The sequence below is a fragment of the Bombyx mori genome, chromosome 24 (genome assembly GCF_030269925.1).
Source record: "Bombyx mori chromosome 24, ASM3026992v2".
In the NCBI taxonomy this organism is placed as follows: Eukaryota; Metazoa; Arthropoda; class Insecta; order Lepidoptera; family Bombycidae; genus Bombyx; species Bombyx mori.
In genome coordinates this window covers 15669653-15736846 of record NC_085130.1, presented here as the reverse complement: position 1 = coordinate 15736846, position 67194 = coordinate 15669653, and the positions used below count along the sequence as shown (strand labels likewise).

At 41.0% G+C, this 67194-nt stretch overlaps 4 protein-coding genes across 5 annotated transcripts; 2 read left to right on the top strand and 2 right to left on the bottom strand.

Moving 5' to 3' along the window:
• The first annotated feature begins 18132 nt into the window (after window positions 1–18132).
• On the top strand, window positions 18133–25717 carry LOC101743933 (ubiquitin-associated domain-containing protein 1). The gene is made up of 4 exons (XM_004926441.5): window positions 18133–19420; window positions 21539–21666; window positions 23913–24019; window positions 25533–25717. The coding sequence occupies exons 1-4, from the start codon at window positions 18300–18302 to the stop codon at window positions 25677–25679; spliced, it is 1503 nt and encodes a 500-aa protein (XP_004926498.3). The 5' UTR covers window positions 18133–18299; the 3' UTR covers window positions 25680–25717.
• Window positions 25718–28294: 2577 nt separating this feature from the next.
• Window positions 28295–48394, bottom strand: LOC101743782 (uncharacterized). 2 transcript variants are annotated; one of them, XM_012690634.4, is made up of 7 exons: window positions 48121–48394; window positions 37414–37551; window positions 32185–37011; window positions 31166–31341; window positions 29980–30197; window positions 29270–29466; window positions 28295–28436 (listed from the first exon to the last, which is right to left on the bottom strand). In XM_012690634.4, exons 1-7 carry the CDS (start codon window positions 48231–48233, stop codon window positions 28379–28381), a joined length of 5727 nt encoding a protein of 1908 aa, XP_012546088.3. In that variant the 5' UTR covers window positions 48234–48394; the 3' UTR covers window positions 28295–28378. The 2 variants fall into 2 exon arrangements, with proteins under 2 accessions (XP_012546088.3, XP_037875752.2); XM_038019824.2 differs by lacking the exon at window positions 48121–48394 and adding an exon at window positions 39143–39387.
• A 2011-nt stretch (window positions 48395–50405) lies between these two features.
• On the bottom strand, window positions 50406–55679 carry LOC101743640 (uncharacterized). Its single transcript, XM_038019827.2, has 3 exons — window positions 55506–55679; window positions 53233–53459; window positions 50406–50501 (listed from the first exon to the last, which is right to left on the bottom strand). Exons 1-3 carry the CDS (start codon window positions 55620–55622, stop codon window positions 50420–50422), a joined length of 426 nt encoding a protein of 141 aa, XP_037875755.2. The 5' UTR covers window positions 55623–55679; the 3' UTR covers window positions 50406–50419.
• Window positions 55680–55772: 93 nt separating this feature from the next.
• Window positions 55773–62248, top strand: LOC101746782 (V-type proton ATPase subunit e 2). Its single transcript, XM_038019830.2, has 4 exons — window positions 55773–56195; window positions 56279–56326; window positions 57906–57993; window positions 61729–62248. The coding sequence occupies exons 1-4, from the start codon at window positions 56098–56100 to the stop codon at window positions 61756–61758; spliced, it is 264 nt and encodes an 87-aa protein (XP_037875758.1). The 5' UTR covers window positions 55773–56097; the 3' UTR covers window positions 61759–62248.
• The last annotated feature ends 4946 nt before the right edge of the window (window positions 62249–67194 follow it).

Genomic DNA, 67194 nt, shown 5'->3' with positions numbered 1-67194 from the left:
TCGGAAACGCGACCCACTGAGAAGATCCGGCGAGAAACTCAGTGGGCTGTGTCTGAGGGTTAATTTACTCGTCGAGCCCTTCGTCGCAAGCGACGGGTTCAACGAGAACGATGACCGGTGCTTGAGATACCTAAAGGCACCGTTAGTGGATCGGGAGGATCCGAAATTACATGTTTGGGGCGACGTCGACTGCTTTCCATTCTTTCCGCAGGATCGGGAATGTAGGTAGTTACCGGCGGCCACGATGAGAGGGTTCTCGTGTCGTGCCGCTTTATCGAAGTGGCATTTGAAGAGAATTGATCTATATGTATAAGTCGTCGCGGCCGAAAACATAAGACAGCCGGTGAATTCATATCGATCGAGCAATCTAGAGTGCGCTGGTGTTCGAATCCCGCAGTCGGACACCAATGGACCATTGATTAAGTAGTTGTTATTTAAATATATAATTTGCAAAAATATAGCCCTATTTAAAGAACTGGTTTTTTATTTCACTATAGTCCTTTTAAGATGACAACATCATTATTACAGTAAATAATACGAAGCCATTGCCTGAACATGTGACTTATTATTCCCTTCAACCTGCTGTCAATGTCACCCCTACAGTAGTAGTTCTATTTTTCCAAATGGAAAGGCAAAGGTATCATACCATACACCTTGATTTAAAAAAAATGAAAAATCATAATATGAAGTGAATTTAAAGTTTTGTCTGTCTGTCTGTTTATCTCTTTGTCTGTCAGTTTGTCTGTCTGTTTGTTCAGGCTAATCTCTAGAACGGCTGGACCAATTTTGGTAGGTAGGTTTGCTAGGTAGCTGACGATATAAGGAATAACTTCGCTACTTTTTTTTAGACTAGCTTCGACCCGCGGTGTCACCCACACTACGATATAGCCGCGGGTAACATCGCGGGACTCAGCTATTTCAATAATAAAATTTAATGTTTCTGAAGCGAAGCCAAGGAGGGTCGCTAGTTTAATATAAAATACATTTATTCGCTTATAGGAATAAATCCCAAATCCATATGAATCAGTTTCTGAATCGCTAGAACAATAATTATATTAGAAACTTTTGTTTGCAAGTACCTATTATCAAATCGGACGTCTCGCTCTCAATCTTCTTCCATTAGTTTCTCCATGCTGTGACAGGTTGCAATACATTTAAGCCAAAAAAAGGTTGAAGCTAAACTCATGTAAAACTGTAAGTAGCGTGATAAGAGGACATACTGCGTACAAGAAAGTTTTCACAAGTAAAATATTTATTTGTCAGTAAAATATTTGAATAAAATAATTCGAACACATAATTGAAGACGTGTTTAGCTTGCGCACTAGTTTTTCTTATGGTTTGATTACTGTTTCCGTAATTCAAATGTCAAATGTGTCAAATGGCCAAAACTTTGGGAAACTCTTTTGGCCATGGGTAACCCCAAACACTTGGTCCATCTGCTGAGGCTCCTCCTCTATCTCTCCTTCCTCTATGAGGAAGGAACAGCTTCAATTAGAATAGATGACATTCTATCGCGTCACTTCCACCCTAGCGCAGGAGTTCGCCAAGGGTGTATTATATCACCGCTCCTGTTCAATATATATACGGAGCTTATAATGAGAATCGCCCTCGAAAACTGGTCGGATGGAATGACTATCGGAGGTCGGAAGATTTCAAATCTTCGTTATGCAGACGACATCACTTTAGTCGCGTCAGGTGTTAGCCAGATGGAAGAGCTACTCGGTAGAGTGGAACGCGTCAGTCTTGATTTCGGACTTAAAATTAACCGCAACAAAACAAGTGTCATGATTGTCGACCGTGCTAATAATAACTCGCCAGAGGTCACAAAAATTGCGAACTGCGATGTCGTACAGTCATACATTTACTTAGGTGTACTGATATCGAACACTGGCGGGTGCGTTGATGAAATCAAGCGGCGTATGGCTGTTTCGAGGTCAGCCATGGACAGGCTGAAGAAAATATGGGGGAATCGAAATATCACTAAAGCCACTAAAATCAGACTTGTAAGAGCGCTGGTCTTCCCCATTTTTCTTTATGCTGCTGAGACCTGGACATTGAGAGAAAGTGAGAAAAAGAGGATAGATGCTCTCGAAATGTGGTGCTGGAGAAGAATGTTGCAAATATCGTGGACAGAGTTCAGAACGAATCAATCAATTCTACAGGAACTCGGCATCAAGCAGCGACTATCCTCCATCGTTCAGGGTCGCATTCTCACTTTCTTCGGGCATGTGTCGCGGCGAGGTGACGACTCAGTTGAGCGCCTTGTGGTGCAGGGCATGATAGAGGGTACAAGACCGCGCGGCAGATCACCGTTACGATGGACCGACCAAATAAAGGCAGCTCTAAACGGTCCCGTTAACGAGTGTACAAGAAGGGCCGCGGTACGCGAGGAATGGCGACGTCTGGTGAAGCGCACCACCAACCAAAAGTGATGACCACGACCACTCTGCCAAGAGTGCATACGACTGAGAAGAAGAATTTGAAAAAATGTTTGAACTTTTACAAATTCTACCAACGTTTAAAAGTTGAAGGCTGTATCTATTTTCCCCCAAGAGATGGCGCTTCTGCTAAGTTTTCTCAATCAAACTAAACTACCCTACGCTAGATGTCACTGACTGACCAAATCTGTTTTACAGTAGAACAAAAAATATTTAAAATTTATTTGATTTTATGGTTGTTCGTATGTAAATAATCATTCAAATTATAAATTTATACTATTTATATTTAGAATACGAGGTACTAATAATTCTTAAATATAATTTAAACCGTGTATACTGTATCTTGTAACGAATGGCATTCCCACATAGATTCGAGTTCTAGAAAGTTTGACAAGTAGTTTTTTTTAGTAAAAAATTTAAAGTGCAATAATTTAAACAAATAATATACAATATGACTTTATTAAATGCAATATTGAAAAAAGTGAGTTCAAGTGAGTCCTTGAACAGAAAGTATCCATCACCGCCGCCTGAAATTGAAATCATTAAAACCATAAAACAGAGGAAACGGAAACATACACATAAAGTGAGACAATGTTATAAATTAATCAAGCAAACGAATCCAGAATATTAATATCTGCTCATTATTTGAAATAAGCGTGACTGATATCAGGTTATTTGATTTAAGCAACATTTCGCTTAATAAGCGACATTTATCTTTGTAAATAAAGGTCCATTTTATTTGGCTGCTAGCTGACCCGGCAGACTTCGTAGTGCCTCAATCGATAAACAAAAGACCTAAACTTTTGTATAAAATAAACTTAAAACAAAAAAAAAAGGAAAAACAAAATTGTTATTTTTATTTAATTTCGAGCAATTTCATATTTATCTAACCTTTTAAACCTTCTGTGGACTTCCACAAATAATTCAAGACCAAAATTAGCCAAATCGGTCCAGCCGTTCTCGAGTTTTAGCGAGACTAACGAACAGCAATTCATTTTTATATAATATATAGATTAGTATCAACAATTCGATATTTTTAATTGAACTTCAAAAGTTTACCCCATTCATATAGTTGAAGAAGTTTGTTATGATATTTTTTTCCAATTTTTAAACTTTAAATGGCTCTCCTGTAAAGTTTCAAAAATGTCGCTTAAACCAAAAAGTCTTTTGCCCCTCAATATTGTTATCTTGTTACACTCTGCAATTTTATTGTGTTACTATTTTCATTCAAGTCGATCCAGCCGTTTAGTTGTAGTATAGATAAATAACCTAGATACCGACTGCAGCGCCATCTGCCGGGCTGGTTTGTGAATCTAAGTCATCCAGGGTGCCACCCAAATGCTATGCCAAATCCCTAACAACTGCTCAATTCATATCATACTCTGTACTTATGCTTTTTTTTTTTGGTCAAGAAGAAATCGCCGGACTTCCGCCCTCCCTGGGGATGGAGGGCGGGGCATGTCGGAGTCGAACTGACTAAAACCTCCTGTCACTCAACAACCCACGTCCGAACCTCGCATGAGACAGAACTCGTGAAAAGGCAAAGGGGGGAAAGTGAAGGTGAGCGCCACGACCACCAGCCCTCTTGGTCGGCCGGCTATCCGGAGCCCGCCTAAATGGCGCCAGTTAGAATGGGTTATACTTTTTTTTTTTTTTTTTATTTTATGATTGAAGGATTACTGGTGGCCCGGAGGCCTTTCCAGCTTCACCAGGACAGGTGGGCGAGCAAATGCTCAGCCAGGAGGGGTGGGATTTGCTAACAACTGCCCGAGCGCCTCCGAAGGAGACCTAACAACTCAAGAGCAGTTGCTTCGCGAATGAATCTACTACCGGATCGGAATCGCGACCCACTGAGAAGATCCGGCGAGATACTCAGCGGGCTGATGCATGGGTTAGGCTGCACGTCGACCTCTTTGTCGAGTTCGACGCGTACGGTTACCGGGGTTCCTCAGCCTGCTCCTAGTGTTAGAGCTGAAGGTATCTAATGCAAGAGTTATTGGATCTGATGGATCCGTAAGGACGTGTCTAGGGCGACGACGGTGACTTGCTCCTGCGTGATCAGGATTCGGGGAGTAGTCAGCGGCAGCAACGATAAGGCGATTATCATGACGCATAGCCTTATCGAAGTAACGTTCCGACACTGACTTCATGTGTTTGCGGATCGATTCGAGGCCCAGGTCGTCGTGTAGGTCGACGTTCCTCACGAACCACGGAGCCCCGACGGCTAACCTGCAAAAGCGGGATTGTAGGGATTGGAGGGTGTCTATGTGTGTGCGGGCCGCGTGAGCGAACACCACACTCGCGTAAGTCATGACGGGCCTTATGCAAGTTTTGTAAAGTGTCACCTTGTTCCGAAGGGACATTTTACTCCACTTACAGATCATGGGATAGAGTCTGCCGAGAATAAATGCGGCACGATCGCGGACTGTTTTTATATGCGGGCGGAATGTCATGGATGCATCCAGGGTGACTCCCAGGTACTTGACCTTCCTAGCCCAGGGTATAGGTTGGCCGAAGAGGGTGATCGGGGGTGTGATATTTCTCCTCCTAATGCGGGAGGAAATAAGCGGTGAGTTTCCCCTTTGAAATAACACTGCTGTGCTTTTCGCTGGGTTGATGTCTATGCGCCATTTTCGGAACCACTGTCCGAGGGTTAACGCTGCACTCTGGAGCTTACTCGCGATTAGGGACTTGTTTCTACTTGAGTAGTAAACGGTTGTGTCGTCAGCGAATAAGGCTAGCTGAGTCGGCGGCGACCGAGGAATATCGTTAATAAATAAACTAAATAGGAGCGGAGAGAGAACGGAGCCTTGCGGGACTCCAGCCGTGAGTGGTCGCGGGGAGGAGCGGGTTCCCTCTACTCGATATCGAAAAGAGCGGTTAGACAAGAAGTCTCGTATGATGAGCACGAGACTATCCGGTACGCCCATGTTGAAAAGTTTGAAAATCAAACCGTTGTGCCAGACTTTGTCGAACGCTTTTGCGACGTCGAAGAAGAGGGCTCCCGTATAGATCGGTTTTGGTCGGTTAAGTCCTACAAGAATGTGCTCCGTGAGGCGGTGCACCTGTTGTACGCATGAGTGATTTGCACGGAATCCGAATTGTTCATCGATGAGAATGCCCTTTGATGAGACGAAGTCTCTGAGGCGTTTGTAGAGCAAACGCTCATACAGTTTGCCCAGAGACATGAGGAGGCTAATCGGGCGGTAACTCGTCGGATGATTTTTTGGTTTACCGGGTTTATGTATGCCGATAACGTCTGCTTCTTTCCACACCGCGGGAAAGATACAGTTCGCCATAGCGGCATTGAAAATAGATGCCAACATCACGATGAGTTGGATGGGTAGAAGTTTAATAACGCGGTTAGATATACCGTCGGAACCGGGAGCCTTGCGAGGACGTAGGTCTTTGATCAGGTCTTTAACTTCCATTGGGGTGACGGGTGGTAACGCATCCGAGGGTGGCAAGGAGGCTCTGCGTTCTACCTCACTGTCTACTAATTCTACATGAACAGGGTCCGCGGATTGAATGCTGGGCGTGCACTGGGTTTGCAATGTATCGGCCAGCAGCTCTGCTTTTTCGTCATCATCAAACGCCGCGAGTCGACCTGAGGGGCCTACGAGGGGGGGCATAGTTACAACCGTATCCGATTTGAGAGTACGAGCTAAACGGTAGTAAGACCTTTGAGAGGGCGCGAGTCCTTCTAAGAAATCAGACCACCTAGCATCTCGGATTTCGGCGATGCGAGACTTTACGTCGCGTTGTAGGGCACGCATTCGAATACGATTTTCCATGGTAGGATACCTATCGTAGGCGCGGATCGAAGCGTTCTTAGCTCTAAGGAGTTCCCTAATATCGTCGGGCAATTCGAAGCGGTGAAGGAAGTCCTCCGCTACAACTTGCTTCGATGACCTATCTAATGTCGAGGTAATGTGTGACGTTAGGATGTCTATGGCTTCAGCGGTATCCTGAAGAGACGGGGTAGAGTCCGGGCTAAACGGGAGCGATGGTGGATCAGATTCAGCCAGGCTGATGCCCAGCGTGTGCCAATCCACCACAGTCCTCGTGACGGGAACGGAATCGGGAGCGCGACCGAGTTTCATAACGACGGGACGGTGGTCTGAATCTAACTCTGAAACTACTTCGATCGAGTGTAAGCGCAGAGCTACGTTTTTTAATAACGCTATGTCGAGTATATCCGGGCGATGCGCGATATTTAGCGGGTAGTGAGTCGGGGTTAGCGGAGCGATGATATCGAAGGCGAGATCATCAACTAGCGCGTCGAGCCGCCTGCCATTAGGGGTTGTGGTGTGAGAATTCCACCTGATGTGTTTACAATTTAGGTCGCCCGCCAGAATGACAGAGCTTCCCATGCTGAGCAGCGCCTCGATATCACTGCTTAGAACAATCTTATCCGCTGGAAGATAAACGGACGCGATAACGATCGGCGCGTGTCCCGTCAGTGAGATTCGGCATACTGATGCTTCGATGTTAACGAGCGCGGGGGGATCGAGCGGGATGCAGTGCAAGGCTCTTCTGTAGTAGATGACGGTACCACCACCACGAGCAGTGAGCCTGTCGTTCCTAACCATGTTATAGTTCGCGATTTTAGGGTCGCGGCGCGCGGGCTTAAGTAGAGTCTCCTGTACTAAAAATATGTCAATTTGATGGTCACGCAAAAAAACACAAACCTGATCACGTTGATTTGCGAGACCGTATGCGTTAAAAAATCCTATTGTTACGGATAGGGGTTTCAGCCTACTTTTGTACGCCATTGATTACCGGCGGAGTGAGGGGAGGACGTACGTATTTAACGACGCGTATACGTCGGCGTATTCTTGCACAACGGCGATGAAGTGCTGTGCAGTGGAGGCGGCGCGGATGGCGTCACCTAAAGCGTTAACGCGCTCAAAGTTAATCGATTGAAAGAAGTCGATCGCTAGAGCAAGATTGTCGGACGCTGTCGGAGGGCAATTCGCGGGGGAGGGGCGTATCGCGGGGGCGGGACGAATCGCGGAGGAGGGAGTTGTAGCCGTGTTCGTGTACGGCAGCGGTTTCGCCCAGGCCGAGCCACTGGGCACCGGCGCCGGAACGAATGCTGGCTTAGCCTGCGACACAGAGGGTGCCGAGGCTTTGATGTCTGGGTGGGAAGCTCGGAGGCGGTTTTGGCGGGCGACGCGGCGATTTATTTTCGGGGCTCGGGGGCATCCGCGGTAATTTGCGGGGTGACCCTGTGTTCGACACAGGACGCAGCTAGGCGGTTCCGTCGCGGTTTTTTGATCGCGAGTGCAAAAGGCCGTAGCGTGATCGCCTAGACACTTGACGCATCGGGGGCGCGCGTGACAGTTACGGGAAGAATGCCCGTACAGTTGACAGTTATGGCACTGGCTAGGAGTGCCTTTTTTATGGGGGGCTTCGACGGCGATACCGGAGAGCCTACAGATGGTACGTATGTTAAAAATTTGCTTACCCTCGGGGGTAGGCTGGAGGGCGACTAGAACCATATTATATGGCTCCCTACCGCGGCCGGTGTGCATGCGGTGCACTGAATTTACTGGTAGGCCTTGTTCCAGAAGGTCGGCCTTGACGAGTTCGGCATCCAACTCTTTAGGGATGCCACGTATGACGGCACGAAGTTCGCGCTCCTCCTGGAGCGTATACGTATGGAAACTTATACGCTCCTTACGGAGGTAAGAAGAGAGGGCCCTATGGTCGTCGGGTGTTTGAACCTTAATTTGAATGCCGTTCGCGAGGTTACGGGCATTCGTGAAATTAATATTTTTGGCCTTAAGGGCCAGGGAAACTCGTTCCCAGGCTGCCTTCTCTTGAAGGATTACCGGGGGAGGGGCTTGGATTTTCTTTTGTACTACCGGGCGCGGCGACGGTGTAGCACGGGCAGGGGGAGCAACGGGGGTCGGTGGACGGAGGCGCGACGCGTTCGCGGCTCTGCTTACTTTGGCGGCCGCGGGAGCTCGGGCTTCCGCAGCGCGCCTCTTACCTTTTTGGACTACTGTGAATCCATCAGTCGAGGGGGCGGGGGAAAGATCGACCTCCATGTCCGACTCCGAGTCGGATGAAGAGGAGGGCGCGGGCGACCCGCAGGCGGGCGTTTTAGAGGGCGCGGGATTGACGGTCGCGACGGAGGCCACGGACAATCGCTCGGGGGCAGAGGACGGCGCGGGCGCGATGGAGGCCGCGGATGAACGCGTGGACGCGACGTGTGCTGCGGATGAGCGCAGGGCTGGAACCGAGACCGCAGCGATCGACGCGGGAGCTTTGCTCGCGAGTATTGGGGACACAGGAGCGGCGGGCGCGACGGAGACCGCTTCTGAGTTCGCGGCGTGATTGGCCTTAAATTCTAAAAATTCGGCCGATAATGTCGGGTACCTCAGACGGAGGAATTCCGCGAACAGATCGATCGTGGACTCCATTGTAACTGTCACGTGCCCAGGGGGGGCTACCCCGGGACTTTAAACACACTCGCCTTACGGCGAGGCCCCAAAACTATAATAATCACGATTAATTACGGCACACAACCGTCCGTTCACAAACGGGCCACTAAGTTGCCGAACGAATTCCAGGAATTTAGGGGTCCGCCCGTTCACAAACGGCGGTGCGACGCAATTAGCACAGGTAGTCACTTCCGAGAAAACACTTGGACGCCAGATGTGCCACGAACCGAGGTCGGGCGATCGAACGAACAATGAGCACGTCAGCACGCGGCGAGTGCTTGGATCGGAATGACGGGTTATACTACGGAATACTCCGCTGGGTCAGAACCAGCGTGGGTCGAGGATAGCAGCTTGCACGTCGTCTTCTTAGGCCCCCTTCGCCAGTCCCCAGACCGACATATGAGGGGGACCCGAAACATTTAGAGGGCCAGGGCTTGGGCGAGGTCCGCCTCCCTGGCCCCCGCTCAACAGCGGCGGGCCTGTGCGTCTCTCACGCGCCCCGCCGCCTCCTTCTGCGAGATGGTGCACTCGCAGAAGTCGAGCATCGCCTTCCACGACTCGTCGTCGCCGAGCATCGATGCCACAACACTCGGCAATCCTGTACTAATGCTAGCGCCATTCTGGAGTATTATTGAACTGTTATTTAGTACTGAAAGTGGGACACTCTTCCAAGTTTCTCCCAAATTTGAGCTAACTTTTACGCGATCGAAAACGTTAAATAACTCGCACTAGGCACACAGTGGCTTAGAAACGGAAGCGTCCAAATAATTTAATTTGCTAAACATTTCCAGTACTCCAGCATCACGGCTGTAGTGGACACGTCGCCTCCTAGATTCAGTTCGGCGCCTATGTATCGTAACTTCGAACAGTGGACGCAACAAAATCGGCAAATTTACGCGACTAACATCAACCTGTTGTTCAATATAAAGAGACAACATTTTTTACGTGTAAGTGTTTTAATGATATGATCGGAATTTTAAAGGCTGCTCTCAAAATGCTAAGGTCGGTGACGTAGTCCAGTTAGGGCTCCCCCAAGGGGGACAGCCGACTTTTGGAAAATCGCGAAGACCCACTGATTGCAAGCACCGTGGGATCGGTCTTGGGGAAGACCTACGCCCAGCAGTGGACTTCAGCCAAAACTTTTCATAAGGCACATATTGGCAGGCCTCCTGAGCCCTGTGAGTTCGCCTAACACGTCCGGTGAAGCGAACCTAACTTCTCAAGTTTCATAAGCCCACTGGGTTTTTCGCCGGATCTTCTCAGTGGGTCGCGTTTCCGATCCGGTGGTAGATTCTGCGAAGCACGGCTCTTGCTAGGGTTCGTGTTAGCAACGTCGTCAGGTTCGAGCCCCGTGAGCTCACCTACCAGCCCGGCGACGCTGATATCGTCTTTCTAGACCATCAGCTGAGGTAACTTCTCTGATAGTATTAAACATCTTGTAACATATTGTAGGTATAATTAATAAACTTTCAAATAATTATAGTAGATAACAAACTCTAAAACTAACACTGATTTCGTTATCATTTCCAGGGTAAAGTTGATTGCAACTGGTTGAAGTTACCGGTCAGACCTAAAAGACACGACGCCCGGTCACATTACTTTAAGGAAATACGTAAAGATAATTTGCAGCTTTACAAACGTATCGTCAAAGCGGTAAAATATAATTCATTCTTGAAACGGGGTACCGGTTGTCCCCCTCAAGGGGGATCGACGATTTGTTGGGGATCCGTTGAGTAGAGGTAGCGTGGAACCGGTTGTTACGGGCCTTGGGGGGCAAGGCCAGTGGACCGTCACTGGTTCGATTATGAACCGAAATTTAATTATGTTTGCATTTTTTTCTCTGAAGTGGTTACTGGAGCCTATATATACCCACCTTGAGATCTGAGTTTATTTATTTATTTATTATTACATATATGGATGGATGGACGAGCTCACCTGGTGTTAAGTGGTTACTGGAGCTCATAGACATCTACAACGTAAATGCGCCACCTACTTTGAGATATAAGTTCTAAGGTCTCAAGTATAGTTACAACGGCTGCTCTACCCTTCAAACAGAAACGCATTACTGCTTCATGCAGAAATAGGCAGGGTGGTCGTACCTACCCGTGCGGACTCACAAGACGTCCTACCACCAGTAATTACGCAAATAATAATTTTGCGGGTTTGATTTTTATTACACGATGTTATTCCTTCACCGTGGAAGTCAATCGTGAACTTTTTCTGAGTACGTATTTCATTAGAAAAATTGGTACCCGCCTGCGGGATTCGAACATCGGTGCATCGCTCAACACGAATGCAGCGGACGTCTTATCCCTTAGGCCACGACGACTTCAAATTGTTTTCTTAGTTTGTCGCTGGGCTTCCTCAGTTTGTCTGGATCCCGCTTGTAGAATCAGCAAAGCACTCCTCTTGCGTTTCTCTGTTAGCAAAGTCACTCAGGCTGAGCCCCGTGAGCTCCAGTAAAGATGAAGCCAGAATATCCCCCTCAAGGCCACTGGCAGATAGATAGAAAATAAGTTAACAGATTAAATAATAAAAATTTTGCTTAGCGACTTCAAAAAAGGAGGAGGTTCTCAACAGTATGTTTTTTTAAGTTTGTTACCTCATAACTTTTGACTGGGTGAATCGATTTTGATGATTCTTTTTTTATTAGAAAGCTGACGCTTCCCGTGTGGGAAATTTAGTCTAGTTCTGATAATGGTATCCACGAGAAAGTACGTGCGCGGCAAATAAGTAGATGAATAACTCAATATCACGCCAACCGATTTCGATGATAATTGTTTTTAGTGTATATTAATTTGTTTTGGAATATCTTTTTTTTACTGTTTGAAGTCGGTTTTTGTTAAAGCATGTCTATTCACAATTATTATTTTCTCTATAGAAAGCTCGGGTACAGACCACGGCTGAACTTATTGAGGACTGGAAGACTAAGCATCGTGAAATTGAAAAGGATACGACAATGCTGTATCCTTATGGGCCCCTTGCGGAGGACCACGCTTACATTTCTACACAGCGAACTGAAGCTACCAAGTAAAGAAGTTATTGTTATTAACGCGACTTGCTTTGTAGTAATCGTCACGTAACGAAAAAGCGTTATAATTAATTATACCCTTTTATTCTCGCTCTCTTTCTCTCTCGCACACGAGTTGAACGAAGTCGGTTGTATTAATGATAAAACAGGAAAGCCGGTGTGTTTGTACACTGAAGAAAATTACCATAAAAAAGAGAAGGGGTAACTAACTGAGCTTAATAGATTTTAAACCGGCGATTTTTTTATTATTTTCTATGCGTCTTAGAGTCAGTGAGAATGACGTTCAAAGATTTCATTACGCACAAACAAACACACAGTTAGCGCGCTATATATCGACGCTTGAAAGGCAAACATGACTAAGCGACAATAACTGCTTTGTACATAAATGATAGGCAATAACCATATTCGATGCGCAAAACAAATGTATTTCTAGGTCTATTAAAATCATTTCAATCCTACAGCTACTAGCTAGATTCTACTACAGCTAGACTCGTTAAAATTTTTTTTTTTTTTCAGTTATTTCATCTTTAAATTAGTCTACTGTAAAGTTCACGCATTGTCGCTTAGTCACGTTTGCCTTTCAAGCGTCGATATATTTCCTAACATTAATCTTGTTTAACTGACAACGGTGCTTAGCAAACTTAACTACAAGACTTGCTTAATTGTACTAGAGGTCCCGCAGTAGTCGAAATTCGACTATAATTAATTGGAATCGTAAGTTTGTACACTATTATGATTGTATTTTCAACGCCAAGACTATACTATAGAAAAATATTAATAAAGACAAACATTTTTAATCTATTCTCAATTTGACAACAGACGTCAAGAACAAAAGTTTGACAATAAATAAATAGTATGCATGCGTGTGTGTGTGTGTCAAATACATGGTAGTGTGTGTAATGTGTGCTTTAATGATTTAATGTATCTTTTATGCATTATTTAAAAAAAAATTTAGCATTGTGCACTTCTTCTCTATATTCTCTATAAGTGTGGAAAATTTCATACTCCTCCGTCCGCGCAATTTTCGTAAAAAGGGATACAAAGTTTTTGCTTCACGTATTAATATATACCTAGATTTGATGTTGTGCGATGTGTCTTCTTCTGTTTTTTAACCTTTAAGACAAAGTTAGGCAATCCAGGCGCCTTAGTAATTTTATTTATTATTTAGTTTTTTTTATTATTATTATTAATAATTTTCTTTATTACTTATTTAGTAATTAAGCTCTAGTGGCCCATGGACATCAGAAACTGAACACCGCGACTCGTATTGAGACAAAATATCGAAGTCTCGAGGCGGTACCCCTACGAGCTTATGAGATACATCATGGATACGTCCTAATATCACTTTTTTTGGTAATAGGTAGACGAGGTTTCGGTATATTGGGTGGGTAAGCTCTAGCTCTTTGTTAATAGGTGATTACAGTAATAAGTTCCTATCGACTTTGACAAATCTATATCTCTATATATAAAAATGAATTGCTGTTCATTAATCTCGCTAAAACTCGAGAACGGCTGGACCGATTTGGCTAATTTTGGTCTTGAATTATTTGTGGAAGTCCAGAGAAGGTTTGAAAGGTAGATAAATATGAAAATGCTCGGAATTAAATAAAAATAACAATTTGGTTTTGCCTTTGATGTGTCCCCCTTCGGGCAGATTCCTTTTGTTTGTTTTAAGTTTATTTTATACAAAAGTTTAGGTATTTTATTTAACGATTGAGGCATTACGAAGTCTGCCGTATCAGCTAGTCTATTATAATTATTATTATAGTTATGAAATATATTTTAAAGAACGATTATGGCAGCTTCGTTGAGACATCAGATCGAAATTTCAACCGTATTGACCGATAATTCTTCCGGAAAATAGGATTTTTTTGCTTCAGACACACGCTGTGGGATTCCAACAACCAATTCGAATACAAAATCGATTTAATACAACATGGACATCTCTTTTCGTCTTTAGCTCTAATGTAAACGAGCGAGAGCGCGGGAAAATAGGTCAATCTACCTCATGTCGTCCCTTACTGAATCACATAAAACAGTGTACGCGCGAAAAGGACGCCAAATAGTTCGATATGATTGATGCCAATACCGTCGTCTCTCTCTAGGGTGTACATAACGCTGCGGGTGCGAGAGGGAGCGGTGCTGGGAGTGCTCCCGGTGGTTTTGTTCGCGGAGTGCTGTCCTCAAACTTGCAAACTGTTTATTGATTTACTCCAAGGAGATGGGTTAGGTCATGGATACGTTGGGACGAAATTTTTCACGTGAGAATTTTAATACAAAAATATATATATATACTAGTCCTCCCTCGGTGGTCGAAATTCGACTATAATTAATTTAAATTATATGTTTGTACACTATTATGATTCTATTGTCAAAGATTATTATACTTCTATAATCAAAGACTTCGCTAAGACCACACTTTAGACAAATATTAATTAGACAAACAATTTGACCACAGAAAGCAATAAGAAAAGTTTGACAATAAACAAATACCTAGTATGCATGCGTGTGTGTGTCTAATACATGGTAGTGTATGTAATGTTTTCGTTATTGATTTAATGTATCTTTTATGCATCATCTTAAATAAATATTAGCATTGTGCACTTCTTCTCTATATTCTCTATAAGTGTGGAAAACTTCATACTCCTCCGTCCGCACAATTTTCGTAAAAAGGGATACAAAGTTTTTGCTTCACGTATTACTAAATAGGTAGTTAACGAAAAGTGAAAGGCTATTTCGTTTTACGCGACATTTTTGCAGGAGACTCATTTTTAGTTTAATATTTGGAAAAAATATTTTGACAAAAAAAACTTCTTCAGTTTGAATGAAGTAAACCGAATTGAAAGTTCAATTAAAAACGTCGAACTGTCAATGCTAATGCGAAATAAAACGCACCTTTAATTACAAAGATAAATGTCGCGCGAAATATCGCTTAGCCCTTCACCCCGCCATTTGGAATATCGTAATGTCGTCAAACGTTCGCACACATATTGACGGTACATAGTTTTTAGCAAACTGTTAAGTATATGAGTCGACTATTATCAAAGCCGGCAATGTGACTTTTGGACAATGATTGGTAAATCAGAAAAACGAATTATTGACTTTGTATTTCATCGGCAGTCACAAAACTCTTCGGAACGACATCTTAGATAAATAACAGGTTAACTATATTAATATTAACTATATTATATTAACTATATTATTATTTATTTAATGCAGGTTTTGAACCGTATTTTTTGAAGGTGACGATTATATTCAAATCAATCTGTATTGACATATCAATAATTTTTTTTGTCCAAATGCACAGATTGCCACCTTTGATAATAGACGACTCATGTGTAAATGTTTTCAAGGTTCAAGGTTAATAAATAAATTATAAATTATAATAGTTAATATGCTTTTTATGAGAATTAAAACGACTTCTAGGGCTTAATGTCGCATATTTTATTAGCGTTACAAATTATTTCAGATATTTCGATTATAGTAAGTATAGTAAGGTAATAGTTTCCCGCACGCCGACGACTGAGGTATTAATTAGTTCGTCGATATTTGATTATTGCACTAACAAGCTTTTATTTATTTATCTATGGAGTTTCTTTTGTAAAATTTACGTTTCGTTTAGGTACTAGCTCAACAATCTAATAAAATATTCACTCGCCTGTAATATAAATAAGAAAGCAACATTTAAAGCTCTTAATCTATATTTAAATTAATATTTTAGACAGTCTTCTTAAACGATGCAAAGCTGAACTAATCTCCACTTAATGGACTCAAAAACTACTAAAACTTATTTTTATAACTGGAAAGGCAAGGGCGTTGCATCACACAGCTTAATCTTTTATACCTAGTCAGGTCATAAATTCTGTCACATGTTTAATGTAAAATAATTGAAACAAGTTTATTCATTATGTAACCATTCATATACCAAAATGAACTTAACAAAACATAGATTCTTATGATACTAAAGTTTATTCAAAATTACCTCGGTGATTTTGAATACAGGCCTTCAATCTGCGCGGCCAGTCGTCTATCGCAGCACGAACGAGGTCCATGTCAATATTGGCGGCTGCCTTAATCAAGGATGTCTTGAGTAACTCCAAATTGGGTTGAGGCTTTGAGCACGCCTTTTCCTCCAAGTGTTGCCATATCTTGTAATCTAACGGATTCAAATCTGGACTGGAGGAGGGCTAGTCTTCGTGCCGGATGAAGTCGATTTCACGCGCCGCCAGCCAGTCTTGTGTGCTCTTCGCTTTATGAGCTGGCGCCGAATCTTGTTGGAATACCCAGTGCCTGTTATTGAACATGGTATGAGAAACAGGTTCCACAAGGTTCGTCAGGACTGTATTTTGATACACAACTGCATTCGTTTTTACACCTTTCTTACAAAAATGTACCTCTGTTAAGCCCCAATAAGAAACTCCCAACCATACCATGAGCGAGGATGGAAAATGACCTCGTTGGACAGGCGGAATACGGTTGCTCGCTTCTTCACTACTGTGTGCGTACACCTTATCATTTTGTTTGTTGTAGCTCTCTTCTACGGTAAAAATTTTTTCATCCGAAAAAAGAATTTCCCAATTTTTTTTTCCCGCGTACCGCTTCAACAAAGCGCGGCATCTCTTCAGTCTCAGGTCCATTAGACGAGCATTCAAACGATGTCCTGTTTTTCTTCGATATGCCCGAAGCCCTAAGTCTTCATTTAACACCCTTTTCACCGTGGTTCTGCTTAACCCCATCTGAAGGGCCAACAGTTTCTGCTTACGTTTGGGATTTCTTTGAATTCGCGCCTTCACAGTTTTTATCACTGCTGGAGTCCTAACAGACCGAGGGCGACCACTTCTCGACCTGTCATCTATACTAGAGTCTTCATTGTATCGTTTGATGGTACGATAAACGAATCTTTTGGTTATATTCAAATTTTTCAGTATGTTTAAAATTTGAATTGGCACGTAACCGCAACGATGCAACGCAATAACTGCAACACGGTCTTCTTTAAGCGTCCACTCCATATTTAAAAATGAGTAAAATTCTAAAAGTATACATTTTTATTTTCATGAACAATTCGAAATTCGAATTCAATAAACTTTTTTGTGACCATCATTCTAAAAGAAAAGTTTTTACTGTGTCACAATACTTATGACCTGACTAGGTATATATGAAAAATGATAATATGAAATGAAATAAAATGAAGTTGATTAATATGAAACATGGCATGAAATGAAATATAATCTCAGTAAAATGGTGGTCATTTACTGAGACTTTTTCAGTGGACTTTTTGGAGGATCCCGAGAAGTTACGTCCAGCGGCTATGTTTTATTTTCCCACTTTTGTGCACTTTCACGGACACCAAACAGTAAATAAACCACTATTATTACGCATTTAAACCTGAAGAAACACTAAATAAAACAAATCGCACAAATTCACTCCTCGCGTTCCCGTCAAAAAGTCCTTTCTTCGCTAAATGACAGACAGGTGAGTGAGTGATTCCGTCTAAGAAAAAACTTTTTAAAAACTAAAAAGTTTTAAAGGTTTTAAATAACCACTACAAGTTTTTCTTTATTTTGGTATATTATATTTTGTATGTCAGAATAAGTTTAGATATAGATAAGTTAAGATATATGTACGCTATATAGATTAATGATTAGATACTTTTGCTGAGCATTGGTAAAGGAGGTTATAATATTTAATTTTAATGCGATTATATTTCTTGATGGATTGTGTGCAACTATATTACTTGACGAGTTATATTCGACTGAATTCGTAAACGCTTATTACATTGTAATACTACATGCATGATCAGGGTGCTTAGTGCGAGCCTTTTAACTATCTCGATAGAGTAATAGTTAACTCAAATTTGTATGAAGTAGGAACGTTTGCCGCTAGGGGCGCTGTTTCAACTCCATACAAATTTGAGTAACTTTTACGCTATCGAGAACGTTAAAAAACTCGCATTAAGCACACAGATGACTTTAGCGGGCGCACTAATTACAAACAGGCGTAGCAAAATTTGGTGTTTCGTATTTTTCAAAATGACAAATTGTCCCATAATTTCCCCCTTAATTGTGTAGTGATGAGGTTTCCAAAAAATCTTCTTTACCGAAAGCGTTCGAGGCATCACTATCAATTATTACACATCGTTCAATGTTCTCATCGTATTTTTTGACACACAAATAGGTTACTGGGAGGCGCAATACGCAAACTCTTTTGGCATTTTGCGAATCTTTATTATCAAACGTCAAACAGGACTTCAAAATCAAAATGCTGCTATACTAATACTCATATTGTGTTCAAAATATATTCTTTTCGAGCTTGTGGGTGTTCCTAAGGTTATCCACACGGTAATAGCTGATCAAGAGGTCTGAGACTGATCCTCGCGCGATGCTGGTACCCGATACCGGTCTGAGCAACGAGATCCTAGTCAAGGTCATCAGTCCCGAAGGGCAGACGTACGTGGCGAACTTCCAAGAGAACACCCTTATAGAAGAGGTGAAATTGAAAGCCATCGGTCATTTCTATCCCGATGGAGAAACCAGTTTGGGCCGATACAAAATAATTCGCGTACTCGACGCGAAGACCCTACATGAGTTCCTGACGCTTTTCCAAGAAGAAATCACTACACAGGAGGAACTAATGCTTGTTGAGAGGCGGATACCGGACGCGGGAGCGCTGTGGGATCTTGGGGCGGTCAGGGCGCCGCAACAGAGCACTATAGCGGCAGTCACGGCCTCATTACCGACCCCACAGAGCACGGTGAGGCAACCTAACCTACAATCATTGTTATCGACAAACGAACTATCCTTCGAGCTACGAAAGATCCTGATATCCCTCATCGAAGCCGGCGCAAGACTGGCGGCGGCCGGCCGTAATTACGAGTCGTCTTTGGCTCAACTCTGCGCGGCTCTGGACCAGCCGAAGAGAGCTCAACAGACCCTGATTCAAGTGATTACTCCAGAAGAAATAGCGGCCCGACTCAGCGAACAACAATCGCGCGAAGAAGAACCCTCGACCTCTGAGAAATCGAACGCGAACGACCTATACGAGCGAGCCGGACATTTGCAACGGTTTTTGGAGAAGTTTCGAGAATGGAGGGTCAAGATCGCCGATCCTCCTACTCCGGAAGCGATGGCCGCGTTGATGGACCTGGGTTTTTCACACGATGACGCAGATAGAGCGTTGAGGAACACGGGGTGTAATGTGGCCGCCGCTGCTTCTTGGCTGGTCGGGGATAGGGGGTCAAGTGTCTTTGAGTTAGTAGACGGCCTGCCCGATGGTCCTATACTGCAGTCTTTACTAAAGCAGCCTCAGATCCAACGAGGTCTGCTTAATACGAGGATGCTGATAGCTTTCATAGCTATGGTCGGTCAAAGCGGAAGCGCGACGCTGTGGCTGAACTCCCCTCACGGGAGTCCGCTGCTGTCTCAAATCTCGAGAACATATCATTCCGAGAAGTACTGCTCGGCCGTGAATCAGTTCTCGAACGAGATGGAACAGATTAATCCGTCGACTTCTAGAATGTGACGTTTTTTGTTTTTTTTAAAATTGTGATTGCATTGTATCAATAAAAACTTAATAATATTAGTTTTTTGTTCATTTTATTATTAAGTTGGGTAAACGTACTCAGTGCTCGCCTGGTGTTAAGTGGTAACTCATCTTGAGACACGAGCTCTAAGTCTCATAGGTAAGGCGATGGTACCTACCCGTGCCGACTCACAAGGCGGTCTACTATCAGTGAATTAATTGACTAAGTCAATTGTTAGTGACAATGTAACACTAAAATAAAAAAGATAAAGTGGCACAACTATAGAATGACAAAGCTAGCATAATGCCACGGTCCCCCCGGCCAGACGGGGACGCCGGATGGGTGACCGCGAACTCGGCCTGACGTAGCTTTCTTAATAAAATTTAGTAAAAATTTTAAATTTCATATAACTACAATCTATCTTTCATGTAATATATTATCGGTCAAAGCTAGATTAGACACAGCCCACTGAGTTTCTCGTCAGAGCCAAATATATGAAATTATTCTTTTTAATGACAAACTAAACCTTTTTAATTATTGTTAAGATGGGTGCACGAGCTCACGGCCTCCCTGGTGTTAAGTGGTTGAGATATAGGTTCTAATGTAATCTCGCCGAATCTTCTCAGTGGGTCACAATTCCGATCCGGTAGTAGGTTCAGTGAAGCACTGCTCTTGCTAGGGCTAGTGTTAGCAATTCTCTCAGGTTGACCCCGTGAGCTCACCAATAGCCCCGCTACCAACGATTAAGTAGGGGTATAATATGTGTTACCTCAGAAATGTTTTGTAGATGAACCGATTTTTTTGAGTATTTCTTACGAAAGCTGTTGTCAGGTCCCTAAAACTGCGATACTCGATCGATAGACAAATATTTGTTTTGTATGCAAACTATCGACATCTTGTAGCGGATGCCCCTAAACTTATATCGTTGTTAAAATTAAGGCATTTAATTATTGTATAACTAAATACAGAACATAAGAAATTAAAAAATCATACAAGTCTTTATTTGTTATAGACAAATTGATTAAATTTTATCAATTTGTGGTTTCTGACAATTTACAAAATCCTTCATTAAAAATAAAATATAGGATAGTTAACATATATGTTATAAATATATGTTAGTGTCATCTACAAGAGGAATGGAAACTAATCGAAGTGAAGCCATCTAGTGGCCGGCGCCCGTAAACATGTTTGTTGAGTGCTTGAGTTGCTTTATGTGTATTATCTATGGCTGTTGTTTCCCATGCGTGTCTTGTTTATGTTTCATCATGATTTATGACCTGTTGTTTTCGAGTTACCCTCAATAATGCATATTCAAATGACTTTCGACTACATTGATGATATAGTTCTGTTACGCCGGTAAGAGTAACGCCATCTATGGCCGAATAGCCGAAATCAAAGGAACTGGAAAAGTCGAGGAAGATCGAGAAGTACAACGGCATCTATTGTCAAATACCAGAAACATACAATACTCGATTTGTGTGGAATATTCTCGATACTTCTAGGGATATCATATCGACTATAAAAGCGTTGCAGAGATGGTACGTGTCAGTTAGTAATCGGAACTACTCGAAGCGAAACAGCGAACAGATCACCTGAAGCGAAGCGGAAGAAGCGAATTGAGAATTTTAAAATGTTTGTGAAGTATTTTAAGTGTTTCAAGTGATAAAAACAGTTTTAAGTTGTACTTTGGTGGAATATTTATTTATACCGAACCCCAGCGCGTAACAGCTCTTTTTGTTTCGTGGAAGTATTTTTACACGCTTTATATTAGCTTCACTTGTATGTATGTTTGTAACTGACTCTTTTAGACGCGTATTTGACCCACTTTAAACGGCCAGATTTCATTCAAACTTTGTAGATTTATCGAACATCGACGACAATACACTAATTTGATAAGATTATTTCGTTGTTGTTCTTGTTAGAATGTTTTATTATTATGTAGTTGTGTTATTACCGCTTTGACCGCCGCGTGGGTCACCGGTGCCCTACAGGCGGCGCACTGAAGTAATAATGTCAATTTATGTTACTAAGCGCCTGAATTATCTAACATTCGCTTCGGTTCACCCTCGCAGGCACAGTATGCTTACGTAAATTGCAGGAAGGTCCCAGGTCTGTACTGGAGTGGAGGAGACGTGATACACGACAATGGCTTCGGCTGTTACGCCCAAAGGGGAAGACGGACGCCCATCGGAGCCGAGAACTATCACTACTCACATTCTCTTCCCGGTTAGATGCTGCAGTGGAGTTTCATTTATATATACAGTCAAACCTGGATAAGCGAGAGTTCAAGGGAGCACAATCTCATTCTCGCTTATAGAGGTTTCTCACTAACCCGAGTTTCTCGCTAATGCTCCCTCTGAATTTCATTTCGCGATTTTCCGGATTCAAACGCATTCACTATTTTAAGTTTATCACTTAATGACAGTACTTTAATTTTCCGTTTTGACATGATGCAGAACAGAACTTTCCTTCGCAATTGATTAACGATAAACTGAGTAAGGCCGACAAACAGGACGGTACACAGGCACACGGGTCCAGTCGAAAAGAATGCGATAAAATAACAATTTTATTTAGTTCCACGAAATAGAATAGGTTCAATATTGACGAGAAAAAAATACAAAAACAATGGTAAGAAGTTCCACGAAAGTTAAGAATGAGTCATAAAATAGTAAATGTTAAATTTGTAATTTGTTTTGTCATTTGTTCCTCCTAAATAATATAAATAAATAAAGCTCGACTGTCGCTTATAGAGGTATAGATAAGTAGCAGTCTCACTTACGGAGGTCCATGAGGGAAAAATGACTCTCTCTTACACAGGTTTCTGTTTCTCGCTAATAGAGGTTTTGGGAGCTTAAAATGACGGGTCCTGGCTATTACTCTCACTTATAGAGTTTTCTCACTTATCCAGTTCTCGCTTATCCAGGTTTGACTGTATATATATTTATTGCTTACATGGGGGGACGAGCTAACAGCCCACCTGGTGTTAAGTGGTTACTGGAGCCCAGATACATCTACAACGTAAATGCGCCACCCACCTTGAGGTATAAGTTCTAAGATCTCAGTATAGTTACAACGGCTGCCCCACCCTTCAAACCGAAACGCATTACTGCTTCACGGCAGAAATAGGCAGGGCGGTGGTACCTACCCGTGCGGACTCACGAGAGGTCCTACCACCAATAGTTACGCAAATTATAATTTTGCGTATGCGTTGTTTGATTTTTATTACACGATGTTATTCCTTCACCGTGGAAGACAATCGTGAACATTTGTTGAGTACGTATTTCATTAGAAAAAATTGGTACCTGCCTGCGGGATTCGAACACCGGTGCATCGCTTCAACACGAATGCACCGGACGTCTTATCCTTTAGGCCACCACTGAGATTATATTTCATCCCATATCATCTCATCTCATTTAATTTATTTCATTTCATGCCATGTTTCATATTAATCAACTTCATTTCACTTCATATCAGGGCTGTCAGATGTAAAATTAAGATAATAGTATACCACCTTTAAAAAAGTAGTACATTTCGTAGTTTTAAATAAAAACAATAGTACACATAAAAAATATTTTTTACTATACATAATTACATATGCTTTTTATACAATACATTGCTTGTCATTTTAGCCATCATTTCTTTACTTGGTTTAAAATTAGCACATTTACCTGCTTCACTTAAAACATGTTGTTTGGCCAGCAAGGTACCATTGATACTTTCATTGGATAAACTATTTCTAATTTTAGTGAAAATCGCGATATCGACTTATACTCTTCAAAATGTCTATTAACATCGCCCCAAAAGTTATCAGGGCTTGTTGTCAAATTAATCTTTTTATTTATTGTATTTGGCAGATTTCGCCATTATTTATCAATTTTTTGCATCTCATTCTCATTGCCTACAATTCGAGGGACCAATATCATCAAAGGCTGTAGGGATGGGATCTTATTTCTGTATGAGTTAGATAGGTATTGCATTTGTGGGCAGTAAGCATTGCAATTTTGATAAAATAGGGTCATTTAAATCATATCGCAAAAAGTCTCCAACCAAATATAAAATATTATCCTTCCACAGACTACCAAGTGAACATAAGCATTTATGTAGACCATAGACTTAGATGTTGACGAAGCGAGTTCGTTCGTTCTCTAACTGTATGTTGTTAACTATATACTGTTACTGTAAATGTTTCCAAATATAGTATAAACTAGAATTTTTATACATTTAAATAAAAGACAGCTAGGTTTTAAAAAGTAGTATTTTAGCCGTACGACTTTCGTATTGCGATTGTACAAGGAAAACATTTTGAAATAGTCGTACAAATACTATTTAAATGGTACATCTGACAGCGCTGCTTCATATTATCATTTTTCAAAAAGTGCAGTTTTCATTAAAATTAAAATAAGACTTGACTAAAGGTCTTAGTTACCAGATCATAAAATTCATTTAAAAAAAGTGTTCTTCTGTTGTTGTAGGTCTTCTGTCGATGCGCGTGACAAAGGACGATGAAATGTGCGGCATATTTAATATAACCTTCAAACCGCTGCCTCAATTCGATCTACGGAACGTTGTCTTTGGAAGAGTGAGTGTTTGTTTTTTTTTAATTTCGAAGGGCAACGGGATTTATAACTTAACAGTCACTCTGATTATGCCTCTAGAGTATTTAATGGTTTTTTTTCCAAAACTTAATTCATGAATAGAACTTTTGGAATTCGCGTTTTCGATGGAACACACCGCATTATTTCACCACGGGTCTGGAGAGAAAAATGAGCTTCTTTAAATATTCGTGCTTTCCGTGGTAAAGAGTCGACGTCGCCGTCGCCCTAAACACGTCATATCGGATCCTCCCGATCCACTAACGGTGTCTTTAGGTACCTCAAGCACTGATCACCGTCCTCGTCGAACCCGTCGCTTGCGACGAAAGGCTCGGCGAGTAAATTAACCCACAGACACAGCCCACTGAGTTTCTCGCCGGATCTTCTCAGTGGGTCGCGTTTCCGATCCGGTGATAGATTCTGCGAAGCGCTGCTAGGTCTAGCAACGTCCTCAGGTTAGAGCCCCGTGAGCTCACCTACTCGTCAGGTTACCAGCTTAGGTAGGTAAAAAAAAAACACAAAATCCGCGCTTGCCCCACTGTTTACAAAAAAATATAAGTATCCATGTTTAATTAACAGAGTAAACATTGTTTTTAGCTAACAAATACAAAGGAGGTTTACCTTATCCTAAGTAATATATTATGTCTAAAAGTCGATGTGTATGAGCTCCCTGCATACTCCGAAACGGCTGGTCATATTTCGATGACATTTTCAGGACATCCTTAGATTGACGTAGCCCGTGATTGTCTGAAGTTGAGTAGCGAGCGTAACAGAGCTTAGTTTTTTATTTATTTTTATTGCTTAGATGAGTGGACGATCTCACAGCTCACCTGGTGTTAAGTGGTTACTGGAGCCCATAGACATCTACAGCATAAATGCGCCACACACCTTGAGATATAGTTCTAAGGTCTCAGTATAGTCACAACGGCTGCCCCACCCTTCAAACCGAAACGCATTACTGCTTCACGGCAGAAATAGGCGGGGCGGTGGTACCTACCCGTGCGGACTCACAAGAGGTCCTACTACCAGTAATTACGCAAATTATAATTTTGCGGGTTAGATTTTGATTGCACGATGTTATTCCTTCACCGTGGAAGTCAATCGTGAACATTTGCTGAGTACGTATTTCATTAGAAAAATTGGTATTAGTATAAGATCAGAGCAAAACGAGCCGGGTTTTTCTTCTGAAAATTGTACCCTAAGAACATTACATCGAGAGGTGAAAGGCTATTTGGTTTAAGAGACATTTATCTTTGTAATTAAAGGTCCAGTTTATTTCGTATTAGCATCAACAATTCGACGATTTTTAATCGAACTTCAATAATATTTATCACATTCAATTAGTTAAAAAGAGTTCTTTTGTCATGATATTTTTTCGTATTAAACTTTAAATGGCTCTCATGTAAACTTGCAAAAATGTCGCTTAAACCAAATAGCCTTTAATCCGTTGACATGTATGAAAATTATTTCTGATAATTTTTAAATAATATTTTTTTTCAGGTAATTCTGCCGTGCGAGACTTTTGAAGTGATTCGCGGCTTAGGCGCCCCGCTCAGCTCGCGTCCGGTCGTGGAGATATCGGCGGCAAAACACCGCGTCGACAACCGCTGGGTGTACGGAAAGCCTAATAGTAGAATTAAAAACTGATGTACGATTTATTTTCCAATAATAAAGATGTGTTTGTCTTCGTGGATTTTTTTTATCAAAATCGAAATTATAAGTTATAAAAAGAACAAGTGCAAAAATATTTCGCATCTGTAACGGTGATCTCAAAAACTAAAATACGTATTCTTTTGACAAAAACTCACGTGTGGCATATACACCAATATACTAGTTAGCTATGTCTATGGAAGACAAAGGCTCACTGAGTTTCACGTCGGATCTTCTCAGTGGGTCGCGATTCCGATCCGGTAGTAGATTCAGCGAAGCACTGCTCTTATTAGTCTAGTGTTAGCAAATTCTCTCAGGTTGAGCCCGTGAGCTCACTCACCTGTCCGCGAGAAGCTGGAATAGTCCCCTAAGCTACCAGCGAATCGGTAAGGAAAAAAATAAGACAAAGAAAAACGAAAAGCATTTCTGTTTTAAAAAGTTTTCATTGAAAAGAGACTTCCTCAAAATGGCGTCACAGCGTGGCAAACATCGCGCCAAAATTCTATTTACTCACACGTGATGCAACTTCATAATTTACCGAAATCGGAGCGTAAGTATTCGAATTTCGAAAGAATAGATAATAATAAAATTATTAATTTTAATAAAAAACGTTGTTCTAATTTTAAAAACAATAGTTAGTAATAATATTAAAGGTTTGGTAGGTTGAACAAGTGATCTATAAAATATAAGTTCAGAGTTCACTTTCTAGCATCGAGGTCACTCTCTCGAGCGTTATTTAAAACTTTTGGAAGCCTTTTTTTATTTAAAATCCCCTTCAGATCGTACTTCGTTCTAAAACTAAAACGTACAAAACCATATCAAAGGAATTTAAAAATATAATTTTCATTTTAGATTCTGTAGGTATAGCATAACTTTATACTAAAAATGGGCCAATAACGTTTTATTTAGTCAGCCTTTATTCGCTTCTCCTATATCTACCTATAGATGCAAAGCTATGGAGTGTAATCTTTTAAAATAATTATTAACGACATGAAGACGGAAGGATGAAAGTGCAAAAATGTTATATCCTTACCAGAATTACAAGATATTTTTTTATTGCTTAGATGCATGGACAAACACACAGCACACCTGGTGTTAAGTGGTTACTGGGAGCCCATAGACATCTATCTACAACGTAAATGCGCCACCCACCTTGTGATTTAAGTTCTAAGGTCTTAGCATAGTTACAACGGCTGCCCCACCCTTCAAACCGAAACGCATTACTGCTTCACGGCAGAAATAGGCAGGGCGGTGGTACCTACCCGTGCGGACTCACAACGGGTTTTACCACCAGTTAACAGACTACAAACAGCACACATTACTACTTCACAGCAAAAATAGGTAAGAGTGAATTGAGTGTGTCGTTATCTCTTTCAGCTGGTTACGCAATGAACAAAACCCCCACTCTCAAGTGTAGTGATATTCCACCGATTCAACTTAGCGACTGGCCACAAAGCTCAAATAAGCATGAAGGTATTAAAAATAATACACAAATACAGTTATAATTATTTTAATACCACAAAAAAACAATTAATTGTAAACGAAATCTGAAGAATCATTTCAGTCTTATAATATGTTCTCTGAAAGGGATATTTTCACTTTTGAAAATGTCACACGACATACGACTTTTCGATTCTGAATGTCTAAAATTTAATGATTCTTCTTCTTTATTTAAATATGACAAGGGGCTTGCGACGCCATTTTTTGCCAGTGTCGAGTTTTTTCAAAATCTTTACATAATTTTAAATATAGTTTTTTAACTTCTAATTAAAATTTATTCACTTCAAATAAAAAAATAATATAGAATGTCAATAATATGTTTCAAATGTCTTCAAGTCATGTTTTTTTGCGTTTTCTTCATTTTGTAGTTTTAGCTTTAATTTTAAAAGAATAAAAAAAAAAACCTTGTAATTGAATTTGAAGTTAAAAACCTATAAATACACATTATTAATATTCTGGTGTATGTCAATGTTATGAAGTTAATTAATTTGAGTGTTTAAACAATTAAGACGAAATTAAATGAAAGGCGTTGAGATAAGGTGAAATATGGTCTCAATAAAACGGTGGTTATTTGCCGAAACTATTTCCGTGGACTTTTTGGAGCAACGCGGGAAGCCCGGAGCACAAAGTCAAAGACTCTGTCTGGACTACTAAGGTCATAATTTGACTTAGTCTACTCCTCAGAATATCGCACTGTTATTAAAATATTTCCAGTTATATTAATTTCATTTCAATCTCACACGACCTTACTAAAATACCTAACTATTTCATGTTTTAGTTAAGATTAACAGAGAAGACATTGAGTGGATTGAACGTTTTTAAACTTAAAGCACTACATCATTAAGTTGAATTTTCGTTGTGTAATTTTTAGAAAGAAAAAAAAAATACAGTCATAAATAGAGCCAAACATAAATCGCCAAGTGGTTACCGTCGCTTGCAGCCATTGTCAATGCCACGGAGCTCAAACAGACCCCAAACTACAATCAGACGAGCTCACAGTCCGGCGAGTGTTAAGCAGTCACCAGAACTTATAGTCTCAGATTCCGTAGCCATTGTCTTTAAGAAAAAAAAAACTGTAACAACATTCAACTTACTATATAAAACTAAAAATGTTTCTCGTTCAGAATCAAAACGATCAAAGTCCATATTTGTTTATTGACTTTTTAATATCACAAACATAATTTTTTTTGTAATCTTCATATACCAAGGAGTTCAGAGTCACGGGTCTTGTTCTTAAGATACTTGAATATTCTCCTGTAAGAAAAATAATTACATCAATAATGGTATGTTTAAAACCAAAAGTGGTAGGATCTCTTGTGAGTCCGCACGGGTAGGTACCACCGCCCTGCCTATTTCTACTGTGAAGCAGTAATGCGTTTCGGTTTGAAGGGTGGGGCAGCCCTTGTAACTATACTGAAACCTTAGAACTGATATCTCAAGGTGGGTGAGCATTTACGTTGTAGATGTCTATGGGCTCCAGTAACCACTTAACATCAGGTTGGCTGTGAGCTCGCCCACCCATCTAAGCAATAAAAATAATAATAAAGGGTATGTGGAAAAAACAATTTGTTCAGTTTAGTCTCTGCTCATCAGATCGTTCTCATGTTGCTCTAAGTTTTGACAAAATTTTTAGGACAGGCCGTCTGCTTGACCTCGGCCCTCCTTAGGAATGCTTTTGTTGACCTTGGATCTAAGGCTTTTGTATCGGCTTTAGTCACGCTTTGGTTCTCAAAATCACATAATGAGATTGTTAAGAGAGTTTTACCTATGACCGTGGAAGGCTTTAGAGGAAGAAGTTAGATCTAAGAACAAATGTATGGATTGCGTTAAAGACGATATGTGTAAGTTTTTTTTGTTATTGCCTTTGTAAGCAGACGAGCATACGGCCTACCTGATGGTTAGTGGTCACCGTCGCTTATGGACGTCAGCAATGCCAGGGGCAGAGCCAAGCTACTACCTACCATAAATAAAGCGGAGGGGAGTGACCCAAGAAATTGTTTATGATAGTGGAGTACGGAAGGAGAAAACATTTTGCGTCGACCCCAGGTGACTGAGAGAAGGGCAGGGGAATGATAAGTATCGCTCACCAGATCGTCCTGGGCACGTGTCCCCAGTCGGGCGTGAGTCTGGCGACGACACGTGTCAGGTCGGGGCACGTGTCGGCCAGCACGGCGCGCACGTGCACGTCGGCGGCGCGCGGCCACGGCACCTCGCGCGCGTCCCCCACCACCAACTCCATGCGGAGCGACACCTCCCACACAGAGCGGAGGGGCACGTTCGCCACCTGGTTATTAAACATTTTAACTCAGATTAACGAGGTCAGTGCTCAATACGAGGAGGCTAATAGCTTTCATAGCTTGAAATTTTGTTACCGGTGGTAAGACGTCTTGTGAGTCCGCACGGGTAGATACCACTACCCGGCCTATTTCTGCCGTGAAGCAGAAGCAATGCGTTTCGATTTGAAGGGCGCAGCAGCCGTTGTAACTACACTGAGACCTTAGAACTCATATCTCAAGGTGGGTGGCGCATTTGCGTTGTATATGTCTATGGGCTCCAGTAACCACTTAACACTAGGTGGGCTGTGAGCTCATCCACCCATTAAAGCAATAAAAAATGTACACACACGGTAGAAGTGAATCTTCAAGCCAATCGCGGCACACTTATTTTTTCATTTTCGTTTCATTTTTTCGTTTCATCGAGTTTGAAATCACAACGATACTAAAGAAGTTTCACTTCAAAAAAACCTCAGCATCTTCGTTTCATCAACTGTTACGTTATCAAGTACGTTAACTCTCACCTTCAACGTGAGTCGTCCGTCGTCGGCGAGCGCGTACGCCAGCCTCGCCCGCGCGTCCTGCATGGCGCGGCCCCACTTGAGCGCGACGCGGGCGACGCCGCAGCAGCGCCGCAACAGCGCCGGCACCCCGCCCGCCGCGCCGCACCCGCGGTTCGTGAAGTACCGCATCGTCTCCGCTGCGAACCGGACGCACGTCGCCGCTACCGGATTCCTCTTGTCTGTGGAAGAGAAAACAAAAATCGACTATAAAAAAAAAACATGTGTGCAATTCACACGTGGTAGAAGTGAAACCTTCCAAAATTAAAACACAATTATCCTAAACGTCTTAAGTATATGTAAAATTTTGTCATTAGTAAATAATTGTAAGGTAGCAACCCTCTGTGAATTGATATTTTAATTTCACGTATAATCCTAAATTAAAATTCACTACAAGAGCTTTCATACACACGTTAGTATTAAAAAATCTCACAGATGGCGCTGTATTAAATAGTATGTATATTTCTGTCTCATTCTTTGCTGGCTTCATCCTACACATTTTTGTATTTGTATCTCTTACCTGTCGTTTTTTCCGTTGCATCCGGTTTGAAATCACAACGATTCTAAAGAAGTTTTCACTTCAAAAAAAAGTTTGATGTGTAACTTCTAATGCGACTTCCAACAAAATTGCTTTTTGACGTGACAACGAGGCCAACGAACAACGAGCGACAAAGAAGCGCAAACGGCCTCCGCGTTCGGCAGCGTTCGACATCTGTCTCTCTCCTACTTGAGTGAGCGATGCATCCGCGTGGACAGCTGCTATACAATAATACATTTACATGTTTTCGTCAAGTATGAAGTTCAGTTACTAACACGAACCCTAGCAAGAGCCGTGCTTCGCAGAATCTACCACCGGATCGGAAACGCGACCCACTGAGAAGAACCGGCGAGAAACTCGGTGGGCTGTGACTGTGGGTTAATTCGCTCGTCGAGCCCTTCGTCGCAAGCGACGGGTTCGACTAGGACGGTGACCGGAATAATATGTATGTGTTAGCGATAATTATATTGCAGTGATGCTACGTCAGTCTCGGGATTGTCGGGCTGTCGATAGCACGTCAGGTTGTAATCCCAATATACGTTACGTCACTTAACTGAGCACGTGTCTTATTAATCCTTGCCCGATATAGAGACTCAACACGTTATTACGTACCGTGATGAATCACATCCACGGCGAGTGCTTCAACGGGAGTGTCAGCCCTCACCCTGGTCCGGGTCGAGTTGTGTACGGTGTGACGCAGCTTCACCGTGAGCCTCACCCGGGAGTACAGCAGGAGGAATGTCCACACGTCCGAACCGGACGTTTCCCATATGCACTCCGAAGCGTTGCTGAAATGAAAAACAAATTATAAAATAATAAGCTTTTACCGGGGGCTTAGAGAGCGGCGACCGAAATAAGAAATTCCGTAACGAAAATAAAACCTAACACTCCGCCTACCATGTAGCTCGCGTTCAACACATTCACACGTTGCGCTTGTGTAGTGTTTGTGAATAAGCGCGCGGCGTGACGTCGCACTGCATGCACGTCATGAAAAGTCTGCCCATCTCTCTCTCTCTCGCGCGCTCTAGCTTATGAGTGAGAAAGGAGCAGTGAAAAGCAAAATAATAATGCTTTTGTTAATGTTTATAAATAAAGCGTGGTCTTATTTCATTAATATTTTAATATTAATAAAACGCTTTTTTTACAATAAAATCATTTTTTCTTACACTATTTTTAATTCAAATTTATTAAAATTTATTTTCTATTGTTTAGTTGGATTTTCTATAAAAGCGTATTTTTTTGTTTTTTTAAACTATTATTTATTTTTCTTTTTTTAATTGAATTTCAATTTTTTCAAACATTTTTTTTTCATTTTTTTTTTAATATTGTACTGTCATCGGTCCTTAATAAGTATACCGAATTTCGAGTTAATCCGACGTTTTGAAAGGGGTCAAAATCATGTTCAGAGATTCCGTTATAAACATACATACACACGTCTGCGTATAAAGCATATTAAAAATTAGAATAAATCTACAAAGTTTGAATGAAATCTGGCCGTTTAAAGTGGGTCAAAATCTCGTCTAAAGGAGTCAGTTACAAACATACAAACATACATACAAGTGAAGCTAATATAAAGCAACATACATACAAGTGAAGCTAATATAAAGCGTGTAAAAAGCGAATATTCTTACCCGATGAAGGGCAGCATTTCAATCTTTGTCACAACGTTGTGACTGGACTCGCATTCCGCTACCAAATTCTTGCTGCTCGCGTCGCTCAGAAGCTCCGGGGACAAGTCGACCCTGAGGCAGCTACTCCTCGAGCTTCCGTCGAATGGCTCGCTGCTTTTACCACCATCATCACTGTTCACCATCGACTTGCAAGTCTTCGCCGAACTGCATACGGAATCTACGGAAAAACATTCCGAAGCATTCAACTGTTTCCTTGGAGACGCCTTCTTGGCTTTACTCCTTTCGTGTGTTTTATTCTCAATCGGGGACACTTTTTGCAATTTCGTAGCGCGTTTCGGAGTCACGTCCGGACTCGGTCTGCCCTTGTCACGTCCAATCGGACTGTATATACGTTTTTTCGGTTTAACTTTACTATCTACGCCGATACGACAGTCCGCCGTGACTACGGACTCAGTGTGACAAGTCTCTCCGCTGCTCTTATCCACTAAAGTCAGGGAGGAGCTGGCATTGAGCAAATCTTTGTTATCCTTCATAGCTATGACGGTGTTCGCTTCTGTTGTTTTCATTGCTGTCTTTATAGTGTCCGTAGATTGGTTCACCGATGGCCGGCTAGCGTTGGACACTGTTTCCTCGACTATCTTCGCGCAAGCGTCGCCGGAATGTTTCACCGTGTGAATCAACTTCTCAACGTTGTATTGTATGGATACGCGTTCGACTTCAAAATCCTTCTCGTGTAGCGAAATCTGCGCGGAATTCGTTCGCTCCGAGACGCATAAAGATACTTCAGATTTGATAGGATCGTATTTGTGGGCTTTCGTATCAGCAACGGGCATAAGTAACACATTGTTCAGAGGATTGGCGTGGTCAAACAATAAAACCTTTCCTGGAACCGTTTGGTCTTTGGCACGCTGCTTTTGTACAATCATTTCCTTTTCCGAGGGAACCGTCGTAAAACTTTTAATCGGATTCTTTAGTATCCGAGATATCGATTGGTTAGCAACTTCCGATACATCGATTATGGGTTTCGGTGAATTACAAATCGACATGGGCCCCGAATACAGCTCAGCATTAACGTCATTAACGTCAACTTGACTTGTTGTTGTTAGATTGACTTGTATCTGAGCGCTGCAGGTCGATTCCGAAGTTGTTGGGAGCTTATCTTTCGCTGCTATTGGTATCATATCAGCTGCGGGCTTAACTAAATCGTCCATCAGCTCTTTTATATCATCAGAAACGTCGTTCAAGTAGCCTGGTATGACTTTGACTTTAGCGTCTCTAGCTAGAGTCGTTTCGCCTAAAAGACTTTTCTTTAACGGCGACAACTGATCACATTTCATATTAACTTCACTGAAAGTGTCGTCTTCTTCGAAGTTCAGCGTCTTCACGACCTCCCCGCTGACTCTGGTCGGCTTCTTTTCTGGCGATATTGTCGGCTCGTTTGTCGCATCTCTCGTCTCGTCGTCCAGATATTCGCTGTCGTCATCTATTTCGTATCTGGATTGCTGCAGAGCGGCCTGTGCCATTGAGATGTTGCTCAGCAAATTCTCTCGACTGAGAGCAATCGATTGACGTTTAGGCAAAAGACTGAGGCGTCTCATTTCGTTTATTTCTATCTTCTCTTTGACCGCTTGTGCTGGTTTCACTTCGGTCTCATTACACGCCCGACTATCCGTGTAATCAGTCAATATGCGTATTAAATCGTTAGTATCGTCAGCTGTTCTAACGCTCTTTCGGTTGTCAGTTTTATTTAAATCGGACGTAGCTTCAGTTAATTTCGTATCAATATCGTCTTCGTCTTTGACCGGCAATCGTTTGCGTTCCATTGCGGGGCTGTGTTCATCGATCTGCCGCAGTTTGGCTTTAATTAAATCTTCTTCTATTGTTTCTGCCTTCTCGACATCGATGACTTGATTGTCTCTTGTTATGTAGAAGAGGCTACTAGTGGACATGTTTTCGAGTTCATTTTTCGTGGCAAGTTCCAAATTCGAGTCGACCGCTATGACTACTTCTTCCTCTTCATCGAATTTCGGATCGATCTTATGAGTGACGCGCACGGCGTCTGTTGACGATGCGGACATATCCAATAATTCGTGGAGTATCGACTTTTCAGATTTTCTATTCGATGTCCGCTTTAAAACTTTACTCTCCGATTCTAAAGTCGATTTTTTGTGAACAAGATCACAATCCAGGTCGTCTTTCGGGACAAAAGATTCTTTATCATCGGAATATTTTATGTCAACACTTTGTCCCGCTACTCGATCACTTCTAGCGTCGCCCTGTTCAATTTTATTCTGTAACTCGTCACCAGCCGTTACGGCTTGGTAGAGGTTCACATCACGAACGATCGGAAGTATATCATCGAAATTTTCAAAAACTTTAATCGATTTATCTGATTCTTTATCCATATTATCTTTGTGCAGCGCGAGCATCATCGCTGGTATCGGCTTCGTAGCTTTAGCTTCATCTTTAGTTGATTCTGCAAGGCTATTAATAAATTTCCTTATAGGCGCTTTTTCGTCTTGTTCTATTAGAATTTCACGTTTATCATCATTTTCAAATTCGTCATATGGCTCAAGCGGATTTTCACAATCGACTACAGCACCATTTTTGTTCATTCCTTCGTTATCAATTGCATTAAGTGCGACTTCTGTTTTCGAAATATTTTCAGCACAATATTTGGAAGGTATCTCTTGTATCAATATAATGTTATTCGGTATCGCTTGGGTAACTGATAAGTTTCGAGAGTCATCGTCGAAAACTATTGTCTTTCTCTTTGCGTGCACTATAGTTCCACGAGCCGCCTGAGTTATTGACATGTTAAACGAATCATCAATAGTCTTTGCGTCTTCGTAATTCAAACTTCTGTCATTACTTTCAATATCTTTATGTAGACAACCAACAGGAGAAGTATTTTCGTTAGGTATTGAGCGATTTCGATTCATTATTTCACTAACAATTGTACTGGGTACAACTTCTGTTATTGAAATATCTTCAGTGCATGCTGCTTTGTCGGGTTTTTCTTGTGTAATAATCAAGTTATTCGATATGGCTTGGGTCACGGACAAATTCCACGAATCATCAAACACTACCGTCCTCCTGTCCGGGTTAAATATTTTCCCTCGAGTCGCTTTCGTTATGGACATACTAAATGAATCATTGGTCACGGTTTCGCCTCCATCTTCCGGCAATAACGTTTTACGTTTTCCCAAATCGCCATCTTGTTTCATTACGGTTTTACGCTTTTCACTGTTACCAAAATCATTACACGCACTTCCGAAATCATTTTCTTCAGAAACAATAAAACTTTTGTTCTTTCCGTCCTCATCAATGGCACTAGACACAATTCTATTTTTTGAAATATCTCCAGTGCATAGTTTGACAGGTTTTTTTTCAATCACAATCGCATTGTTTCTTATAGCTTCAGTGGCTACTGAATTCCCAGTCCTGGCATCGCACATTGCTGTCTCCTCTGCAGCGAGTATCATGCCTGGTGCTGCTCTGGTTATTGACATATTAAAAGAGTCAGATGTAGGTCCTTCGAATATTATTGTTTTACGTTTTTCTGATATTGTTCGCTCTATAAGCGCAGTGGGTAATGCTTGGGTTACTGACATGTTCCCGATATCAGCATCAAAGTGGATAGTCTTCCTTTTTTCTTGATTGTTGTCCAAAGTCACAAGACTGGGCAGCTTTTGGGCGCTGGGCTCGTCACAATAAATAACTTCATCGTCAAAACGTCGTAAGATTGATTCCTTACCAATTTCATGAGCATATATTATGTTATCAGGTATGGCTTCAGTCACAGACATGTTCCCTGATTCATCATTACATAAAATAGATCTTTTTTCTATTTCACTGCTTTTTATAGCAAATTTATCTTTGTCTTTAGTTCTGTTTAGATTAGAGATCTGTATGTCATCCGTGAAGTTAGGAAGAGCATCATTAACATTCAATAGTATTGATTTTCTTTGAGGCATTCCCTCCGTTGGCATGTTAGGTGGTTGAGTTTGTCTGTACTCACACTCAGCTCTGTCTGATTGTAAAGTAAGCCTTTTTCCGTCAAATACTAAAACACCTTCACTTTCCTCGTTTACAGCTAAATTGGTTGATGCCTGTAGAGATTGTGGCACTACATAAGGATTTACAACTATATTCTCTTTGTCAACTAGCCAATCGTTATCTACTGTGATTTTCCTTTCACTTTGTATAGCTTTTTGAACTTTTGGCTTCTGCAAATTATCTCTCGTCGTCTCATTGGATTGAACTTTACCTGCCGCACGTGTAGTATTTAAATCAATTTCAATATATTCCGAAACAGATCTGCTGTCAAATGGACCCTGACAGAGGGCATTCGACTGTACCCTCGCCAAATCTTTCTCGATTTCACTCAAATCGTCATCCTCCCTCAACGGTTGGACCATAGAAAAATTAACGTCAATCCGACCGGACATTATTCCCATTGTGGGGACGCTAACCTCATCTTTGAACAGTTTGCTGTTGTGATCTGTGAAAGCGCTCAATTCGAAATTACTGACCGGAACTTTTAAATTTCTGTCGTCACTCGTACACTCCAGTGACGCAATTTGCTGCGTGAAGTTCCCGTTCAGTGACTGATCAACGAAGATTCCTGATGGATTATTTATGCCCCCCGTAAAGCCCACAGCTTCAACTTCCTCAAACTGCTGATCAAATATACGTTTGCCAATATGTCCGATAGACTGTCTAGGTGGATTCAATTCAAATTCGTTTCCAGATGATTCCAATGATTTGTTTTGTTGCTCATAAAAGTTCTCCCAGGTTGTGGTGGCTTCGTTCCTTACAAACTCACTGTAATCAAATATAATTTATTACTACATTTTTTTTAATAATTAATTTTGTTCTAGCTTAACTAGATCACTTGTTATGGTTTAACCAGTAGAGAAATAGGCAGAACAATTTTAATGAATAGGCAGGAGAACATCTTTTGTGTAGGCATCATGTCTACGGGTATGATCTTGCGTCTACTGCACATTAGGCAGACTGTGAGCTTATTCACACTTACTTAATGTTAATTGGTAGAAAGAATTTTACATATCATTTTACGATGTCCATTTTTTAAATCCCAATTTTATCTTCAGGAATTTCCAACGTTATTGGCTATACCTTATAACATTGTTTACGTTGAATATAATTCTATCAATGACCTAAAAATTAACACTACAGCAATAAAGCATTTTCTACAGTACTTACGCAACTCCGGTGCGACGCGAGAAACTGACACGTCTACTTTTAGTTGTATCAGTGGGAGTGGCTACGTTGAACTCGAGCTCAGAGAATGGAGTACGAGGTGGACGCTGGCTCTTCAGGATGGAAGAACGTCGTTTCCTCCTGTAATTAAACAGCATTGATAGAGAATAATAATTTGTCAAAACAAACATTACTGGTGGTAGGACGTCTTGTGAGTTGGCACGGGTAGGTACCACCACCCTACCTATTTCTGCCGTGAACCAGTAAGGCGTTTCGGTTTGAAGGGTGGGGCAGCTTGTGTAAGTAACTCTACTGAGACCTTAGAACTTATACCTCAAAGTGGGTGGTGCATTTACGTTGTAGATGTCTATGGGCTCCATTAACCACTTAACACCAAGTGGGCTGTGAACTCGTCCACCCATCTAAGAAAAAAAAATTATAGCATTTAGGAGTTTTACATTTAATGACAGGATCAGACAATGCACAAAATTGGCTGTTTTTTTTTTTTTTTAAACATAGATACATTTAACATATAGTCGGATTTTTAATTAGACGAAGCCAGCTGACAGTAGCTAATGTCACTTTGTGAAATAATGTTGCTATATTTAAAGTAATAGTGATGCGTTCAGTTCTCGTTCAATCACATAAATGAACAATGAGTGTGAAGAGTTAATCATTAATTTCAAACTATAAAAGAATATTATTTATATTTTACAATAAAATTGTATTAAAGTGATCCAATATAATAATATGTTACTAGTAGTATGTAACTACAATCAGTTTTTTTTATTTTCATTACCTATGTACCTATAATTGTTATATTTTATACATCTATAGTTTCAACTATATGATGCATTGGAAATAGGACAGTCTTACAAGCTTCCTCGCAATGTTTTTCTTAATGTTTAAAACACTCGGTATTCAGTTCAGGTAGATACCATAGGAACATAATGTTTCGTCGAAAACTCGTTGGTATGTACAAAGCACGGCTAAAATTCGAACCCCGTGCCCGATATCGGCAGTTCGGCACACTAACTATTCACTAGACAATCGAGGCAATTTCATTAATTCAGGAGTTTTTTCAATCGTTCACTTTGTCACAACACTATTTTTATTTCATCAAAAACTGACAACACAGTAAACGTCAGTTTACTTCGTCTAATAAAAAATCCGACTATAGATAGAAAATTTTTGGGGATATCAGATGGCCGTTTTCCAATTCAAAAATCACAACCAACTTAAATCACTATTACTAATGCATAATATAAGCATGTGGTTATATCAATATTAGCTCTAAAGAACAATCTTCTTAATACTGTATTAAGGTGTAATTTTTAATTAGACTCTTGGGTTATCATTAATTAAAACCAATATACTTTATGTTCTTATTGTATCAAGTAAAAACACTACCTAGTCCGGCGTATAATTTGATAGAACGGAGACACCCTCACAATGGTCACTCGTGAAAAATAGCAACAATGCCTTATAAACATACAACACGATAACGTGACCTCACAAACCTAACTTGAGACATGAGGCCACAATCTCAATTGTATTGTAACTCACAGCACTCATCGCGGCAGAAATGGTCAAGATGACTGTAGAATCAACTAAATCTTGTCATTAAAAGAAAGGAAGAAAGCACATCTCAGAAATTTTGATGATATAAAAATTGTTTCTTTTTCTATATAAATTTAAATTGAAAAAATATTTTACTTAATTGTAAACTTACGTTGCCGCCTCGTCGGAGGCACGACATTTCTGAGTCTCATCCATACTTAAAACCATAAATTAATTCAGAATAAAAAATAAAAAATCACTACTGCATTTAAATCATTTTTAGATGTTTCATTAAAATATCATGATGCACTGCACGGCAATGATTTACTGCACGACAAACAATATTTTGTTTCAAAATGTGAAACGGTCAAATACCTACACAACAAATTCAAATTATTTTTGTTTTTTTTTTTATTTGAATCGTCCATCGTCTAAAGAAGCATAGTGCATACAGCCAAATAATTTGTGGCAAAAGGTTAAAAGCCTGTGGCAATTTTACGGAAAATGAAATGGAGATAATACTATAGTATTAGGAATCAGAAGAAAAACCATTAAAAAAAATAACAATTAGCACACGTTTACAGAGACTTAAAACAATGACTCACGCACACCATGTCCACGACTACCTTCTCTCACGAACGCCGCCGATCGAATGAATGTTTCGAGCAAAGGCGTTGCTATTTATAGGCACTGTACCCTCAACATTATTATAAAATTCGTGTTTCCTAAATTAACACTTAAAGTCTTTGAACTTTGCATTCGTGGTCGTTCCACCCGTTAACTTCTCTGGCGCGTTCTACTTCTTCGTACCAAACTTCAATGTTTTTAATCGATGGGTCAAAATTCGATATGTAATAATTTTGCGACCTTGAGGGTTGCAAAGTTTTAATTGCTTCCATTAAAGCACTGGAGAGGGTAGACGCTTTAGAACCAGGGATACTAGATTCTACGTGGCCTTGTTGCGAACCAACGATATTCGACATGAGAGTCGTAACTGTCCGTAGAATATCGGTGGTCTGTTCAGCGCGCGCCTTATCGTTAGAACGTGTCGCGACAGGTTCAATCGTGCGCGAGCGCGATCTCGACCTCCACTACGAGAGCGACGGGCACTACGAGAGCGGTCCCTACTACGCGACCCGCGCCTAACCCGAGCACGTGACCGACGCACATCAGTACTGCGAGAATTACGCTGGTCTCGGACCCGCAAGCCATCCCGTGAAGTACGACCTCTATCGTTCGTATCGCGATTCTGTCTATCATCTCTGTGATCGCGAAAGCATGTCGTTTTCGATTACGAGAATCATCTCGAGACGGTCGCCTCCGTGTACTAGGAGTTTCAGCATGTCTCATTATCACAGTTAAAATTTGCAATCACACAAGAAAAATAACAAATAAAGTTTTTTTTTTTTTTTTTTTTTTTTTTTTTATGATTGAAAGTTTACTGGTGGCCCGAAGGCCTTTCCAGTTTCACCAGGACAGGTGGGCGAGCAAAGGCTCAGCCAAGAGGGGTGGGATTTGCTAACAACTGCCCGAGCGCCTCCGAAGGAGACCTAACAACTCAAGAGCAATTGTTTCGCGAATGAATCTACTACCGGATCGGAATCGCGACCCGCTGAGAAGATCCGGCGAGAAACTCAGCGGGCTGATGCATGGGTTAGGTTGCACGTCGACCTCTTTGTCGAGTTCGACGAGTACGGTTACCGGGGTCCCTAAGCCTGCCCCTAGTATTAGAGCTGAAGGCATCTAATGCAAAGGTTATTGGATCTGAAGGATCAGTAAGGACGTGTCTAGGGCGTCGACGGTGACTGGCTCCTGCATGATCAGGATTCGGGGAGTAGTCAGCGGCGGCAACGATAAGGCGATTATCATGACGCATAGCCTTATCGAAGTATCGTTCCGACGCTGACTTCATGTATTTCCGAATTGATTCGAGGCCCAGGTCGTCGTGTAGGTCAACGTTCCTCACGAACCACGGAGCCCCGACAGCTAACCTGCAAAAGCGGGATTGTAGGGATTGGAGGGTGTCTATGTGTGTGCGGGCCGCGTGAGCGAACACCACACTCGCGTAAGTCATGACGGGCCTTATGCAAGTTTTGTAAAGTGTCACCTTGTTCCGAAGGGACATTTTACTCCGCTTACAGATCATGGGGTAGAGTCTACCGAGAATAAACGCGGCACGGTCACGGACTGATTTTATATGCGGGCGGAATGTCATCGATGCATCCAGGGTAACGCCCAGGTACTTGACCTTCCTGGCCCAGGGTATGGGTTGTCTAAAGAGAGTAATCGGGGGTGTGAGATTCCTCCTCCTAATCCGGGAGGAAATCCGTGTGGAGCTTCCCCTCTGAAATAGCACCGCAGTACTTTTCGCTGGGTTGATGTCTATGCGCCATTTTCGGAACCACTGTCCTAGGGCTAGGGCTGCGCTCTGAAGCTTCTTCGCGATTAGGGACTTATTTCTACTAGAATAGTAAACAGTCGTGTCGTCGGCGAATAAAGCTAAATGGGTCGGCGGCGACCGGGGAATATCGTTGACGAATAAGCTAAATAGGAGGGGTGAGAGGACAGAGCCTTGCGGGACTCCAGCTGTGAGAGGTCGTGGGGAGGAGCGGGTTCCCTCGACTCGATATCGAAAAGAGCGGTTCGACAAGAAGTCCCGTATGATGAGCACGAGACTATCCGGCACGCCCATGTTGAATAGTTTGAAAATCAAACCATTGTGCCAGACTTTGTCGAACGCTTTTGCGACGTCGAAGAAGAGAGCTCCCGTGTATAACGGTTTTGGTCGATTAAGCCCCACAAGAATGTGCTCCGTGAGGCGGTGCACCTGTTGAACGCATGAGTGATTTGTACGGAATCCGAATTGTTCATCGATAAGAATGCCCTTGGATGAGACGAAGTCTCTGAGGCGTTTGTAGAGCAGACGCTCATACAGTTTGCCTAGAGACATGAGGAGGCTAATCGGGCGGTAGCTCGTCGGATGATTTTTTGGTTTACCGGGTTTATGTATGCCGATAACGTCCGCTTCTTTCCACACCGCGGGAAAGATACAGTTCGCCATAGCGGCATTGAAAATAGATGCCAACATCACGATGAGTTGGACGGGTAGAAGTTTAATAACGCGGTTGGATATACCGTCGGAACCGGGAACCTTGCGAGGACGTAGGTCTTTGATCAAGTCTTTAACTTCCATCGGGGTGACGGGTGGTAACGCATCAGAGAGTGGCAAGGAGGCTCTGCGTTCTACCTCACTGTCTACTAATTCTACATGAACAGGGTCCACGGATTGAGTGCTGGGCGTGCACTGGGTTTGCAATGTATCGGCCAGCAGCTCTGCTTTTTCGTCATCATCGAACGCCGCGAGTCGGCCTGAGGGGCCTACGAGGGGGGGCATAGTTACTACCGTATCCGATTTGAGAGTACGAGCTAAGCGGTAGTAAGACCTTTGGGAGGGCGCGAGTACTTCTAAGAAATCAGACCATCTGGCATCTCGGACTTCGGCGATGCGAGACTTTACGTCGCGTTGTAGGGCACGCATTCGAATACGATTTTCCGCGGTAGGATACCTGTCGTAGGCGCGTATCGAGGCGTTCTTAGCTCTAAGGAGTTCCCTAATATCGTCGGACAATTTGAAGCGGTGAAGGAAGTCCTCCGCTACAACTTGTTTCGATGACCTATCTAATGTCGAGGTGATGTGTGACGTTAAGATGTCTATGGCTTCAGCGGTATCCTGAGGAGACGGGATAGAGTCCGGGTTAAACGGGAGCGATGGTGGATCAGATTCAGCCAGGCTGATGCCCAGCGTGTGCCAATCCACCACAGTCCTCGTGACGGGAACGGAATCGGGAGCGCGACCGAGCTTCATAACGACGGGACGGTGGTCTGAATCTAACTCTGAAACTACTTCGATCGAGTGTAAGCGCAGAGTTACGTTTTTTAATAACGCTATGTCGAGTATATCCGGGCGATGCGCGATATTTAGCGGGTAGTGAGTCGGGGTTAGCGGAGCGACGATATCGAAGGCGAGATCATCGACTAACGCGTCAAGCCGCCTGCCATTCGGGGTTGTGGTGTGTGAGTTCCACCTGATGTGTTTACAATTTAGGTCGCCCGCCAGAATGACAGAGCTCCCCATACCGAGCAGCGCCTCGATATCACTGCTTAGAACGATCTTATCCGGTGGAAGATAAACGGACGCGATAACGATCGGCGCGTGTCCCGTCAGTGAGATTCGGCACACTGATGCTTCGATATTAGCGAGCGCGGGAGGATCGAGCGGGACGCAATGCAGGGCTCTTCTATAGTAAATGACGGTACCACCACCACGGGCAGAGAGCCTGTCGTTTCTGACCATGTTATAGTTCGCGATTTTAGGGTCACGGCGCGCGGGCTTAAGTAGGGTCTCCTGCACTAAAAAGATATCAATTTGGTGGTCACGCAAAAAGTCAGAAACCTGATCACGTTGATTTGCGAGACCGTAAGCGTTAAAAAATCCTATCGTTACGGATAGGGGCTTTATTCTACTTATATACGCCATTGATTACCGGCGGAGTGAGGGGAGGACGTACGTATTTAATGACGCGTATACGTCGGCGTATTCCTGCACAACGGCGATAAAGTGTTGTGCAGTGGAGGCAGCGCGAATGGCGTCGCCCAAAGCGTTAACGCGCTCAAAGTTGATGGACTGAAAGAAGTCGATCGCTAAAGCGAGATTGTCGGACGCGGTCGGAGGGCAAGTCGCGGGAGAGGGACGAGTCGCGGGGGCGGGACGAATCGCGGAGGAGGGAGTTGTAGCCGTGTTCGTGTACGGCAGCGGTTTTGCCCAGGCCGAGACACTGGGCACCGCCGCCGGAACGAACGCTGGCTTAGCCTGCGACGCAGAGGGTGCCGAGGCTTTGATGTCTGGGCCGGAAGTTCGGAGGCGGTTTTGGCAGGCGACGCGGCGATTTATTTTAGGGGCTCGGGGGCAACCACGGTAATTCGCGGGGTGACCCTGTGTTCGACACAGGACGCAGCTAGGCGGTTCCGTCGCGGTTTTTTGGTCGCGAGCGCAGAGGGCCGTGGCGTGATCGCCCAAACACTTAACACATCGGGGGCGCGCGTGACAGTTACGTGAAGAGTGCCCGTACAATTGACAGTTATGGCACTGGCTAGGAGTGCCTTTTTTATGGGGGGCTTCGACAGCGATACCAGAGAGCCTACAGACGGTCTGTGTGTTAAAGATTTTCTTACCCTCGGGGGTAGGCTGGAGAGCGACTAGAACCATATTATATGGCTCCCTACCGCGACCGGTGTGCATACGGTGCACAGAATTCACTGGTAGGCCTTGTTCTAACAGGTCGGCTTTTACGAGCTCTACATCTAACTCTTTAGGGATTCCGCGTATTACAACGCGGAGTTCGCGCTCCTCCTGGAGCGTATACGTATGGAAACTTATACGCTCCTTACGGAGGTAAGAAGAGAGGGCCCTATGGTCGTCGGGTGTTTGAACCTTAATTTGAATGCCGTTCGCGAGGTTACGGGCATTCGTGAAATTTATATTTTTGGCCTTAAGGGCCAGGCAAACTCGATCCCAAGCTGCCTTCTCCTGAAGGATAACCGGGGGAGGGGTCTGGGTTTTATTTTGTGCCACCGGACGCGGCGACGGAGTGGCACGGGCTGGGGGCGCAACGGGAGTCTGAGGGCGGGGGCGCGACGCGTTCACGGCTTTGCTAATTTTAGCGGCCGCGGGAGCTCGAGACTCCGCGGCACGCTTCTTACCCTTCTGTACCAGGGTGAATCCATCCGTCGATGAGGCGGGGGCGAGGTCGACCTCCATGTCCGAGTCAGAGTCGGAGCACGAGGAGGCGGGTGCAGGCGACCTACGAGCAAGTGTAGGTGTTTTAGAGGGCGCGACGGAGGCCGCGGATGATCGCTCAGCTGAAACGATGGTCACGGCGGACGACGCAGCAGTTTTTCTCGCCAGTATAGGCGACACGGGAGCGGCAGGCACGACAGAGGCTGCGGTGCTCAATGCAGAAGCTCTGCACGCAGGTACAGGCGACGCAGGAGCAGCAAGCGCGGCGGAGTCCTCGAGAGGGCTCGCAGTGTGATTGGCCTTGAAGGCCAAAAACTCCGAGGCGAGCTGTGGGTGGCGAAGTCGGAGGAATTCCGCGAATACAGCGTCCATGATCGCTGAGTACCCAGGTGGGGCGGCCCCGGGTCTTGAAAACACTCGCCTTGCGGCGAGGCCCCAACTTCTCGGACCTGAGCGGTTCTATTGAACACAGGTGGCAATGCGGCGCGATTACTACAGGACAAAGAAAAAGCACAACAAAACAGAAATTACGAAAAGAAACAAAACAAATAAATACTTGCAGGAAACCACTTTGTCGGCAGATGTACCACGACACAGAAACAACAAAAGGAAACAAAACAAATAAAAACTTCCAGAAAGAGCACTTAGTCGGCAGATGTACCACAAACACAGGCCGCGCGAACAATGGCCGGGCTAACAAAAGCCGGGCGAACAAAGACCGGGCGATCGAGTGGACGATGAGCACGTCCGCACGTGACGGGTGCCTCTATCGGAGAACAAATAAAGTATGAAAGCATCAAAGTAAGCAGTCATTGTAAAACAAAACAAAGTTCAAAGTTTTACGCTACTGTGGGCTATTTGAGTCCTTTATCCCACTTCTGATATTAGGAATCAGAAGAAAAACCATTAAAAAAAATAACAATTAGCACACGTTTACAGAGACTTAAAACAATGACTCACGCACACCATGTCCACGACTACCTTCTCTCACGAACGCCGCCGATCGAATGAATGTTTCGAGCAAAGGCGTTGCTATTTATAGGCACTGTACCCTCAACATTATTATAAAATTCGTGTTTCCTAAATTAACACTTAAAGTCTTTGAACGATGTTCTCTCGACGAATGTCAACCGACAAATGCGCCGGTGACGGAGCTGCGTGCCGGTTTTATACCCTTTTTGTAGGGTATTCCTTACAATAGATTCTAATAGAGATTGGATAAAATAAAAGCAATTAAACTGGATTACATTAGACACCACCCGTTGGATGTTCCATGAGATGAATTACGAAGCAAAAAAACAACAAAAAAATGTAGTAGTTCGATGGACTTTTGGAAAGAACCCCAAAAGCCAGGTCCAATTAATTGTTTAATTTTCCAACACTATCATACTCATCGATAAAAGGGCCATTAAGCTAACATGAGAAGAAACATTGAATCTGTTAAAATAAACTAACAGAGGTCAACTGCTGTGCGCATATCACGAAAAGAATTCTAGATAGACTACAATAGAATAATAGTTTTAAATTCTAGTACAAGTCTCTCATCTAAAAAAAAGTCTTAGGTTGTGATCCTAAATTAATCATCCGATTGAAATGAAATTTAGCTCAGCTCTAGGGTGTCTGTCATAGTAGGTTCCATCAAGGTACAATAGGTAAGACGCGCATAGTATCGGAAATCAATGTTTTCACACAATCAGCGATAGTGTTGAGCGTGACATGGTTTCACTAGTTTAACATGTTTCCAGAAACTGCGCGCATTTACAACTGTACTCAATAGATGGCGTTGTTAGCTTTCTGAATGAATAGCACTATGATTTTATCACCTCCTTTGATATAAAATATATTTCCAACCGTTTATCCATACGAATAAACTCACGGGTACACCTGGTTAACGTAAAAAACAAATGAATTATTAAAGTATTAACGGTACTGCGGGCATCGCTTTCCCGCCAAGAAGTGCAATGATTCCCAAACTCTATTTTCACGTGTCTATGACTGTTTTGTCGAAATACTATTACTAGCTAGTAAACGGTGTAAACTGATACTCATTTTTTTTAAAGCTATTTCGTAATATTGCGTCCAAATAAAATATTTTCATAAAAGGTTCACATAAAACCAACACAGCGCCATCTATCGTCCGATAGTGTTGCTACATTTCCAAATAGCTAAAATGCCTTAATTCCAATTTCCATTAAGTAAATGGTAATATATGGCCAATAACAATTGTATAGGGGTTCCTGTCCGTCTAGACTACTTCAAAATGCTTATGTCCTCCATGTCATTGTAAATCCAGTATTATATCAAATTCTTTAATCAAAGACATTAAAATACATACAAATTCGACACTGACAAAAACTTCATCGCAAGAGGCCGATTGCCGTACTTCTCAAATATATTAAGTGTATAATCTATGGCTGTACTAAAAAAAAGAACAATTGATATGACCGGAAGCCATGTATTGTAGTGTCGTATACCAAAGTGTTACGGTTACGGAGCGCAACCTTTCCCATAAAACTATGGAAGCTAAGGAAGACCGTCTTGTCTATGGGACAAGTCGAAAACATTACCACCTGTAAACAGTAAGTTAATGTTGGTGTTGGCAGACTCACCGAAATAGCGCTAGTGTAGCAAGTGGAAATGATATGACTATAGTAGTTTTAAACAGAGTGAAGTGTTTTGGATTGACGTGAAGTGTAATAGTTTATGGTGCTGTTTTTGAAATCCTTCCACTTGCCACTGTGGCGCCACCTTAATTAGCTCCATTTCATCGGACACTTTAATACACTGATCTAGTCCTCCTTACTTATACCCTTCTTACATAAAACTAAAGACTTGACTCTTTTTTTAAGGCACAAGGATACGTTTTTAACGCCCATTTTTTTTTATTGCTTAGATGGGTGGACGAGCTCACATCACAGCCCACCTGGTGTTAAGCGGTTACTGGAGCCCATAGACATCTACAATGTAAATGCGCCACCCACCACCAGATATAAGTTCTAAGGTCTCAAGTATAGTTACAACGGCTGCCTCATCCTTCAAACCGAAACGCATTACTGCTTCACGGCAGAAATATACAAGGTGGTAGTACCTCTCTACCCGCGCGGACTCACAAGAGATCCTACCACCAGTAATGACGCAAATTATAATTTTGCGGGTTTGATTTTTATACACGATGTTATTCCGCCACCGTGGAAGTCAATCATGAACATTTGTTGAGTACGTATTTCATTACAAAAATTGGTACCCGCCTGAGATTGGAACACCGGTGCATCGCCCAACGGGGATGCACCGGAGGTCTTATCCTTTAGGCCACGACGACTACCTACATTTGACTTGAAATAGCTGTAACTTACAGAATGCAGACAATACAAAGCGCGGTGACAGCCAGCAGTGCTGTGTATATCCAGCAAATGTAAATCCAGACGAGTACAGCATTATATTCCTCCACGCCCACGGGCCCAGACATTACATGGGTTACACTAAAATTTTCACTCCCCTACATGTCCAATAATTAAATTTGAAAAAATAAAACGTTACATTACACTCAACAATTTTGATGGCATGATAAAATATTTTGACATTTGCTGTCAAAACAAGATAATTTTTTTGATAGAAGATTTAATTGTCTGTGACTGAAAGATTTCTGGCTTATGAAGTTGTAACGGGCCTTCTTGGCGGGAACGCAAGCATCGTATTTGTGTGAATTATTTTATTCTATTAATTATTGTTAATAATTGTTGTTTATTGACCATTTAGCATCTATGAAACTAAACACAGCTGTGGGAAAATGGAAACAAAACCACACGACTTGATTTCTCGGATTTTTTCAAAAAGTCCACTGAAGTCATAAGATTAGTCGTAGTTAACCACCAGAGCTTTTGTCTATAATCTCATCCCATCTTATCTAGTTAAACTGAATTATCGTCAGAATTGATTACAGTCTCAAAATAAATCTACTTCATCTCTAGCTATTTAAGGTACCAAAATCACGCTTTCGCAAGACCTGATGATGAGATTCTGGAGAAATCTACAAAAATCTATAATTGTCAAAGCCAATCTTAAAGTGATTTAGGTGTTTCAAAGTTATAATAAATAACGTATTTATTTGGATAAGGATTGATATCATCTATATTATATTAATACGTGAAGCAAAAACTTTGTATCCCTTTTTACGAAAATTGCGCGGACGGAGGAGTATGAAATTTCCCACACTTATAGAGAATATAGAGAAGAAGTGCACAATGCTAATATTTTTTAAAATAATGCATAAAAGATACATTAAATCAATAAAGAAAACATTACACACACTACATACCATGTATTTGACGCACACACGCATGCATACTATTTATTGTCAAACTTTTGTTCTTGGCGTCTGTTGTCAAATTGAGAATAGATTAAACATTGTTTGTCTTTGTTAATATTTTTATAGTGTAGTCTTGGCGAAATTAGTGATTTTAGAAGTATAAAATACAATCATAATAGTGTACAAACTTACAATTCCAATTAATTATAGTCGAATTTCGACTACTGCGGGACTTTATAAAAACACCTTCACAAACAATGCTTTATTTTAGAACAAATTTCCGCAGCGCACGCAGTGGTAGCTCTCAAAAGGGAAAAATACTCCCGATTTTGAAACATTATTTATTGGTGCGCCGCTTGCATTGGTCTTAGCGTGACGTTATATAGCCTTCCTCGATAAATGAACTATCTGACATTGCAAGAACTTTTCAAATCGGACCATTCGTTCCGGAGATTAGCGCGTTCAAACAAACAAACTCTTCAGCTTTATAATATTAGAATAGATTAAGTAGTATTAACAATCCGATGTTTTTAATTGAACTTCAATTAAACTTATGCACTCAAATTGCTGTAGTAGTAAGTAGTAAGTAGTAGTAAGTAAGCTGAAGTGGCAGTGGGCTGGTCACATATGTCGCAGAACCGATAACCGTTGGGGTAGACGTGTTCTGGAGTGGAGATCGCGAACCGGCAAACGTATTGTAGGACGCCTTCTAGATGGAGCGACGACCTGCGTAAGGCAGCCGGCAGTAACTGGATGCGTAGAACCGAAGATCGGGTTCAGTGGCGAGCTTTGGCAGCCGCAGGCTGATGATGATATTGATGACTCAAATTGCCTAAGATTTTTTTTGTTATAATATTTTATACAATTTTAAACTTTAAATGCCTCTCCTGTTAGGTTTCAAAAATGCGCTTAAACCATATAGCCTTTTACCCCGTGACATATAGCTAATAATCTGCTTGTCCTACTATTGAAAGACATAGATATATGACTTTATATTAGATGTATTTTATCTAATTCACAATTAATTTCGTTACTAAAATAAGAGATTAAGGTTACTATTATTTCATTTATTACTACGGTGAATTTACAAAAACTAAAAACGTAATTTCCATTCGTACAAGTTTATTTTTGTTTTGTTTATAATTTTTTTGTTTCCGTTGCCTATTTTTTTTTTGTTGCCAGCTTTCCTCTAACTTCAATTCCGTCACCACGAGCGCATTTCCAGGTCACGTCGGCTTTAATGATCTCATAACATTTATCCTTTTATCGACGATGACTTCTATTATTTACATTAGCTTCAAACAAATAAGAATTCATACAAAAAAGAACATATTTTGATATTAATTTTATTCGTAATCCATGTGACGGCAACTCGTACAGAGTGAAATTCCACTATCAAGGGAAACTGTTGCAGAACGGCAACACTTTCTGCAAAAAAAAGAGAACAAAATACTAAAATGTACCTATAAAAAGGTATCTAAAATATGTCGTATGACGGCAACTTTGGAATTGTATGTTTTTTTGTTTATTGCTTAGATTAGTGGACGAGCTCACAGCCCACCTGGTGTTAAGTGGTTACTGGAGCCCATAGATATCTACAACGTAAATGCCACCTTGAGATATAAGTTCTAAGGGTCTCAGTATAGTTACATCGGCTGCCCCACCCTTCAAACCGAAACGCATTACTGATTCACGGCAGAAACAGGTAGGGTGGTGGTACCTACCTGCGCGGACTCACAAGAGGTCCTACCACCAGAGATTACGCAAATATAATTTTGCGGGTTTTTGAAGTGAAACTTCCTTATCGGCGTTGGAAAAAAATTTACCGTCACATTTTTCGGTTACGCGTCACATTTTTCCGTTACGCGCCATCTTTTAATTAACGGCTGTATGTTCTGAAGTATGGATGCGCATTTGAGAAACCGACCTCATGTCTCAAGGTGGGTCACGGAATACATTTTGTAATTGCAATAATCCCAGGTAACCCACTTAATATCACGTGGACCGTGCTATTATTGTTATTACGTAAAATAATAGGAAGAAAAGTACCAGGGTATTATGATATCAAAGAGATGTATTATTATAACTTTACTCTGACGTACAGCCTTCTTTATTAATTAACGGCTGTATGTTCTGAAGTATGGATTCCGATTTGAGAAATTGACCTCATGTCTCCAGGTGGATTACGGAAATCATTTTGTAATTCCAATAATCTCAGGGAGCCCACTTAATAATATCACGTGGACCGTGCTATTTATTACTGTTATTACGTAAAATAATAGGAAGAAAAGTACCAGGGTATTATGATAGCAAAGAGATTTATTAATAATTAACGGCGGTATGTTCTGAAGCATGGTTTCGGATTTGAGAAATCGACCTCATGTCTCAAGGTGGGTCAAACTTCACGAACCTCAGGAACCCCATTTAACACCACGTGGACCGTGCTATTATTATTAATTTATAGGAAGAAAAGTACCAGGGTATTATGATATCAAAGAGATGTATTATTAAAATGCTGTAATAATCTTAGTAGCAAAAAGGTAAAGTGAAATAATTGTATTATTTGTATTCATGTCTATGATAATAAAATCCTTTTGTTTAAACTTTATCTAATTTAACTTTATTTAACCAATTTCTAGAAAGTTGCATGTAGATCATTTTTCGAAAAATAAGGCCATAAACAAGTTTCACTTCTTACGTGTGTACACTAGTACACGCACACATTTTTTTTATTACATGATGTTATTCCTTCATCGTGAAAGTCAATCATGAACATTTTTTGAGTACGTATTTCGTCAGAAAAATTAGTAGCCGCCTGGAATTATAACACCGGTGCATCGCTCAACACGAATGCACCGGACGTCTTAGCCCACGACGACTTCATGACCTATTCGACTATGTGGTAATACTTAAAGCCGCTTATTAGTAGTACGTTCCTCAACGTACGTCAATTAACAGCCGAAGTCTTGCAAGGCTCCGCCCTCTCCCCCTTACTGTTTAGTTTGTATATCAACGATATACCCCGGTCTGCGGAGACCCATCTGGCGCTCTTCGCCGATGACACCGCCATCTACTACTCGTGTAGGAAGAAGGCGTTATTGCATCGGCGACTCCAGACTGCAGCAACCACCATGGGACAGTAGTTCCGGAAGTGACGCATCGACATCAACCCCACGAAAAGCATAGCGGTGCTCTTCAAAAGGGGTCGCCCTCCGAATACCACTTTGAGCATCCCACTCCCGACTAGGCGCGTTAACACCTCCACTATTCGCCCCATCACTATATTCGACCAACTTATACCATAGGCCCCGAATGTCAAATACCCACAGGTCACATTAAGTCGGTACGAGACGGGGCTGCATTCATACTAGGACGCCTCTATCCGATGATTTGAAATAAGGTGACACTCTACAAAACATGCATACGTCCGGTCATGACCTATGCAAGTGTAATGTTCGCTCACGCGGCCCGCACTACCTTGAAACCCCTTCAAATCACACAATCCCGTTTTTGCAGGATAGCCGCCGGAGCCCCGTGGTACGTGAGAAACGTGAACGTCCACGAAAACATAGACATAGAGTCCACCAGTAAGTATATACAATCGGCATCAGTGCGCCATTTCGAAAAAGCGGCACAACGCGAGAACTCTCTCACCATGGCCGCCCATAACTACAGTCCCGATCCTGCGGACCGAATGGTAAACAGTCGCCGCGCCCAAAGCACGTTATTTCGGATTCTCCCGATCCAGAAACGGCGCTTTTAGGTACCTCAAGCACCGGTCATCGTTCTCGTCGAACCTGTCACTCGCAACGAGTAAATTAACACAGCCCATTGAGTTTCTCGCCGGATTTTCTCAGTGGGTCGCGTTTCCGATCCGTTGGTAGATTCTGCGAAGCACTGCTCCTGTTAGGGTTAGTGTTAGCAACAACGTCAGGCTCCAGGTCCAACCCCGTGAGCTCACCTACTCGCCCGGTGACGCTGATATAGTCTCTCAAGACCATCAGCTTAGGTAGGGGAAAAATAACATGGTTAAACACAAATAGGTTGGTTGTCTTCCAGCGTAACGAACATATTAAAAATATACAGCCAACGCGTCGGGCGACTTCAAGGGTATAAATCTTTATATGTATTATATTAAAATTTCGGTCTCAATACGAACCTTCTTTTTGTCCGTCTCCGTGTAGCCTTGCGTTGTTTCCTTTTACTATCTTTTCGTTTCGTTAGTTTCTTTTCGATTTTCTTTTCTTTCCTATGATTACTTTCGCGTTTTTCGATTTGTATTTTACGTTCCTTTTCTAGTTGTCTTTTCTTTCTAGCTCTATAAACTTCGCATGAATCTTTAGGAACTACCTTCCAAAATGCTTTAGACGACGTACGTTGGGATCTCTAAAATATTATTTAATTAACAGCTGAAATTGATAAAACCGTAACAGGTCTGGATGTTTAAGCATTAATGATAAAACGAATTTACGGCTTCTGTTTGCTTAGTGCGAAATGTTTAACGTTCTCGATAGCGTAAATGTTAACTAAAATTTGTATGGAGTTGGAATGTTTGCTTACGTTTGCCGCTAGGGGTGCTGTTCCAACTGTATATAAATTCGAGTTAACTTTTACGCTATCGAGAACGTTAAAAAACTCGCACTAAGCAAACACTAAGAACACAGTGCATGTAATAATCAACACTAGAGGTCCCGCAATAGTCGAAATTCGACTATAATTAATTGTAATTGTAAGTTTGTACACTATTATGATTGTATTTTATACTTCTATAAACACAAATTTCGCCAAGACTACACTATAAAAAATATTAACAAAGGCAAACAATATTTAATCTATTCTCAATTTGACAACGGACGTCAAGAAGAAAAATTTGAAAATAAATACTATGCATGCAAATACATGGTATGTAGTGTGTGTAATGTTTTCTTTATTGATTTAATGTATCTTTTATGCATTATTTTAAAATTGTGGGAAATTTCATACTCCTCCGTCCGCGCAATTTTGGTAAAAAGAGATACAAAGTTTTTGCTTCACGTATTAATATATAGATACCAAAATAAAATAAAACTCAAAATTTTTGATCAAGGGTCCAAGCCATGCAGTCTACTCTAGTCTGTTGCTTAATATGCAGCCTTTGCCTTTATATTTCTTATGGAGGGTAGAGGTAAGGAGAATCAACTGTGTGAATCAACGGTACTTTATATTATGAAAAGTGTCCGTGGAAATGTATTAAATTAGGGTGGCGTCACATCAGCATTAGGGTAAATTTAATGGAAGCGCCAAATATAAAAGTAGGTTTGATAGATACTCTTTCATAAAATGAAATGTTATTAAATCAATAATCGTACCAATCACAGTTTGCGAAATAATATCACTTTAGGTGCACGTTTTCTTGTAATCATTCTTTAAGGTTATATTTACTGCATTATTTTGAACAATGTAGGTTGTTGAAATTTTCAATAATTAACTACTTTACTCGAAATGAGATTCAGCTTTTTAACTCGGCATACTTCAATTCAATTTTGGATTAAGAATTAACCGCAGTAAGACCAAGGTGATGGTTGTCGATCGCGCTTTGAATAACTCGCCGGACGTGACTCAAATAGCGGGTTGCGACGTGGTCCAGTCCTACATATACCTTGGGGCGTTAATCTCAAATAATGGCGGATGCATGGACGAAATCAGAAGGCGCATGGCTGTCACGAGGTCGGCGATGGACGGGCTGAGGAAAGTATGGAGAAATAGAAACATAACCAAAACCACAAAGATCAGGCTCGTTAGAACACTAATATTCTCTATATTTCTATACGCTGCTGAGACGTGGACCGTGCGAGACGTGGAAAGAAAGAAAATAGACGCTCTGGAAATGTGGTGCTGGAGAAGAATGCTTGGAGTTTCGTGGACCGACTTTCGTACAAATGTCTCGATACTTCAGGAACTCGGCATCAAGCAGCGTCTATTTGGTATAGTACAGTCTCGAATGGTGAATTTCTTCAGACACGTTTCGCGACGAGATGGCCGGTCCATAGAACGCCTCGTTGTACAGGGAAGCGTTGATGGTACAAGACCGCGCGGGAGGCCACCAATGCGGTGGACCGACCAAATTAAAACTGCAGTGGGAGGTCCCCTAAATGAGTGCAGTAGAATGGCCTCGAGCAGGGAGAGATGGCGCGACATCGTGAGACGCATCAAGTCTGCCCCTTCCAACACTACATGATCACGACCACTGTCAAGAGTGACACGACTGAGAAGAAGAAGAACTTCAATTCATCTACAATTGCTACATTCAAGTTTATGAACTGTTACTTACAGTATTGAACTGGGCACTGTCAACTTTTCTCTCATATGAAATGATTCTCCTTACCTCTACCCTCCAAATATTTATTTCTTCAATGTGTTTTTAATTTAATATTCCTTGAATTTGGTACTCACATGAAGACGTACAGCTTCATTTAGATCGTCAAAGTTTAACGCCCTCTGTATATGAATACTACCTTGTGACCGTATTTTTCTATATTTGGTTGTAAATTCATGTTTCAAAGGTAGCATTTATTACTGTCATATAGTTCAATCTTACAACGATGTAATTTTAATGTAAATACCTTTTTTTATGGTGTAATTGTTTTGATTTAAAATGTCTAATGTCAAAAAAAGCTTTTCAATCAATCAAATTATTGGAATTTTTACTATTTCCACTCGATAAGAGATGTCGCTAGTAAACATATTTTTGCAAACATAAATTTACACTGTGTAGAACATTAGTACATACAAGCTATCTATCTAATTATATTAATGAAACTAAATATTATTTAAGCGGTATGTAATTGTGTCTTGATAAAATTTTAGGCAAAATTTTAAATTTTTTTAAATACGTAGCTACGTAGAACGAAAAAATATCTATGACAGTCATATGACTCTCGGTGACAGCACTACCAACATTACCAACGGAATCCACCATCTTGGGGCAGCTGATATTTGTTTGAGATAATCGAAATTAGAAGAAATATCTAATTATCATCTCAAAATGGGCTACTCCCTTATCCCGATCTTCGTTTTCTCCATCCTTTGGGGTGTGGTTGGTATTATTTGCCCCATCTTCGCACCTAAAGGACCAAACAGAGGGTAAGAAGGAACTCACGATTGCAACAAAAATATTTTAAGAATTTCGGTGTTCTAACTAAAGTCTTCATTAAAAATCGTTTCAGGATTATTCAAGTGGTGTTAATATTAACAGCAGCGACATGTTGGTTGTTGTAAGTACGATTCAAATTCTTTTTAAATTGATAATTAAACTTTCGTTACTCATGGCAAGATATCCAATGCATCAAATCATCATAAAGGCTCATCGTCCTCATAAACGTACAGACTTCCTCTGCCGGACAGATCTCAATAATAAATTTTCAGGTAACATAGTTTAGTTCAAAAATTATTTAATGCATAGTTCTCTAATGATAAGCTCTCGGCCTCCTGGTGCTCATAGCTTTCCGGGATCCATAGAAACATAACATGAATGCCAACGCCCAATTTCACACATCGCCGTTTTTGTGAGGTACTAAATACTTGGGCCTATCACTGAATAATGATTATTTAGTCTGAATTAGCAGTTGAATAGTGTTCTGTGTATTTTAACCCTTGTCAGTGTCAACACTAGTAAATTTTTCGAATTCGATTTTTTAACGTAATTAAACTACAACGAAGGTCTTGAGCTGTGGGACACATGTTTAAATGCATACAGAAACCGTCCTGCCCTTTAGATCAGATACACTAACCGTTTTGTAACACAACAGCAGTAGGCTCTTAGGATAAATGTATAAATTTTGACAGTTTAATATTCTTATCATGGTGTTATTTGTGTTATTAATTACAGAAAGTAACTTGTGAAAATGCCATGAGTAGTTTAGTAATTTTTTTTACATTTGCATGTAAAATTTGATAATAAATGGTATGCTTGATATGAGTACAACTTATTGTTGAAGTTATGACAATTTAACTAATTTCTCTAATCTGTAGACTAGTAATAGTGTAATCTGTAAATATTCAGTCTTAATGGGCAGAGATAAATTACATGCAGATCAAACTAACAAACTTTACTGCTCTCGAGTCTAATTACCCTGACTACAAAACCATGAGTCCAAATTTGATACCTGATGAGAGACTTGTGGTCTAGGTGTTCTTTACTCATATGTTACATTCTAATAATAAATATCAGATTAATTAAATTGAAATTTCTCATTTAAATTGTGCATAAATTATTTTTAATGTTTATATAATAATTTGTATAATTTGGATAAATAAAGAATAGTTTCGCTATCATCATCCTATGTAGCACTGTTTTAAATAATTTGAAGTTGTATAAGATTTCTTCTTCAATTTAACCTCTTTGAATCACATATTTGAGTCGTCTATTATCAAAGGTGGCAATCTGTGCATTTGGACAAAAAATTTTTATTGATATGTCAATACAGATTGATTTGAATATAATCGTCTCCTTCAAAGAATACGGTTCAAAACCTGCATTAAATAAAGGTTAATAGTTAACCTGTTATTTATCTAAGATGTCGTTCCGAAGAGTTTTGTGACTGCCAATGGAATACAAAGTCAATAATTCGTTTTTCTGATTTACCAATCATTGTCCAAAAGTCAGATTGCCGGCTTTGATAATAGTCGACTCATTTGTTCATAACTACAATAACAATTTTTTCATAGAAAGATTTTTGAAAGAAGGAAAAAAGTTTACATTCCGTAATTGAAACACTAACTTTGATCATTGACAAACTCGACCAAGACTTTTAATTTGAAAAATGTTTAAAACAAACTCTGTTTGCTTTCCAGTTGGCTGTGTGCTTACATGGCACAGATGAACCCTCTCATCGGGCCCAGACTCAGCAATGAAACCCTAATCTGGATTTCACGCACTTGGGTAAGACGTCCATAAGATTTTTTAACAAAACAAATGACACCATAACTTAAATGTGTAAGTAATCTAAACGAGGCTTGTAGAGAGTTCTTAACAATAGGCAGGCATTCTTAACGGCTTGGCTCTGCGCCTGTCATTGCTGACGTCCATGGGCGACGGTAACTGCTCACCATCAGGCTGGCCGTGCGCTCGTCTGCCTACAGGGGCAATAAAAAAAAAAAAACGAAGCGAGAGCGGGTCACTAGTAGCTTGTAAGCGGAGGCGCTTGCCGCGGATTATGCGTGGCGATGCGATCTCCGCCCCAGGGGGAGCCATGTCCCGATGCGTTCGGGCGCGAAAGCTCCAATCTGGGCGTGCCGTGCTCGAGGCGTGGTCTCGCCGCCTGGCGGACCCCGCTTATGGGCGACGGACCGTCGAGGCGATCCGCCCGGTCCTCTCGGACTGGGTGAATCGCAAGCGAGGACGTCTCACCTTCCGAGCGATGCAGGTGCTCACGGGACACGGCTGTTTCGATCGCTACCTGCACCTCGTCGCCCGGAGGGAGCCGACGCCGAAGTGCCACCACTGCAGTGGCTGCAACGAGGACACGGCGGAGCACACGCTCGCGTACTGCCCCGCCGTTGCAAAGATAGGACCCGGACTTGTCGCTTCCGACCGTCGCGGCTACGATGCTCGGCAGCGACGAGTCCTGGCAGGCGATGCTCGACTTCTGCGAGTCCACCATCTCGCAGAAGGAGGCGGCGGAACGGGAGAGGCAGAGCTCTTCTTCCATCTGGGCGCCGTGCCGCCGCCGCCGAGCCGGGGGTCGGAGGAGGTCGTTTGTCCAGCTCCGGCCCCTATGAGGAGGCAGTCTCCTTCCGATATGGTCACGGGGCGACCTAAGGTTGGGGACGGGACGGGCTCTCAACCCAAGAGAATTGCAAACACTGATCCTAGCAAAAGTAGCGCTTCACTGAATCTACCACCGGATCGGAATCGCGACCCACTGAGAATATCCGGCGAGAAACTCAGTGGGTAATCGGAGTCCATAAGTGTGTATTTTACACTGACTTTTATGCAATACAAAACTAATAGACGTTAGACGTCAAAACAAATCACGTGCCACGTTTGACCTTGGACATTTCGCGATGACGCACTAATAGAGAACGTAATAGCTACGTAGTAATCTAGAATAGCACTCTATATAGCTAGGATCAAGGTTGGAGCGAGCTATAGAAAGGCCCTGGATTTCCTTCACGTCTCGAGGGGACGAAGCCAGTTATTCTTCAGCCGTTATGATGTTAGCAGCAGACGAATTGGCTTTTTGTTTCTTAAGAGTTGAGTTTGTGGAAGGAAAGAGGCCTGCGAGAGAAGGGGCGTAGTCCCATGCGCTGGTCCGATCAGATTACGACGATTTTGGGACTCCAGCATCAATGTCGCTATCCACTGCGCGGAGGACAGGGAGAAATGGAGAAAGATAGACTTAACTAAAGTGCTGAGGAACATGACGCACGGAGGGAAGAGTTGGAAAAGAGTACAAATCTCATTGAAAATTTTTTTCCTTTCGCATTTGATAATACTAGTGGTCCCGCAGTAGTCGAAATTCGACTATAATCAATTGAAATTATAAGTTTGAACATTATTCTGGTTCTATTGTCAAAGACTATTTATTATATTTGTATAGAGACAGATTTCGCCAAGAAAGATAAACAATATTAACAACAACAAAAGTTTGACAATAAACAAAGTGTGTGTGTGTGTGTGTGTGTGCGCGTGTGTGTGTGTGTGTGTCAAATACATGGTAGTGTGTATAGTGTTTTCTTTATCGATTTAATATATTTTTATGCATAATTTTAAAAAAAATATTAACATTCTGCACTCCTTCTCTATATTCTCTATAAGTGTGGGAAATTTCATTCTATGGTATTTACGTGACGTAGAAGTAAGTGGCCATATCTCAGTGTATTAAATGAGTCGACTATTATCAAAGCCGGCAATGTGACTTTGGACAATTATTGGTAAATCAGAAAAACGAATTATTGACTGTATTCCATTGGCAGTCACAAAACTCTTCTGAACGACATCTTAGATAAATAACAGGTTACGTTAATACTTTATTTAATGCAGGTTTTGAACCGTATTCTTTGAAGGAGACGATTGATATTCAAATCAATCTGTATTGCCATATCAATATCATTTTTTTGTCCAAATGCACAGATTGCCACCTTTGATAATAGACGACTCAAATAGTGTCCACTGAAAGGGAAATAATTAAGCTGGTGTCTTAATAACCAGTGGTAAGATTTAAAAAAATAACGCCAGTAACTACCACACTTCACTTCGATTCAGCACACTTCGCTCTGCTTAAAACTGCTATATTCATATCGTTTCCTCTTCCTACACTAGCGCTGTTTCGGTGAGTCTTCCAACGATAACTCGCTGTTTAGAGATGAACACTTTTTCAACTTGTCTCCTATACAACTACTATACTTTTCACTGGTGGTAGGACCTCTTGGCAGTCCGCACGGGTAGGTACCACCACCCCGCCTATTTCCGCCGTGAAGCAGTAATGCGTTTCGGTTCGAGGGGTGGGGTAGCCGTTGTAACTATACTGAGACCTTAGAACTTGTATCTCGAGGTGGGTGGCGCATTTACGTTGTAGATGTCTATGGGCTCCAGTAACCACTTAACACCAGATGGGCTGTGAGCTCGTCCATCCCTCTAAGCAATAAAAAAACAAATAAAAAAAAAACAAGATCGTGATCCTTAGTTAACCTCCATACTTCAATGCTAAGTCAAAATTGAACTTGACTATCCGGTAAATTTCAGCAAAAACAAAAAGCTATACTAATATATAAATCTAGAGTGGTTTTTACGGATGCTCCGTTATAACTACTGAACCGTGTATCCGATTGACTTGAAACTTGGTATCCATGTAGAAAATACATGTACTTAATGGATAGGATATTTATATGAGTGTTGGACTCTCTACACCAGTTGCGGGGGCATTAATGATGATAATCTTTGTGGGGGTGAGAAATAATAATGTTAATTTTAAATGCCCAGCGAAGCGGACGGGTACAGACAGCTAGTACGTCTATAAAAATAAGAAAAAAGTATTTAAAAAAAATCGTTTTCGCAAGATAATGAACGCAAAAAAAATCTTCAACCGACATCTTGTTATTATTAAAGAGATTTTATGACCTGGTAACTAAGACCTTTAAGTCATGTCTTATTTTAATTTATGTTCTTATTTTTATGAAAAATGATATTATGGAGTAAAATGAAATGAAACGAAGACAATTAATTTGTGACATTAATCAACTGGGATGAAATTAAATGAGATGCGATGAGATGATATGGGATCAAATATAATCTCAGTAAAATGGTGGTCTGTTACTGAGATTTTTTCAGTGGACTTTTTGGAGGATCCCGAGAAGTTACGTCCAGTGGTTTTGTTTCATTTTTCCACATTTGTGCACTTTCACAGATATTAAACAGTTAATAAACCACCGTTATCACACTCTTAAACCCGAAGACACACTAAATTGACAAAATAAAACAAAATAAACAACTTTACTCCTCGCGTTCCCGCCAAGAAGTCACCGACTTCTTGTTGTGGGTATCATTGCCAGCTTACAAATAACTGGGAGATTTTTAGAAATTAGGGCAATAAGTATGAATAAATTTTTCCGTAAATTTAGACTAAGAAGAGTGTTTTTTTTTACTTCAATTAATTTGATTTTCATTTTGTTACAGGGAAACAAAATAAACAACACGCAAGCTTAATCGTCGGACTTTAAAAGGCCCTGCAGAGGTTTAGTTGGGTGGTTTAAGAATGTTACATTGATTGTTAAAAGTTACTAATAAATGCAAATGCTTTTTAAATTTAAACCCCAAAACATATTGTAATATATTATTATGCCGTATTTTAGTTTACCTCTATAGTTCTAAGATGAATAAAGTTGAATACTCTATGATGCACCGTTAATCTGTATTTGTGGCCAATTTTTATAATCTGTGTCGAGGAGGATATCAAATTTTGACTGCAGTATTATTTTCTTTTCTCTTCTTAGATTCACAAATCGAGCATCCTTAATTGCTCCGTGATTAATCCTTGTTTGCGATTGAACGAAAAAAAAACAAAATTCAATTGAAAATTTTGTCGAGTCATTCGATACTTAATCATTCCAAAGAATGTTTAAATACTGAGTCTTAAAAATAAAATAAAACTGTATTGTAGATATTGTATGTGCTATTGAATAAATTATTTCGATTATGTGTAGTTTTTATTGTTTAAAAAAATCTGTGCATTTCTCAACTTTGGCCTCGTTGGGGTGAGTTGAAATATGCATCAGGTGTCTTCCAAGATTCCAGGTTTGCTGTGACGGTTCATCAGTGAATCGATCTTCGAAATCTTGTCAAAGATGAGCAACATGGCGGCCAGCCAAGCTTTTGTAAAATTGAATTAATTTTATCGACTTTTTCCCATCAATATATCATTATAAAATTAATTATAATAAAATGGTAGTAAAATAAAGCAAATGATGTCTCTTTTCGGAAGTACATATATTTGCGAACAATTGTTTTCAACCATAAAATGAATCAAAAATGACCACCAATCTGTGTCTATAATAAAGAATAGAAAAAAAGAGACAGTGATGGACGATTACCATCATAGATTATATTATATCCCTTTATGCTTCGTATAGTGCGTTTCAAATAAGAATGTGCACGTCAATTACCTTGATCTGTCAAAGTTCGATAAAAAAATATGGAAAGCAACAAATAAAATTATTTTTTTAGTGAATTTTTTGCCTAATTATGAAGAATGTTTATATGTATGTTTTAATGAATCATACACATCTATAAAATTTCATTGACATATTGAGTAAAGTAAACATGAATTTAGATTATAATATTTTAAAAAACCCCGCCTATTTCAAAATCATGGCCGCAACACATGTTGTGCTATAAAAACAGACTTTTAACCCGAGTCTCGGGATGGGTGGCGGCATTTGCGTCGTCGATGCTCATGGACTCTGTGTGCTTAGTGCGAGTTTTTTAACGCTCTCGATAGCGTAAAAGTTAACTCAAATTTGTATACAGTTGAAACAGCACGCCTAGCGGTAAACAGGCAAGGTTTCTAATTCCATCCGGCTATGGAATGAGCTCCCCTCCACGGTGTTTCCCGAGCGCTATGACATGTCCTTCTTCAAACGAGGCTTGTGGAGAGTATTAAGCGGTAGGCAGCGGCTTGGCTCTGCCCCTGGCATTGCTGAGGTGCATGGGCGACGGTAACCACTCACCATCAGGTGGGCCGTATGCTCGTCCGCCTACAAGGGCAATAAAAAAAAAAAAAATATGATTTAACTCTTACGCTATCGAGATCGTTAAAAAATCTTTCATTAAGCACACTGATAACCGTACTCGTCAAACTCGGCAGTGTTCGACGTGCAACCTAACTCGTACATCAGCCCACTGAGTTTCTCGCCGGATCTTCTCAGGGGGTCGCGATTCCGATCCGGTAGTAGATTCATCCGCCAACCAGTTGCTCTTTAGTTGTTAGTTCTCCAGTGGAGGCGCTCGGGTAGCTGTTATCAAATCCCATCCCTCCTGGCTGAGGCTTTCCTCGCCCACCTGTCCTAGTAAAACTGGAAAGGGCTCAGGGCCACCAGTAAGCCTTCCTCCATAAAAAAGTTCTTAAATTTTTAATGCAATTTCAAGGAAATGCATTGAAATTCCGGTGTAATTATCGAGGTTTATATTCTAAAATGTGAGTAGGTACAGCTTTGTTTTAGATTAACTTGGACATACGGAATAAATACCGGTAAAGATTTTAATTTTAATACATTTATAAATAACCTCATCGCTGAAACTGTGAAAAGATTTCTATTATTATTTTTGTTCTGGTCACGTGAAAAATTTCAAGCGTCAACCAAATTAAACTGGCTACGGGTATCGTAAAACTTAACGCGAATATAACTAACCACGTTCAGATAAGAAGCTTAAATCTCATTTGAACACATTTAAAAAAAATCTCCTTTTTGTTTCCTACCTATCCTGATAGCCTTGAGAGGCTATTTCAGCTTCGCCCTAACGTGTAGGTGAGCTCACGGGGCTCAAACCGTAGTGTTGCTAACACTGGCCCTCGCAAGAGCAGTGCTTCGCAGAATCTACCACTGGATCGGAAACGCGACCCACTGAGAAGATCCAGCGAGAAACTTAGTGGGCTGTGTCTGTAGGTTAATTCGCTCGTCGAGCCCTTCGTCACAAGCGACGGGTTCGACGAGAACGATGACTGGTGCTTGTACCTGGAAGCCTACCGTTAGTGGATCGGGAGGATCCGTAATAACGTGTTTTGGGCAACGTCGACTGTTTACCATTCGATCTACAGGATCGGGTAAATTGTCATGATTAATACATCAAAACATTGACTCCAGAAAAATAAATAATAGTTAAAAAAAACTAAAAAACACGCTTTATATAAAATTCAACCAAAACGTGGTAACAAAAAAGCATGGGGTGCTTTTTAAGATATTATTAAAATAATAATTCTTCTACTTATATCTGTCAGAAAAATATAACTAATAATAATACCATGCACCCCACGCTTTTTACAATAAAATGTATATTTTTTTACATTATTTTCAATTTAAATTTATTAAAATTTATTTTCTATTTTTTATATTTTATATAAACGTGTTTTTTTGTTTTATTTTTTTAAAAATTTTTATTTTTTTATTTTTTAGTTAATTTTTTTTTGCAAAATGAATAATGGAATAATCTTATCAAGTTCGTGTATTGTCATCGGTCCTCGATAAATCTACAAAGTTTGAATGAAATTTGACCGTTTAAAGTGGGTCAAAATCGCGTCTAAAGGAGTCAGTTACAAACATACAAACATACAAGAGAAGCTAATATAAAGCGTGTAAAAAGAAGTTACATTACAAAAGAACGTTAGCTACCCTCAGAATCAAAGTTATTCTTATTGTATGTACAGAAAATGGCCGCAACGCAAATAGTACGAAGGCCTTCGACCTGCGGCAGCACTAGGCGGATGTCAAGTACAGCGTGCTACGCGTAACGTTTCAGAGTTGCTAGACTATTGAAATTAGCAGATAGCTGTCGATAATAGATTTAAAAAAAAAAGTGTGGCACTCGGGGACTATCGCGGTAAAGCTATTGCATAGCATTTTTTATCAACTTATGCAATTATAATTAGACAATAATAATTTAATATTAAAACAATAATAACATAAGACAACGCTATATTTATAAACATTAACAAAAGCAAAACATTAACAGTCCCCTTCACACTCATAAACTAGACCGCGCGAGAGAGAGATGGGCAGACTTTTCATGATGCGCATGCAGTGCGACGTCACGCCGCGTGCTTATTCACAAACACTACACAAGCGCAACGTGTGAATGTGTTAAACGCGAGCTACACGGTAGGTGGAGTGGGGGGGTGTTAGGTTTTATTTTCGTTACGGAATTTCTTGATTCGGTCACCGCGCTAAAAGCCCGCGATAAAAGCTATGCAGTAGCTTAAAAAACCCTAAACCCTGTAAAAAATACGAGAGATTTATGTATATTTTTTTGTTAGTTTTATTAATAATCAATTTCCCTTATTTTACGTACGTATATTTGTCGTTTGTACGTGTAATCGAGATAAGGCGTACATTAATGAGGCCTTTATCGGCTTTCTGAATTAATTTTTATTTTATTCAGATTTTATTTTATGCTAATATCGCTATTACCATGTCAGAATTAAGTGTTAGTTTATCGAATAAGGTCAAACAAACATATTGTCGAAATGAGGAAGAGAGAGGAAGCATATCGCTTCCCGGCGAGAGAGCGGCTTAGTCCTCTGCAGAGTTTAAAAAAGACATAATCCACTGCGAATATAAAGTTTACTTAAACCAACATTATTATTTATTCTTTATTTGTACACACTGTTAATATAATACAGTAATTGCGATAAGATATAAAAAATGGCGAGCTTAACTCAACAATTGAGTTATCTACCAGCTAACCGTTCTCAAAGAAGGAAAGCTTTACATGAGTGGGTAGATGAGTACAATCTAATTAATTTAATTATTTATACTATAGACATTAACAATAAAAATAATAAAAATAAACACTAATACATAATATATCAAACTATATACATACACAATTACACACATAAATATATACATACACGCACATATATAATGAAATACATAAAATAAATACATATAAATAATACTAAATTGATAGATAGTGCTCCTTTAATGCCTTCCTGAAAACTTCAAGTGAGGGACTTGCACATTAAATTAAACATTAAAGAAAAAACGCACCTTAACTTTAATCCTTAATCATTTGTTGTTTTATAACTGACTTGTTGTTACTTGATATTGTATTAACATTTCTTCTTTTCTTTTTGATATGAAATGACATTTATTACACATTCTTAATAATATTTCAACAATTATTACTGTTTTACTTGTTAAATTTGAATTTCAAAGTATGTTTTCATTAGGTATTCTTTTTTTTATTATTGTGATTGTATTCCATCTGCGAGCCGATGAATTTCCAATGTTATATACGCCATTATTGTCACATGCATCAGGTAATAAATTAAATAGTTTAAATATTTTCAATGTTAAATGTTTGTGACGTGGCAGTACTTTTTTAAATAAATAAACAACATTCAAACTAATTGCTTGATAGATTTTCTACAATTAATTTTGACTGTATAAAAATTGTTTTAAGCACAAAAATTCCATGAAACATCCGCTAAATCTGCATTGTGTATTTTTAAATTTAATTCCTGACAACCCGACGTTACGTAAGGCGAACAGAGTGAAAATATCTTACCGTAGTCGACTGGCGCGTGGCCAAACAACGCGAAATGGTGCAAGGTCAGCGCCGACTGCAGGTCAAGTCTTGAAAAAAATGTTTATGTAACTAATGTGGCTAGGTTAGATGACGAAGGAGGACGGCTACAAACAGCGGCGAAACTACAAGGTGGCAGGGCTGGCGAAAAATTTCGGACCAACGGGGACCATAGATTATACACATATTGTGACGGGTACCGCGAGCTCAAATATTTGAAAAGTACATACATAAAATTAATCGGTTATTTATATTATATGTAACCAAAGATAATATGCATATTTTTATTTTATTTTAGTATTTATATGTGTAATAATATATTGTTGAATATTTCATTTTATT

Bases quoted from the DNA above. Each gene is read 5' to 3' on its own strand.
- LOC101743933 (XM_004926441.5), top strand. From the start codon at position 18,300: ATGCTGGTACCCGATACCGGTCTGAGCAACGAGATCCTAGTCAAGGTC. The intron at 21,667-23,912 runs GTTAGATGCTGC...CTGTTGTTGTAG, and splicing joins CTACTCACATTCTCTTCCCG to GTCTTCTGTCGATGCGCGTG. The intron at 24,020-25,532 runs GTGAGTGTTTGT...ATTTTTTTTCAG, and splicing joins GGAACGTTGTCTTTGGAAGA to GTAATTCTGCCGTGCGAGAC.
- LOC101743782 (XM_012690634.4), bottom strand. From the start codon at position 48,233: ATGTCTGGGCCCGTGGGCGTGGAGGAATATAATGCTGTACTCGTCTGG. The intron at 30,198-31,165 runs GTACGTAATAAC...TCTCTTCCACAG, and splicing joins CGTGGATGTGATTCATCACG to ACAAGAGGAATCCGGTAGCG. The intron at 29,467-29,979 runs GTGAGAGTTAAC...TTTAATAACCAG, and splicing joins ACGGACGACTCACGTTGAAG to GTGGCGAACGTGCCCCTCCG.
- LOC101743640 (XM_038019827.2), bottom strand. From the start codon at position 55,622: ATGCTACCTTTGAAACATGAATTTACAACCAAATATAGAAAAATACGG. The intron at 53,460-55,505 runs GTGAGTACCAAA...ATAATATTTTAG, and splicing joins ATGAAGCTGTACGTCTTCAT to AGATCCCAACGTACGTCGTC. The intron at 50,502-53,232 runs GTTCGTATTGAG...TTTTTTTTGCAG, and splicing joins CGGAGACGGACAAAAAGAAG to AAAGTGTTGCCGTTCTGCAA.
- LOC101746782 (XM_038019830.2), top strand. From the start codon at position 56,098: ATGGGCTACTCCCTTATCCCGATCTTCGTTTTCTCCATCCTTTGGGGT. The intron at 56,196-56,278 runs GTAAGAAGGAAC...AAATCGTTTCAG, and splicing joins CCTAAAGGACCAAACAGAGG to GATTATTCAAGTGGTGTTAA. The intron at 57,994-61,728 runs GTAAGACGTCCA...ATTTTGTTACAG, and splicing joins TCTGGATTTCACGCACTTGG to GGAAACAAAATAAACAACAC.